General features: G+C 41.9%; 4 protein-coding genes and 1 long non-coding RNA gene across 7 annotated transcripts; 2 read left to right on the top strand and 3 right to left on the bottom strand.

Annotated features, from left to right (window-relative positions):
- Positions 1–17,399: 17,399 nt before the first annotated feature.
- Positions 17,400–19,222, bottom strand: LOC121637678. The gene is made up of 2 exons (XR_006009920.1): positions 19,023–19,222; positions 17,400–18,525 (listed from the first exon to the last, which is right to left on the bottom strand). It is a non-coding gene; the product is annotated as an uncharacterized LOC121637678 (long non-coding RNA).
- Positions 19,223–28,598: 9,376 nt separating this feature from the next.
- LOC121637673 lies at positions 28,599–31,531 on the top strand. The gene is made up of 4 exons (XM_041981878.1): positions 28,599–29,010; positions 29,105–29,260; positions 29,772–29,861; positions 30,763–31,531. Exons 1-4 carry the CDS (start codon positions 28,648–28,650, stop codon positions 31,078–31,080), a joined length of 927 nt encoding a protein of 308 aa, XP_041837812.1. The 5' UTR covers positions 28,599–28,647; the 3' UTR covers positions 31,081–31,531.
- A 5,005-nt stretch (positions 31,532–36,536) lies between these two features.
- On the top strand, positions 36,537–38,840 carry LOC121637659. Of its 2 annotated transcripts, none has more exons than XM_041981860.1 (2): positions 36,537–36,768; positions 37,198–38,840. In XM_041981860.1, the coding sequence occupies exons 1-2, from the start codon at positions 36,766–36,768 to the stop codon at positions 38,272–38,274; spliced, it is 1,080 nt and encodes a 359-aa protein (XP_041837794.1). In that variant the 5' UTR covers positions 36,537–36,765; the 3' UTR covers positions 38,275–38,840. The 2 variants fall into 2 exon arrangements, with proteins under 2 accessions (XP_041837794.1, XP_041837800.1); XM_041981866.1 differs by having other exon boundaries at positions 36,537–37,019.
- On the bottom strand, positions 38,365–40,811 carry si:dkey-56d12.4 (uncharacterized protein LOC799220 homolog). 2 transcript variants are annotated; one of them, XM_041981846.1, is made up of 3 exons: positions 40,726–40,811; positions 40,229–40,592; positions 38,365–39,908 (listed from the first exon to the last, which is right to left on the bottom strand). In XM_041981846.1, the coding sequence occupies exons 2-3, from the start codon at positions 40,563–40,565 to the stop codon at positions 38,848–38,850; spliced, it is 1,398 nt and encodes a 465-aa protein (XP_041837780.1). In that variant the 5' UTR covers positions 40,566–40,592; positions 40,726–40,811; the 3' UTR covers positions 38,365–38,847. The 2 variants fall into 2 exon arrangements, with proteins under 2 accessions (XP_041837780.1, XP_041837773.1); XM_041981839.1 differs by lacking the exon at positions 40,726–40,811 and having other exon boundaries at positions 40,229–40,645.
- A 2,851-nt stretch (positions 40,812–43,662) lies between these two features.
- On the bottom strand, positions 43,663–57,111 carry LOC121653198. Its single transcript, XM_042006549.1, has 21 exons — positions 56,799–57,111; positions 55,990–56,464; positions 53,486–54,225; positions 53,279–53,338; positions 53,113–53,172; positions 51,004–51,196; positions 50,607–50,814; positions 49,952–50,027; positions 49,475–49,755; positions 49,314–49,376; positions 49,176–49,229; positions 49,024–49,097; positions 48,813–48,899; positions 48,517–48,722; positions 46,769–46,865; positions 46,528–46,690; positions 46,304–46,407; positions 46,069–46,213; positions 45,851–45,977; positions 43,984–44,084; positions 43,663–43,686 (listed from the first exon to the last, which is right to left on the bottom strand). Exons 1-21 carry the CDS (start codon positions 57,109–57,111, stop codon positions 43,663–43,665), a joined length of 3,651 nt encoding a protein of 1,216 aa, XP_041862483.1.
- Between the last annotated feature and the right edge of the window lie 13,819 nt (positions 57,112–70,930).

The raw sequence follows: 70,930 nt of genomic DNA, 5'->3' as shown, positions 1-70,930 counted from the left end.
AACTCCATCAGCTGGGACTCAATACCACCCTGTGCAATTGGATTGTGGACTTCTTAACTAATCGCACGCAGAGTGTTAGAGTGGGTAATAACACCTCCTCCACCCTTGTCATCAACACCGGGGCCCCCCAAGGGTGTGTTTTGAGCCCCCTGCTCTACACTCTGTTCACCCACGACTGTTCTGCCACCTCCTCGTCCAACCTCATTGTTAAGTTTGCCGATGACACCACAGTGCTCGGACTTATCACCAAGGACAATGAGACATACTACAGGACTGAGGTGCAACATCTGGTGTCTTGGTGCCATAACAACAACTTGGCCCTAAATATCAAGAAGACCAAAGAGATAGTCGTGGATTTCCGAAAGAAAGGACGAAACAACCACCAACCTCTCTTCATTGGCACTGACGTGGTGGAGAGGGTGAGCAGTTTTAAGTTTCTGGGGGTGACAGTGACTGAGGACCTGTCCTGGGGTACTCACATCGCCTCAGCTGTGGGAAAAGCCCAACAACGCCTATATTACCTGAGGAAGCTGAGGAGCGCTCGTATCCCCAGATGCCTGATGGTGAACTTTTACAACTGTGCCATCAGTAGTGTGCTGACATATGGGTTTTTAGTGTGGTTCTCCAGCTGCACTAAGGCTGACCAGCAGGCACTTCAGCAGGTGGTGAAAACAGCGGGGAAGGTCATCGGGATGGCTCTCCCAGAGATTAGCACCATCTACCCCACTCGCTGTCTGAGAAGAGTGCGCAACATCCTGCGGGACCAGTACCACCCAGCTCATCACCTCTTCCACCTGCTGCCCTCAGGGAGAAGGTACAGGGCCATAAAGGCCAGAACATCCAGACTGGCCAACAGCCTGTACCCTCAAGCTGTAAGACTTCTGAACACTGTCCCCCTCCCCTTTCTGCCACCCTCCCATGGACAATAACCACACCCACCGATCAATAGCACTGAACTGGTTTTGCATTGCTGCATAATGTCACTATCTTCATGTACTGTATCTGCCTGAATGTCCCCGCTCTCCAATACACTTTATCATCGCCCTGTTGCTGCTGCCAATATGCTGTACTGATGTCATACTGTGCTAACTGTGCTAATGTTTACACCCGGGTTATATTGGGGTTATTTATTACACTGGGCTAGCACTTACCAATTTTTTTTTTTTTTTTGCACTTTATCAACTACATGTGGATGTTCCAAACGTAATTTCGTTGTTTTTGTGACAATGACAATAAATACTTGAATCTTGATATGATCGAATAAAAAGTTCTATTATTTGATCAGGTGTTAGGTTGTATCACAGTTTCTTCCTGAAATCCACCTTGTGATCCTGCCCTTTGTTGGGATCAGGATAATCCTGTTTTTTTGGATCAAAGTTATCTGGATACTCAGAGGTTTTGAACATTTGGATAACAACCAGGATTGGATTATGTGATTCAAGCTGATTTCAGAATCCAAATTTCCCTTTTGAACAACCCACTTTCAAGATTTTATCCTATCCAATAACCAAAATCCAATCGGATTACGTTTGTACAACCGGGCCCGTGTGATTACTCAGCTCTACCTGCAGCACAGGAGCATGACATGCGCCCCAGTGCCACAGGGTCCTCTGCAGAGTCAGGTGTAAACTGGAAAGACAGACATGATTTGGATTTGGATAATTTCTAAATGATCTAAACAGTAACTAGACAGCATGTGAATGTATGGAACAGTAGGTGTAAAGAACTTATTTTTCAAATGCTTTTACACATGCAGAATAATAAGTAGTGTACTGTAAATGACTCCTTGGGGATCTATAAAGTTATCTGAATTGAATTGGATTGATGACTGCAATAATCTTATCAAATACACCAGGTCCTGATGTTTACATGGCCAATTGAATAATATGATAATCCAGAAGTACGATAATACACTAATTATTTGTGTGCATATAAACACTCGTCAACAGTATCTTTCTCAGTCTTTGCTGTCCTAAGCCAATGTGCCAGTCATGTGTGCAGTGTCTTTTGATTGAGACTGAGGCTCCTAAAATGAAACTGAAACTGAAAACCGCATTGAACTCACAGGATTCTGGAAAGTCTGCAACCACAGCATAACAACGCAAAAGAAAACTGAACTCTATCATATTATTTGAAAAACCTGGAGGTAATGAGGCTCCTGGTTTTTCTTCATAGACCTGTGACAGCATGCTCTCACTGTGACTGAGTGGCCAACAGCCTTTGGCACTGTTCCGAAACAACCATAGATGAGGGCGAGCTCGAAGGAAGGCTAAACGATTTTGAACCATATTACAGGCACGACTTGGTGGCAGACAGATGTTTAGAATAGTGGATATAGCATCAGTTTAATATTTATAAAGCTACTATAGCAACTTAATTGGGAAATAGACAATAAATAGATAATTAAAACGGTAGATTTAATCATTATTATCCTAGCATCTCCTCTAACGTCAGAGCTATGACAAAACACCTACCTTCATAATCAAACAGGTAATGTTCAGTGGAGCGCTTTTAGCCTCACTGAGTTTGAAGTGTCTGAAGTGGTGGACAGTTTTTGTACCAGTCTGTGTCTCCCAAGTGAAATTTAGGTAGCTGGAGGAGGGACTTTGTGTAATCCATTTTTAAACACCGGCCATGGAAGATAGTGGAAGTCAGGATATCCTGCTTTGCCCCAAAATGGACGTTGTCTGACGGCATGTGAAAAGGGCCTATGAGTTTGCAGGAAGTCCATGATGTATGCCATCCTGGACATTCAATGATCCCTGCAGCATCTGTGCTCTGAAGTTTGATCCGTCCCAAGAAGTGCTGACAAATGTCATGACACATACGCAAAGTAACATGTTCACAGTGATGTCGTTGTTTTGTCCAAAGTGAGTACAGCGAATCGCCGACTTCTGTACTAAAGTACGGCACCAAATCACAGCCGTACACTTGGTTGTGTGCATCTGCAAGGCTCCAATCTCAGCCTGTAGATGTCAGACAAATCATCCACTGCATTAATTAAAGTGTGGTAAGCAACGTATGTGGCAATGTGGAACTCACGTCGTTTCTGGTCATTACTTGCTGATGCCACCATAAAATCCTTGACCGTGGGAGGGATGTTGTGCTTCTATGTTGGAGGAGTTTCTCTTGGTCTTTCTGGGAGACTAAACTTTTATTTTTGTTGATGTTTCTGAGCTGGTAAAAAGCTTCTTAGTGAAGCTTTGATGTGGCTGCTGAAAGTCAGGTTTGAGTCTATCAACACTCCAAGGTTACCAACTTGGTCGGTGGTTTTAAGAGCCCGAGTCTCCAGGTGTTTACCAATGCTGACCCTCTTCTCTTTCTACCAAACAGAATAATCTCAGTTTTGTCTTCATTTAATTGTAGAAAATTCTCCTTCATCCAGGTGTTTCTTTGCTCCAGACACTGACACAATAAGTCTGTTGGGCTGTAGTCGTCTGGTGAAAGAGACACATAAAGTTGTGTATCATCTGCATAATTCTGTTAACCCTGAGTGATTAGTGTCAAACTCCACTTGTGTCTGAGACTGTGCTTGTCACTAAAGGCTGAAGGTCACCGTGTCCTTTCCCAGCATTGGGACATTGAAGACTTCTGAAGGATACATACAGTCAAAAGACTTGTATAATGTAACTTAAAGCATTCATTCATTATCTTAACCTCTTAGTCCATTACGTGTTGCGGGTAAGCTGGAGCCTATCCCAGCATTTTCACAGGTGAGAGGCAGGGTACACCCTGGACAGGTCACCAGTCCATCACAGGGCCAACACAGATATGGACAAACAACCATTCACACTCGCCCTCACTCTTAGGGAGAATTTAGAGTGACCAATTAACCTAACGGTCAAATCAAATCAAATCAAACTTTATTTATAGAGCCCTTTTCATGCTAAAGTGTCACAGCCTGCCCTGCCACTCCATCAGCACTCCCCTGATCCTCCACACCTGTGCCTGATCCGTTCACTCCAATCAAGCCCAACCAGTCACACCTGTCTCCTTATATACCCCAGCACCACAGTCACTCCCCGTTGGACATAATCTACGCATGCTATGGACGCTCTCCCTATCCCTTCCAGGTAGGGATGGTGAAAGCGAGGCCTCATGAATCATCGAGCCAACTTTGAACCAAATGCTTGAAAATGACTTAGTGTTCTGAATCATTTGACCAAACCAAAGAGCTCCATCTGCTGGCTGTGGGTGTCTGACGTATCAGAAGGACAGCGTTGACATCTCACATCTGTCATTCCTATCTGAACTTTGAATACGTGTTCAATAAACGATACGTAATCTACCATCCAAGTGAATATTTATTTTCTGTTGTTCATATAAATAACAAGGAGGGGTATTAGGTAACATTTGTTTAGGTAACAGAATTGTGGTGTAACTTAAGTAAACCAATCTGTGGGAAGGCATGAGGGAAGGAGTGTTTGTGCAGCGGGTATAGTGACTGTGTTAGTTATTTTATACAGTTGTAATAAAAGTGTTTACTGTTTTATGTGTCTTATTATTTATAATAGATATTGCAAATGCGTGTTATCGTCTACCTCATGAGTTGTTTTCTTTTGTATAGCTGATCGTTGTTAAATGTGGAACAACAGTTTATAGCACACTGCACATTTATGTACATAGATTATTTACTCAGTTTTTTTTATTGTCTATCTAGTTTTTTTTTTTATTGTTTATTTTTATTTTATAATGTTTCATGGCATTCAGGTTGGACGGCAAAGTAAGATTTTCATTGTTCAGGGAAACGTGTTTCCTTACTGTGCGAATGACAAAGACACTTTGAATCTTGAAATGTATTATGAGAAAAAAAACTTTGGTAACTTTGTGATGTGTCATAGATTTTTATTTAAAAACGTATTTTCTGTTAGGCTTCAGTCTGCTCCTCTTCTGGCACACTACCTCTCCAGCTTTGGAGAGGTTGCACCTGAAAGAAACACAAGAACAAAATTGTAATTAACCAAGTTTAAAAACATTAAATTCTCTGCTGATGGTGATCAGAAACCAGCTTGGTGTCTAAGGTCCTGCAGGTTGTAGTTTTCCTCTGCAGCTGTAGACTGAGACGTTTCCTCTGATGCTTCTGGTTGAAGTTTATGATTAACTTTAAAGTCTGCTCTTTGCAAGGCTATTTAAAAAACATCTATATAAAGAAAGGGGAATTAAGCTTACCTGTGATGTTGAAGGCACCGCCTGCTCCGTCTTTCTCTCATACTCCGAGCTCCTTCAGCAGTTACCATGGCAATGGCGTCTTTTCCCCAAATCTCTAAAAGCTAAATGTGATTCAATATAAGCTCATGTTGATGTGATGCTTTTCCTAAATTCGTTTTCAAAATGTAATGTCGCACAATCGCTACAGAATCTCCTCTCAAAAACCCGCGATCTCCTCAGCATTTGGAATCTGAGAGATTGACAAGCCCGGTCCCTTCAAAGATCCCGCTTGCTGCTCGATACGCGCTGATGACGTAACGAGGCCTCGTTTGGTCTATCACGTGACTTTTGGCATGCTGAATCAATGCTCAGAGACAATGCTCACAACACTTCCGTGTCACATGCTCGACACGTGATCGAGCAGACCGCTCGAGCATAACATCCCTACTTCCAGGTTCCCTGAGGTTCCACGTCTGCTCCACCTAGGTCAGCTTCCGTGAGATCTTTTATCGGTCTCCGTCTTAATAAAGATTTGTTTACCTGCACTTGTCTCTGAGGGGTCCATGCGTTACACAAAGGCAACACAAAGTGCTTTACATGATTAAGAAATTTAAGCATATTTCAATTCATGCATATTAAAAACAAAACAGGCCATTACACATCAAACTACACTGAATTACCTAAAAATTAAAAACACTCATTATGATCTATTAGCCTTCTGTCTCCAAGCTGAAAGCAGGTGTAAAATATTAAAAGTAATAAATATCTGACTTGATGTTGCTGTGAGGAAACAATATTATGGGGATCCATCCACACCAGGGGTAAGTCCACCCATGTCCTACAGCAGCCGCTGCGGCGGCAACCACTCCAATCATGGCAGACCAGGACCCACACCACAGCCATAAGGCTGCAGTGCAGGGCCCCGGCCAACCAGACAAGGGCGATCACTGCGGCAACAACCCCAAGACCGAGCAGGTAAAAACCCCGGTGCAGAGGATCCCCAAGAGGAAAACACTGGAGTTAAAATGAAAATGAAATTACCTTTAGAAACAGTAAGAACAGCTAAGAATGAATGAATAAATAAATGAATAAATAATTAAATAAATAAGAAGCAATACATTTGAGTAAAATGAAAAGAAGTTACTGTGAAGTAAAATGATGTAAAATAAATTAAGGTCAAATAAAATTTAATTAGAAGCAAGGCTAAAAAAGTCTTAAGCCTCTTTTTAAAAACATCAATGGTTTCTGCAGCCCTGAGGTTCTCTGGCAGGCTGTTCCAAAGATGAGGGCCGTAACAATGGAAAGAGGCCTCACTGTATGTATTGGTCCTCACCTTTGGAACAATTAAAAGGCCGGTACCATAGGACCTCAGGGTCCGCAAGGTTTCATAATTTACAACTACTACTACAGTCATTTAGCAGACGCTCCTATCCAAAGCGACTTACATTTGAGAGGAAGAATGTTACGACCCCAGGTCTGCAGCCTGTGGTCGTAATAATAGAAATGTTGCTGCCCGGTTGCATTTCTGCAATTGGAGGCAATTCCAGTAGGAGATGCCCCCTCCCTCTGCATCTTGGTGGTGATTGGCCGCCGCTTGCTCAGGTTTCATCTACACTGTGCCAAGCTGATGACGCTGTTCCCACCTTCCTCTTCGACAGCCAACCAGAACAGTCTCCGGGACTTCAAAAGGGAGGAAGCAACTGCAATCGCGGCAGCTGTGTTCCATCAGGCCCACAGTTTGCCAGGCTGGGTTTTGAGAGTAGACGCTGATCTTTGTATGTTAGAATTCCCCTTGTGGTTTGTGAGCTGAAATCCTTTCCTTTTGGTTGTGTGCATGGTTGTGCCTTTTGAGTTGATATTGAGCAGGGATGCTCTCACCTTTTGTGAGTAGCCTTTTGTGTTGCAGCTTTAAGGTATAAGTTTGTTTTGGATATTTGGTTAAGTTTCCTTTTTGTAACTGGCAATGGTAATTGTTAACTATTAAAACCGTAAGTTAAGGACACCTTTTGCTTATTAGATATCTTTTATTTGTTACTGGACTATATATAACTTAGATTTGGACAACCTTTGTTAATTATTATTTGTTGTATTGATTAGAACCTGGGCTTGTTAATAAAATTATTGTTATATATTTACATTCTGTCCGGCCTTGTTTTTGTAAGCGACCAAAAAGCCCTAGATTTAGAAAGAGGGTCATAACAAAGAACAACACAAGCAAGAATTCAAACAAGATGGGACATCATCCTTAAGTGGTAGTCAGACTGCTGTGAGTCCAGTTGGACCCAGGTGCTGTCATGTAGTGCTAGAGGCAGTGCATGTATATATATATATATATATATATATATATATATATATATATACATACATTTTTTTAAGTCTTTTGTAAGTCATTTTGGTTTAATACAACATCACAAATTCATCAAACAATATCAACTTGGGCATAAGTGCAGCAGCTTATTCAGTACTTGGCTGAGCCAAAGAGCTGGACAAATCTTTCTAACTCATTCTGAGTAGAAGAGTTAAGCTAAGTGTGGAAATGCTCCTTAAACAACTGAGTCTTTAGCTTGCTTTTAAAAGTGGATAAGGACTCTGCGGATCGGAGGGAGTTTGGTAGATTGTTCCAACCCCCGGGGAACAACAGAGGAGAAGAGTCTAGCTACTGATATGGCACCACCTTGTGGTAGGAGCACTAGGCGTCTTTCAATGGCAGAGTGTAACTGTGGAGAGGAAGTGTAGCTCTGGATTAATTAGACCGAAGCCATTTGTGTTATTGTTTTGTAAGCCAGAAGTAGAGCTTTGAATTTGATGCGTGCTGCAATTGGAAGCCAGTGGAGAGCGATTAGCAGCGGAGTGACATGAGCTCTTTTGGGCTGGTTGAAGACCAGACGTGCTGCTGCATTCTGGATCATCTGCAGAGGTTTAACTGAGCATGCAGGCAGGCCAGCCAGTAAGGAGTTGCAGTAGTCAATGCATGAAATGACCAGAGACTGGACCAGGAGCTGGGCCGTGTGTTCAGTCAGGTAGGGTCTGATCCTCCTGATGTTGTAGAGAGCAAATCGGCAAGACCGAGCAACCGAGGCAACATGGTCCTTAAAGGTCAGCTGGTTGTCTACCATGACAACAAGATTCCTGGTAGAAGACGTGGGCACAAGCGTGATGGAGTCAAGCTGCACACTTATCTGTGGCGGTAAGGAAGGATTGGCTGGAAAGACAATAAGCTCGGTCTTGGACAGATTTAGCTGAAAGTGGCGATCCTTCATCCATGTGGAGATATCAGCAACATGCTGATATTCACGGTTGTGTCGTCAGGTGGGAAAGAAAGGAAAAGCTGAGTGTCATCTGCATAGCAGTGGTAGGAGAAACCATGAGAGCTAATGATGCACCGAGTGAGGAGGTGTATAAAAGAGAAGAGGGCCAAGCAGGAAAGACAGGGGTGCCTCCCTGTGTTCAGCCTATGTGATCTGGACACGCCCCCTCGCCAAGATACTTTGAAGGATCTTCCTGTGAGGTAGGACATGAACCACAAGAGGACAGATCCTGAGATGCCAAGCTCCAAGAGTGTGGAGAACAGTATAAGGACTGAGGATCTGGTAAGCCGTAGGGAATCAGTAACTGACAGGGGAGCAGTTTCAGTAGAGCGGCCTTGCCTATAGCCAGATGGATATGGGTCAAACAGGTTGTTGTCTTGGAGGAACTGTGAGACCTGACTGAAGACGGCACGCTCTAGTAATTTAGACATGAATGGAAGCAATGAGACTGGCCAGTAGTTTCCAACCTGGGCTGGGTTGAGTGTGGGTTTCTTCAGCAGCGGGGAACCCGAGCTTGCTTGAAGGCAGAGAGAAAGACACCGGATTTAAGAGAGGAGGTGATAATATGGGTTACTGCAGGTTTGATTGTAGGTAAAATGCTCTGCAGGATGTCAGAGGGAACAGGATCAAGAGGACAGGTCGTGGGTTTTGAGTTGACTAGAAGTTTAGAGACTTTGTCCTCATTTAGAGAGCGGAAGGAGCAGAGAGAAGCACCAGTAGCTGGTGAATGTTCATGCCTCCCATGACAAATAGTGGTGGGCCATCATCAGGAATGTCAGAGAGAATCATGTCCATTTCAGAGATAAACTCATGTATACTGCCCCCCGGAGGCGATAAATGACCAGAATGTATGTAGTGATGGGTGTAGAGACCTTTACTGCGTGATACTCAAGTGATGAGCAGTTAGCCATAGGACGGAGAGGTAAAGTTAGAAATAAGAATGCCCGTTCCACCTCCTCATCCAGCTGTTCAAGGTGTTTGGGTAAATTCTGCATTGACAGAAAGGGCAGCTGGTGTAGCTGTGTTTTCTGGAGATCCAGGTTTCAGTCAGGGCTAGGACCTGAATGTCTGGGAGATTTATCAATGAACTGATAGATTATGTTTTGTTCACTGTGGACATTTCCAGTGACCAAAGGTAACAGAGGATGTGACCAACGTTCATGCCATTGGAAAGAACTGTTTTTGCGGATCGCGGTGTCTATGGGTGACACGTCTTGGTCTGTACCATGTCTGACAGGGATGGGTTTGAAACACGTTGATTTAGTAGTGAGGAGGTTTAAGCTTGTGTACTTGCTTGGTGAACTTGTGCAGGTAGACTCGCAGGTCTTTGCCTTTTGTGGTCTTAATGTGTCGTGGGCAGACACAATGGCTGATGCCTCGCTGACGCTTCAGCGCACCATGTGTGGTAAATACCAGGAGCTGACACAGCTGAGCTCACTTTGCTTAATTGCAACCAGCTGAAACCGCCTCCATCTGCTTTGCCCTGAGCAGTACACAGTGGGTGTGACCCGCGTCACGGCCTCAACTGGTTTTAGAGAGAAGGTGCTAACGACAGAGCCCCATACCGGCAAGTAAACAATAACCCAAAACCAAGACAGACACTCAAGCAGTAAACTCATCTAAATGACTGTACCAATCCTGATTGAAATCCGTGCTTGTTCATTTTAAAGAAGGTCGGATAAATAAGAGGGCCCAAGACCATTAAAACATTTATAAACAACTAAAAGAGCCTTAAAATCAATCCTGAAACTCATGGGGATCCATTGCAATGATTTTAAAACCGGTGTATTGTGTTCCCGCCCTCTGGCCCTTGTCAGACCTCATGCTGCCGAGTTCTGAAGTAGCTGTAGCTGTTTTTTTTTTTGTTTTTTTTTTTTTACCTAAAAATAGTAAGTTGGATACAGGTAGGTAATTATCAATAATGTTTGGAGCTAAATTACTCTTCTTCAGAAGGGGCCTCACCACCGCAGTTTTAAAGGCAGCAGGGAAGATGCCCGTCTGAAGAGAATAATTTACTATGTTTAAAAGCTCAGGCTCAAAGAAACCATAAACTGTTTTTAAAAGTGATGTGAGAATGGGGTCTAAAAGGCAGGTTGTTGGTTTAGTTAGTAGAAAACTAGACCAAGCTTCTTTGCATCAACTAGGACAAACAGTTGTTTCCTCAGGTAAAAGCAAAGCTTCAGGTCTGTTAACAGCAACATGTCGTTGAGATAAAAGACTTGATCTAATAACATTAATCTTACTTCTGAAGTGGTCTGCAAAGTCCTCATATGCAGTGTTTGATGCAAGCAAGGAGGACTTGTTAAAATCTGTGTTTCTTAAAAGATCAATGGTTTTAAAAAGGAATTTTGGATTGGTGATATTTGCTATGAGGTTTGAATAGTAGAGTTTTCTTGTCTGTTTTATTGAATTATTGTTGATTTTGAGTTCTTCCTTTAAAATTTCATAATGGACTGTTAATTTAGTTTTCCTCCATTTCCTCTCTGTTCTCCTGCAGCTTCTTTTTAACTCATTAATTTCCTAGCTTCTCCATGGTGTTTTGGATTTAAGTCCTAATGTTTTTGTTTTAAGTGGAGCTGCTGAGTCGATGGCTGATTTTAGTTTGTTGTGAAAATGATCGACAACAAAATCACACGATGCAGGTAAAATCTGAGCAGGAGTTTGGTTTAAAATATCAATAACAGCCACTTTAGAAGTAATATATTGTTTCCTCACAGTTCTCACAGAGGTTTCCTGTTGGCTAAAACTAATGAAGTTAAAAAACACACAGTAGTGGTCTGATACAGCCAGGTCAACAACAGAGGACACACTAGTGGACAGACCATAGATCTAGACCAGGTCCAGGGAGTGTCCTCTGTTGTGAGTAGGCTGTGTAACATGCTGTTTAAAACCCATACTATTATTTAATTTAAAAACTCGCTGGCATAGGAATCACTATTGTTATCAATGTGAAGGTTAAAATCACCAGTTATCAAAAATCTTGTACTTAATGTGTATGGTTGATAAAAACTTTTTAATAAAAGATGAAGGAGGGTTTGGTGGTCTATAAACTGTGCTGGATAAAACAGGCAGGCTGTTAAAACAGATATATGATACTCAAATGAAGAATAGTTTTTCAATGAGATTATTTGTGCTGATATTGATTGTTGAGCAATCGAAGTTGTTCCGCCAACTTTTTTACCTCGCCTGAAAAAATTTCAATTTGGGGGAAATGCTTCGGTGAGAATTACTGATGCATCAGTGCCAAGACAGGTTTCATTTAAAAAGAGACAGTCAGTGTTATTATATAAAATCAGATCATTAATAATAAAAGATTTGTTTGACAGTGATCTGACATTTAAAAGAGCCATGTTGAATGTTGCAGGTAAGTAAAGTTAAGTAAAGTAAGTAAGTACAGTTGGTTGTAAAGTTGTGGATATGAGTTCTGTACTAGGAACTGTATGTATAGGACGGAGACCTCTAACAGTAGAGGTATATGGATGTGGATGGACATGTCTGTACTGTCTGCTGGGGATGGTACTGGTATGTGATGTGTCTGAGAGGAAGATTTAACTGGAGGAAGTGTGTACTAGCTGGACCGTCAATCTGAGAAAGCTTTGCAGGATTGGAGGTTGAGATCAATGTTCATGGTGAGAAGATGAGAACCTGTGTGATTTGGATGTAAGCCATCTGATTTGAAAGGGTGAGGTCTATTGTAGGATGTGGTGAAGTTGTGGTTGTATGGAACACTGATGGAGTAACCTTTTAACCAGATATGAAGTTGGCGGATGCGGCTGAACTTGACGTCTCTGTAGTGGGGTGAAGGAAATATAGGGGTTTGGAAATAATGAATGAAACACTTTAAATTCCCTTCCTGCATGCATGGATGCACCCCGTGGCTGCTCGCCTCTCAGTTTTAATTGCACCAAGACACCAAAACACAAGAAACACAACACACAAACAACACCTGGGGGGCATGGCATGTGGTGCATGGCGGGCGGGGCCACTTAGGTGGCCCGGCTCGCGGCTCATTGCAGTCACTGCCCCTCAATTTTAATTGCACACAACACACACTACATAAACAGTCAGGAGCGGGGAGGGAGAGGGTATTGGGGACCTCTTACGCCCCTGCTCCTCCTGTGTGTGGCTGGGGGCGGGCAGGGGGGGGGGGGGCTGCCCCGGGGCCGGGTCCCGGGATGGCTGCGCTGGTGGGCTGCTGGCTCTATGGGGGTCCCCCACGGGGCATGGTGGGAGGGTTGGGTGTGGCGTGATTGTGTGGTGGTGAGCGATTGTGGGTGCGGCACGGGGGAGGGTGTGAGTGTGGGGTTATATGGGATGCAGGTTGAAGTAGATGGGGAGTGGGGGGAGGGGGCCGATAGCACCCTGGTTCCCGGGGTGTGCGGCTGGAACATCGGGGTGTGTGCTGGCCTACGCCGGGTGGCTGTCTGGGGGGGCCTGGTCCTCCTAGGCATGTTGCGGGCCCTCTGCCTTTGGGGGTGGGGCGGCCGCCTCTGGGCTCCTGGGGCCCTGGGCCCTTCGCTTGGGCTGCCCTGTGTGGGCCGGTCCCTGGCGGGGCCGGCGGCTGCTGATCTTGGCCCACTGGGGCCTGTGCCCCGGGACCGTGGGGGGCTCTTGCTGGGGCTCTCCTCTGCCGCCCTTCGGGTGGGGCTGGAGTTGTCTTTGTGGTGGGGTGGCATGGGTTGGTGCTCCGGGTCTGCTGCTGAGGGCCCGGCCCAGGCCCTGGTCTGCCTCTGGCCTCCGTGGAGGCGAGGTCGCATTTGCATGATCTCACTCGCCACTCTTCATCACTGATCACTCCTTGTTTCTCATGCTCTGTATGCTGACACAGTCACTGAGTTGTCTAGTGGGTTTTTAATATTAAGCGATAATTATTAAAGGGAAAGGAAAAAAAAAAAAAAAAATTGTATTTTTCCTGTGAGTTAGTATCTGGTCGCTGTTATGTCTTTTTGATTTGATTTGCTTATTATTTAAAAACTCTTAATGACTGGCAGCCCTGTTTTTTTTTTTTTGTTTTTTTTTTTGTTTTGTTGTTTGTTTTTTTCTGTGTGTGTGTTTCTGCTTTTATAAAAGTTGTAGGAAGTTTTCTGGTGTGTTCATGTACAGGTGTAACAGTTTGTTGTCTGGTGATGGTGTGGATTGAAGGGACGTTTTCCTTCTGTCTGTGATCTTTTTGTCTCCTTTCTTCTTTCCCTTTTGCTCTTTTTTTGCTATTTTCCATCTTTTTCTGTCCCCTCTGGTCAGGTCTAGAAAGATTACATAGATTCCATGATTCAAAGTAAATAAATAAATAAATTAATCACATTATCAAGAGGAGCCTTACCCATAGGCCTCCCCTTGGTAGAGCAAATTTGTTCAGCACGATACAGCAACCAGATTATCATTTTGCTGCTATGATGCTGGACAGGACAAGTTAAAAAAAAATAAATAAAAAAATTCCCTTCCTGCTTTTTGTGTGACACTGCTGTTTTGGACAGGCCGTGTATATATTGTTAATCTTAATTTCAGTAAGTACTAACTACAGCTTAAAGTGTCATACCCTCACTCTAATCACTCTGATCACTGTCTGGAAACCCTGAGATGACCATGTTGTGAATTGGTGCTATACAAATAAAGCTGAATTGAAATGAATTATCGGGTAATCTGAAGTGTTGTAGTCAGCCTCATTCTCACCACTTTATCTGTATGCACAAATATAAAATTATGAGACATATTGCTTGGAAATAGTTCAGGGGCACGTCAGTGCTGACTCACAGAAGACCTGTAAGGCAGAAAGCACAAAATGCCAATTCTCAAGGTATATTGATATTGACATTCATGTTATTTTCTGTTAGATTAGAGACACCGACTTTAGGAAAATGTAATGAATAGCTGGAGTAAATGGCTGCAGGAGGGTAAGACACAGACTGTACTTTGTTAAAATCCTTGAAGTACTTGATGCACAGAAACTGAAACAGCCTGTAGCTTCTTTCAAAGAGATCAAATATTATTTCAGCCTCGAGTCTTTTGAATTTCCATAAAAATCTGAAGCGGATGGTAGATTGAGAAAAAGAAGTGTTGCTCTGGCATGCCACCCTGGTCGGCTGCCTGACAAGCAAAGCAGCAGGTCAACTTCAGCATAGCCGATGTGAGATTAACGTTTTGTAGCTCTGATTGGTGGATTTCCTGTGACAATCAGAACTCTCTCTCCCTATTCACTCTGAAGCTGACTCACCCACTACAGCAGGCTGCATTTTCCAGCTCGTTGAAGCCAGTATGAATGGCTGCGTGAGAAAACTGTGTTTGAAGATTTTAAGCTATTGTGGAATGAAAAGAAAAAGAGGGCGGTGATAGAAAAGGGCAGTGGTGGGTTAGGGTCTATATCAGTTGTTCCCAACCTGGGGTCTGGGACCTGTGAGGGGGTCCCCTAAAGAGCACAGGGGATCTCCAAGGTTTTGAGGTGTAATTACTGTCCACACATTGTCCCTACTTTAAGAAAACAAAGAAAGGCTCTATTTTGTTCATTTAACTTTGGCTCTATGGAAAGACATTATTCATGGAGAGAATTTCACTTTTGAAAGCATAAAACCAGCATGGTTTCAGCACAGGGTGGTGCAGGAGGTCCATGGCTTTTTAGTATATGCATGAAGGGGGTCCCTGGCGAAAGAAGGTTGGGAACCACTGGTCTGCATGATACACAGGTATACGCTGTATACCTTCTAACAATGCTGAATTTCCATACAACCAGTGAAAAATGTGCAAATGTACATATCACCATGGTTTTGTTCCCTTTTCTGTTTGTTAATTTGCCTTGTCCTCATTACAAAGTTCACACTTTTTGGACCATAGGGGCTTCCAGTAAATGGTAAATGGTCTGTATTTATTTACTTTACTGTACCTGGAATAATGCCCAAAGTGCTTTACATCATACATCACATTCACCCATTAACACACTCATGGCGGAAGCTGCCATCAGTAACCTCCTGCTTGTCCTGGATCTGCTGCCACTTTGGGGGAAATACAGCTGCAGTTAAAGGGAGCCCGATGACTGTGAAGAGGCCACAGCAGCTTCTCCTGGTGGAGAGAAAGAAGGGGCCCTGCTGACGCTGTAGTCGTACCAGATAAGTGTATTTTATAGGGCTGTCAACTTATTAAATTTTAAATCAGAATTATTAATCACAACTTTCAAATTAATCATGATTAATCACCATGAAATCGGACCATTTTTACTGTATTGTGTCACCAGAACAAGCCGATGCTACAAATATTTAAAATTTACTGACCTTCCCTTTGGGTAAACGTCAAATGTCCAAGGGTCACTAAATGCAGTATGTAATGTACTTCTATATGTTGCTCTGAATCATCTACCATGTTCAATTCAGAATTCATATACCATCATCTCATCAACCGTCTCCATGGTGATAGTTTTTGTCCTATAAGGCAGATGTGACGACTTACGTTAAACAGCTGACATTGATGAAGAAACTGCAGAATGATGTTCTGCATAAAAACAGCTTTTTCCTTTTATCATTGAAGTGTGAGTGTTTGTGCAGCAGTGATAAAAGTCCTACAGCAGCATCACCCAAAGTAAAACACACCATTGGCTGCTTGTTTTACTAGTTTTTAGTCACTTTTTTACACTTTTTTCCTGGTCACTGCTCCTGGCCCCCCATCAGAACTTTTCTAGACCCGGCCATGCATAGCTGAAGTATAAACCCTGTCTACCACCAGCAGCTACTGTGTTAGAGAAGGTCCTGCCAACAACAAGACTTTGGGGTAAATATGTGACGGTGTGAACATGAACCGCTAGTTTACTCCTTCTCAGCTGTTCCATAAACACTCGCAGCAAGAGAGAAAAGTCGATCAGCTGATCACCGACAGCTGCCATGATTCACGGAGCAACATGAGAGAAGAGGGAGGAAGCAGCTGCTGCACAGAGACGAGCAGAGATCCTCTAGAGATGCGTTAACGTTAACTGCGGATGTTTTTGCTATTGTGCTATCTGCAGTGCAACAAAATCAACTGGCATCTTCACAAAGAAAAGGGCGTCTACATCTGGACTGGGTGTATGGGGTTACATCTCAGCCAAATACATTGATGAGAGTATTTATCAGTTCAAGAGCATGTTTCTTAATCGAGAGAGTGCATTGCTCAAATCGCAGGATGTTTAATTATTTGAAAAGGCCGTGAACGCAGCACAGCCAGCGTAAAACACGCTGGATGCAGTTCATACAATGATTGATTTTTCTTTGTCTACTCACCTCTACTGTGTGGACTGAGGACCATCTCCACAGTCTCTGTGAATGGTGGTGGTGTTGGACCTCCACCTGTTTTCTCCTCAGTCTCTGTGAACAGTGGTGGCGGTGGACCTCCACCCGTTTGTTCCTCAGCCTCTCTGAAGTGTGGTGGTAGTGGTAGTTGACCTCCACCTGTTTTCTCCTCAGTTTATGTGAAGAGGTGGTGGCGGTGGACTATTGCGCATTATCATGCCAAAATCCCGCGAGAGTAAACGAGATCCCGCGCGAGAGGAATTGAGATCCGCGCGCGAGTTCCACGGGGCGTTGTGGAGATACGCGCGCGAATGAAGCAGTCCGAGCGCGCGTGCGCGCGCGATTTCTCCGCGCGCGCGGGCAGTATCTCCCCTCGCCTGAGTTTGCTTGCTTGCAGGGAATATCGGAGCCCTCGCGCGGAGAATGTCTGCTCGCTGGCTCATGCTGCTCACTCGCGGTAAAGTTTATTGGCAGTAGGTGGGCGGGGCCAGCAGGTTTTCTGTCATTACACACGATTGGCTACAGTCCCTGTCCTCTGTGATTGGCTCTCACTTAAAAAGAGAAGCTGCTGCCCAGAAACCAGCGGCTTCCAATGCGCCCCTTGTTATTTATTTTCTCCATGAAGGAAGTTTTACCCAACCTTTGTTTTCGTTTGTTAATAAGCAACATGACTCAAAGAGTTATGGATAGGTCTTGATGACATTTTCATAACTTGTTGGAGATGCCACAAGGAAAACGTCATTAAAGTTTAAAAGTTTAAAAACCACCCAGTTTGATCATTGTTTAACAAGTCCAATACAGTAGCAGGTTAATGAAAGTTACCAGAATTGTGTGTACATTTGTTTTTATGTTTTTGAACAATTTCTTACTCAACTGTCTTCTCTTTGGCCTTGCTTCTAATGCAGTTAATTCATAATATGGCCCAATTTAGATCTTTTGTATACAAAAAAGTGGTGTTACACTCATTATTGTTAAATTTCCCTTTGTAATAAATATTTTTAATTTGATGATCAGTGTGATGGAATATTTTTACTTTACTGCTTTTGCAGCAACAGGAACCTCCACAATGCTCCATTGCCACAAACTGGCTTCCTCCATGTCTACTTTTGATTAGCTACAGCCCATATACTGCGTTTGGCCATTGTACTGGGAAGAAAAAACTGATGGCTGAGACAAATCAGCCACTCCAACATTACCTGCAGTCAGTTACCAGCAGTAGAGATGAAGGAGGACCACAGATGTCCAAGTTCTTAATTCTTTTAAAACCTGATTTTGATGCCACTTTAAAAAAATGTAAATTTAAATATTGCAGTTGAACAAAGATGTATTAAGCTGTTTCATTTTAATCCAGTATTTACTTACAAATCACACAGTTTAAGCAATTGAAAGTGCTTTACAAAAAACATCAAGCATAAAAAGCATGAAAGAATTACAATCAAACTGATTTAAAACAAACAAGAATATCAGTCTTGAATGCCATATTTACCTTTCACATACAGTTGTGTGAATGTCTTTCAAATTAGCAAACCAGTTCCTCTGTGCAGTTTTAAGAGAAAGAAACAGACTTCCGTAATGCCTTAACAAGGTCACAGGCTGACTGCCTCCATGTCGACTTGTTAAGAGCTACATCTTGCAGCTACATACTCACGACAAAGAAGGTAAAGTTCCCTGACTGGAGTTTCTGGATCAGTTTCCTCAAGTAATGATTGAATTTCAGACAGGTCTTCTGGAGTCAAAGGGCACTCAAATTCAGGGACAACTATTCCTGCATCCTCATCTTCTCCATTGTAGTCTGCCGCCATTTCCCAGTCAACATCGGGCTCCTAAACAAGGAGTTGTTTATTTTTAATTTCCATTCTCTCTCAGTGTAGGCGCAAATAGACTGCAACATGCACATATGAAGTACAATACATTCATGTTTTAATACTGGAAATTAGAAAGCCAAAAAAGTGAAGTGTTTTTTTTTATAATGTTTAAATAATTTTAATATCCTACCACTGTATAAAAGAAAATTTTATTTTCTTTTTCCATTCTCAGTGCAAAGCCTCTATAGTGTAAAGGTAACAGTACTTTAATTGCCCCTGTACAGCCAAAAGATACTCACACATACACAACTATTTTTTTATAACTGTGTGGGAGATTTTTTAATTAATTAAAACATTGTTGAATTTAATATGTAAAGCACTTTTTGCTATGTATGCATGAAAAGTGCTTTATAAATACATTTCAGTCAAATAACAGTATATGTTTGTTTTTTTTAAACTACCTTAAAAGACAATCACAAGCAAACTTATCATGTAGTGAAAGGTTTAAGCAATACCTCTGGTATGTCAGGCTGAACAACATTTGTGTTCATCAGTCCAATCTGCCACATCTGCTCTGGACTCCGGTTTCCTTCTGTGCGGAGTGGATGATGGTTCCAGCCTTGTGTAAAGATCCCCAAGTCTGTCTGAAGTCCGGGAAGAACAGTGTAGTGAACACAGAACAGGTCCTTGGTTGATGAGATGTCCAGTAGACCATCTGTCTCCAGGGTGTGCAGCAACTCATAGTACTTGTTTGTGCATATAACTCTGACATCTCGCCACAGCCGCTCAATCCTATGGAAGTCAAAATAGCGTTAAGGGTAGTAACAGCTTGTAGTCCATCTCCAACAAGTGTAAGCCTGGTGAAGACTCAGTTCTGTCATTGACAATGTAAGATGTATACTGATGAGAATTCCATGGAATTATGTGAGGTAGTGAAAATGTGTTTACCTCTGGTTATGGACGCTTTTCCCAGAGATGAAGCTTCCCCGGTCGGTGCCACGAACAGAAAACATGAATCTTGCAATCTCTACATTTTCGACTCCATGATCACCTCTGACTCTGACAAAATTCATATGTTTTTTCAAAGACAAACAAAACCAAAAATTTAATATATTGGGAATCTGTGTATGGCACTTATTGTAACACCCCACCACCACCCTAACACATAGAAGAATAACTACACATTGTAACTACACTTTGAATTTACCTTGAAGGCACTCCATGTCTTCTAGTTGCCTCTAGAAAGAAGCCATAGGCAGTTGATGCACGGTTGTTGGTTGATGCATTCAAGTACATTATCTGATGATGAAAAACATTCTAGAATTAGTGTCTACATTCACTAGCTTACTTGTTCTTCCACAAACCGGCACCAATTAGGTCAAATGTCATGAAATTAAAATATATAATGTTTCCTGTCTTGAGATATCAAACACCTGTCATTTAAGTAACCCAAAAAGTAAAATTTTTTTATATTATGTGTCCACTAAAGTGGAATGCATTCTTACCTTTCTGGAATAACCATCCACTCCACCAAAGATTACAATGTTGTATCTAGAAAACCAACAATCTGTAAGTTCATTGAAAAATAGTTTTCTAGAATGTAATAAATTGATACTTCTAGTGTAACTGTTGTTGAAGTGATTGTCCACAAGGTGGCAGAAATTGTATACATTTATGTTTTGAGTAGAATTTATATAATTTCCAATTTAGCAATTAGTAATTTAGTATTTACTTAGTAGTAATTTATGTTTTTTTACATTGTGTATTTTTTATCATTCAGTTCAATAGTTTTTTTGTTGTTTTATTGTTGTTATAAGCGACCGTTAAACCACTTCTGTTGTATCTATGGAAACGAGGATGTTCAGACGTCTGACAAGTTAACGTCAACGTAACGTTAACGTAACGTACCAAGAAGATAAGTTTTAAGAAGAAGAAAAGAAGATTGTAAACCCCAGTCTTTATCCACAGCAAGCCAAAGTGGTATTGTTGTTCCTTATATTTTGTCGCCGTTATTCTGTCATGCGTGTAGACTAATATTATACTTTTAGGGCTGGGCGATATGGCCAAAAAATGAAATCTCCAAATTTTTAAAACCAAATCTGATTTACGATTTTAATCAATTTTTTTTTATCTTCCTGTCTGTTTCTTTAAAAACAAATCACAAATATTAGATTTTATAGGAAAACATGCTTTTATGTCAATCACCCATTCAGGGAGTTGACCTAAATTCAAAGCGCAGATATTTACAGTAAGGTGTGAGACAAAATTGTAAAACAAGCTGGCAGTAAAGAATGTGACAAAACTGTAAACAATAAAAATATAACTTTCACACATACAGTTGTACAGGTGGGGGTTGGGGGAAAATATTGATTTTCAAAAAATTAATCCTCATAAACAGCAAATTCGAATTAATCGATAAAATCGATTTATTGCCCAGCCCTAATACTTATGTGTCTGTTATTAGTTCTACCATGTTTGATTATGAATCATCGCAGTAAACACCAGTGTAAAGAGCTTTTGCCTTCCTGTCGTGAGTTGAGGACGGCACACCTAGTGGTGCTGTAACATTGGACAAAGAGAGACAGCCTGTGCCAGGTGAGCTGCACTGGGTGTGGCATTGTAGAATATTAATAATATATATAATAATAATTAGTAAAATGTTTTAATGTACTTTGAAACACTGCATAAATCGTGTAAGCAGGTAGCCCATCATTTTCTTGTTTTATCTTTTTTGCATTTATTTTTCAGTACCTTATTCAAATTAAATTAAATTCAGGGAAAGACAAGACCTACTCAGGTGTCACAGGCTGAAATTGTCATTCCTGCTAGGGCCACTAAGAGGACCCTTGCCTTGATGGATGAACTACAAATAAAAATTCTTTATCTACTATAAATACATAGAAAAATATGTTTACCTTATTAGTTTATGATTCGTATCCACATGCACAAGCGAGAGTGGCCCTCGAACAGAGTAGGTTCTTCTCACAACACAGCCCAGCCTAGCCAGTCTGGAGAGGATGCCAACTGAATCCACTCTGTGCATTGAGGCAGCCATCCTTGCCCATTGCACATGAATACCCATAGATCTTAACCGTCCTCTCACCATCCGGTATCCAGCAGCGGGCATGTCATGTTTAATAGCTGTCACCACATTATCTAACTCCTCATCACTGATTGAACTGTAGAGCTCTGAAACAGATAAACCAAAGTCCCTCATTCTCCTAAAGACTGTGCGGACTGAAACACCAAGCAGTTTTGCTATGCAGGGCACTGAGAGGTTTATCTGCAACATTTCGGCCAATTGCTCTCGTTCAATGTCCAACCTAGGACGTCCTCGCTGACCAGCTATTGATCCAACTGCTGTATCTAGACCTGATGAATCTAAATGTTGCCTGATAAGCCCGAAAAACTCCTGAAGAGCTTGGATTATTTCTTGTGGTATATCAACATGTCTTGAAAGGGCTTGCAGGAGGAATAGTTCTTGGCGACATACAAACTCCAGGAAATCCAGGTCAAGTGGTGTTCGAATGATGGCAAGCTCAATTTTTGACAGGAGTCGCTCCAGGATCTGACGTCTCAGAATACGCTGTGAAGAAGAATACGTGTAGATAAATACACTTTAAAGAATGGCACACCTCAAAACACCTGACAAAAGCATTAACTATCATTTTTACAAATTTGAAATAAGTCATTAAAAACTAAATGACTACTAGATGCATCATGACAAAAACACTTTAAAAGAAAAGTAAGATGCTTATTTGGAGAGTGACTTTAAACAATTCAGTTAAATTAGACAAGCTACTACAATAAGGATTGGTCAGAGAAAGAGCTGTCATGCAGCATTGTCCGAGAATGTTGCTTACATATGCAATCTGGAACTTTTTGTGGTACAAAAATATCTGTAAAGTTACTTTCAACCTTATTTGGCTTTGCCCACTTTAAGTGTCCCTTTCTTCCGGAAATGTGTTGACATTTTCTGTTGCTGGATAGTTAGATAGAAAAACACTACCACCTATTTAGCAAGATGCAGTGAATTAGTTGGGAAGAAACTAAAACTTAAAAAAGGATTGAAAACAAAACAGATTGCAGTTAAGTGAACCCACAGAGCGGGTGGATGAGTGCAGATTTGGACTACTGAATGTGAAAAACCTGATAATCTGCTGGAATTTCTAATAGCATATGGTGCGATCCATAGGGCACAGACCAAATGAGATCTGTCTTTTGTTACCAAAGTCTATGGCGTCTAACGACTGGCACACATTGACTCTTTTAATCCATACAGATTTAAAGACATCACCCGATATGGTTTAATCCCGAATATGAAGGTAAGCTTAGCAGGTGAACAACTGCCAAATTAAGATTTCAGGTAATTATACAAGTGAAATATAAATAAATATAAATATATAAATATTAATAAAAATATAAATAAAAGTCTACGAGTTCAGCTTGGTAGTAAAAGAGAGATTTTATGTTTATACTGAAATCAGCTGACATCCTTTCAACAGGATGAAATTAGTGAGGTATATGGCTGGGTTTAAAAAAAAATTGATTAAATCGATTTAAATCGATTCAAGAATAAAAAAAATAAATAAATAATTGATTCATAAAATGCCAAAATCATTTTTTATTTATTTATTTTTAAAGAAAGAAAACTTAGTTTTTATTTGGTCATTCTTTTTTACTGTAGTGTTTGTTAACACTGCACTGAAAAAAATGATTTTGTGGTGTAGTAATATGTATTAGGTTAACTGTCATATTTTTTATTTTCTAATTGTAAGTATCTGTGAGAACTGGAATTATTTAAGTAAATCCTATATATGTCATCAATGTAATAAGCAAACTCTGTGGGAAGAATAAGTTTTACTATGCATTTCCACGTAATATTCAATGCCTTCATAGTCATTGCAATGAACTTCTAAATACCAAGTAGGTTTTACGAAGTTTGTGCTGCTGCGTGCTTTGAACCCGCGCATGCGCCTTGTCAGGTGCATACAGGACGCATGCGATTCCTTGTCCGCCAAAAACACAACGGCAGCAGTCAGGTCTAAGGTAAGAAATTCATAATTTTTTATTTTTTTTGCATATGTAACGTAACAGAGTTAAATGTAATAATACGAAAATATAAACTGTAGTATTTGCCATTATCGCACATTACGTATCACTGGCTTAATTTTACTACGGTCCCTAAACAAAACGTCTCTGTAGACTTGGCTTGTGAACCCCTGGGATATGTGGAATTTTTTCTCCCCTTGGTAAGTGCACACCCCATGAGCTCCACCATCGTTTTGTTGTTTATTAACGGTTGCGTACTTTATTTAAAGTAAAGTTGATGGCGGCTTTATTTATATTTTGATACAACGTGGCCAGTAAGCACCGAATGTACAACTTTTCCCTCGGCGCGCCGAGGCAGTTTCTATCGGGGCTGTAGCAGACGGTATAGCTGGTCAGGTTCTTGCACGTTGTGGCTGCATGTAACAGACAGACGTGTTCAACAACAGGCGTGTTCCAGAATCAGACCGTGAGTTCGACTGCAAGCGACACACTGTACAATTTGCGCGATTTAGCCCCCAATTACCATGTATTAGCCGCCAAGCATATCTTGTCCACGCAGTGCACCCGTGTTGTGGGTGTTAGCGCACAAGTGCGTGTGCGAGAGAGACGACAGGTGCAGGGTCTAACTGCTGTCAGGGATAAGAGAGAGTGAAGCGCTGTTCAATAAATAAATAAAAAAAACACGAGTTAATTAATGAGAAGCGTTGGTGATATTTTAAAAATACCATTACAGTATATTGTCAAAAGTACATTTGTTTGACAGTGGTGCAGTTTATTTTAGTTACATGATTCTTATTATTTTGTCTTTTTTTCTTGTCCTCCTCAAAGCAACAACTTTCTGCAGCTTGCAGTGCTCTCTCAAGCAGCAACTACATGAAGCATTGTCACAAGCAAAGCCATCTGGATATTCAGGTAAAAAAAAAATGTTTAGTTGTCTGCACTTCATATGCACTTCATAAGTTATAGGTTTACCCTCATCACAGAATGCATAGTTACCATTCCAAATTGAAATGAGGCGGAATATATTTAGAATTTTGAAGTTATGTATTGTGATGCATAAAATTTAATGTATACAAAGTTGAAAGGACAATCTTATGTTATTCTAGTTATATGAATATAGCCCAAGAAATGTGGCTTCTCCATTACTCCTGGCATTAAAGATTAAAGTAACATTAAACTAAAGTATGATGCTTTAATGATTATATTTCTTTGTATTTTACAGCCTCCACTGAGAGAGTTCTCCTGCTGCAGCATATAATTTGAACGCCTAACGTAAGGTAAATCTTAAACCTTAGTTACCTCTCATTCTTTGTTTTAAGTTGACTTTTATAATTATATGAAAATCTAGCTCAGATGAGGTTTGATTTTTTTTCTTTCTGATTTTTTTCCAGATTAAAAAAAAAAAGATGAAATGGTCTTGTAAAACATGTCAATTTGAGGCAGACACACGGACAGAACTTTTGAAACACTACAGACTAAGACATGGAATAGTTAGCCGTGGCCAGACAGTGCCTTGCCTTTATAAGGATTGTCCTTGTTCATTTAAGACTTTCAATGCCCTAAATATTCATTTATCTAGGCAGCACCCTGAGTCAGTGACAACAAAAGAGATTCTATCTTTTAGTTGTATCCTGTGCAGTTCAGCTTGTTTTGATTCAGAGAGGCAGTATTTTGAACATCTTGGAAGCCATTTGAGGAAATTCGAAGTAGTTCCATGTGTATTCAAAAGCTGCACCTTCAGCTCAAACATATATTCAACCTTCGCTTCACACAGACATAGGAAACATTCTCCACATGGCCTTGAAGACTTTAAAGATGAAATATTGACAAAGTACTCAGATCCAGTTGGTGCTCAGGAGGAGCCATTGGTTGACACTGAGGAGGAAGATACTCAGCCTTTGATTGAGGAAGACAATGATCTCTCTCAGATCATAAAGGAGAAGTTTGGCAGACTTTTTCTTAAGCTAGAGAGTACCTTTAATGTGTCAAACAAGTGCATTGATGAAATTGTTAATGAGCTTCAATTCATATCATGCACAGCATCAGTTCCTGTTGTAAGGGAGTTGATCGAGTCTACTTTAAGGACCCATAGCTGTGAGCTGGACACAGCTGTAATTTCTGATTTGGTTAAAACTCTCAGTGAGGCACACCCAATAAGCTCAGCTTTGGCAAGTGATGGCCCCTTTTCAACATCCTACAAGAGAAGGGAGTTCATGAAGGAACATTTTTCAGTTGTTGAACCAAAAGAGTATATACTTGAACAAAAAGAGGGCAAAACATTCCAGTATGTACCAATATTGCAATCTCTATCACAGGTTCTGAACAACAAACACAATCAAGAAAAACTATTTGATACTGCTAGAAATTCAGCCACAGCCTTACAGTACCAATCTTTTCATGATGGATCCAACTACCAGAAGAATGATTTTTTCTCTGATGAGGACAGGCTTAGTCTTATCCTGTACATTGATGACTTTGAGGTGTGTAATCCTTTGGGAACCTCAAAGAAAAAACACAAAGTCACAGCTGTGTTTTGGATCTTGGGAAACATTCCAGCACAGTCCCAATCAGCATTAACATCCATTAATTTAGCTGTTTTGTGTAAGGCAGTGGACACCAAGACATTTGGATACCAGAAAGTGTTAGAGCCATTGCTAATGGATCTTAGGACTTTAGAAAGAGATGGCTTATTTGTTCCAGTTCTGGGAAAGGTTCTCAAAGGAACTGTTCTGTGTGTGGTAGCAGACAACTTAGGCGCTCACTCAGTTGCAGGCTTTGTTGAAAGCTTTTCTTCTTCTTATCATTGCCGTTTTTGTCTTGCTGAGCGGTCAGACTATCAGTCAAGAGAAGTGAGATCTGGTTGTTTTCAACAGAGAACTGAGGAGGAACATGCAGTACATGTCCAGACTGCTTTGTCCAGTCTGAATAATTCCCCATGCTATGGTGTGAAAAACCATTGTGCACTGTCTGAAAAGCTTGACCACTTTCATGTTACATCTGGGTACCCCCCAGATGTAACATGAAATAACATGACCTTCTTGAAGGCATCATTCCATTGGAAATGGCATTGTCTTTTGATGTCTTCATTAAGAAGAAGTATTTTTCTCTCACTGAACTAAATCATGTCATCCATCAGTTCCCATACAAGTGGAGCGATAAGACAAATCGCCCTCATCTTGTCCCCTGCAACTTTTCAAACCGTAAATCGGTGGGAGGCAATGCTCATGAAAATTGGTGCCTGCTACGACTGCTGCCTCTGATGATAGGTTTGAAAGTACCTGAAGATGAGCCTGTGTGGCAGATGCTAATGACTTTAAAAACCATTGTGGAGCTTGTTATGTCACCAAGTCATACAGAGGAAAGCATTTGCTATCTCGACAGTTTGATATCTGAACATCGAAGTAGACTTCTCGAGGCTTTTCCTCAACAGAAGATCATCCCCAAGCATCATTTTCTTGAACACTATCCTCAGCTTATCTGAGCATTTGGTCCTGTGGCTGCTCTTTGGACCATGAGATTCGAAGCGAAACACAGCTTTTTTAAGAGAGTTGTCAGACACACAGGATGTTTCAAGAATATCTTGCTTTCTCTTGCAAACAAGCACCAGCTCATGATTGCAAACCATCTCCATGAATCAAATGCAGTCAAACCATCACTCTTTGTTACAAAAACAACAGAGGTGTCTTTGGATGTTCTGAAGAATGACATTAAAGATGCACTGAAATGCAGATTTCCAGGTGTCACAAGAGTACATATTGCCCACTCTGTGAACTGTTCAGGGACAACTTATGCTGCCGGAATGGTGGTGTGCCATGGTTCTACTGCTGGGTTGCCAGACTTTGCAGAGGTGCTACAAATTATGATAGTTCAAAACAAACCAGTGTTTGTTGTTAGACTAAAAATGACATGGTACAACGAGCACCTTAGAAGTTATGAGTTGGAGAACACAAGCAATGAGCAAGTAATTGAGCAAAAGGATCTTCCAGATTTTTATCCTTTGGTGGCATACACTCTGGCAGGAAGACGTCTGGTAACCTTAAAGCACCACATTTGCCTCCCTTATTAGAGGTCAAAAATGCGGAATGTTTGATGAAATTTGAATTTGAGCTTTATTTTTGTCTGGACATTAAGCATTCCTATCCTGTCTACATTCACAAATGCATTCACGGGGGTTTTAAAGTCAACAGCCTTAGGTGTTGCACAGATTGTTCATCACATCTAAACATATTTGTAATAACCACCATTTATTTCTGGTCACAAATGAGCACTTTTTCTGGACTTAAATGAAAAACTGCAGATAATGATAATATTCTAATGAGTTAGGCAAACATCAGCACACTGTATATAGTTGCAACTTCACATCTGCTTGAATGTCTGTAAAGATTAACAAACATTTTTTGTGTTTATGTTTCAGATTCCTCTGTCAAGATGGGCACCCCAGCAAAGCTCCGCATCATTTTTGGAGATGATGATATTCGCAAACTCATTCTACCTTCAGGCATACCAAGCAGCCTCACAGACCTCATTTGTGCTCTCAGAGATTCTTTTGATATTCCAGGGGATTTTTCTGTGCTTTACCAGGACATTGACTTCAATGGTCAATTTTTCACTTTAACCAGCATTGAAGATGTGGAGGATAAGTCAACATTAAAAGTTGTGCCAGTAAAGCCAGTTGTCCTCACTGTCAGTCCAGTGGAAGAAATGGCGTTTGACTCTTCACCACAGGAATCCTCTGGTACCGTCTCCACACACTCATCATCAGACACCATCATTCTCTCCTCCTCTAATGAAGGCACAACTTCTCGACGCTCTCAACCATGGCCAGCCAGATTTGAAATACCAACATTTTCCTTTGATGTAGAGCAACACTTGCAGGCTGGAAACCAAGCATTCCTGAAGGATGGTTCCCTCCTCAACAATCCAAGTTTGATAAGCAGCATACTGGAGAAGCTTGCAGAGGTGGTGTTTGGTTACACGGCATACCCAACAGGGATTCAAATTTTGACAGTGGTCGAAGCCTTAATTGAAAAGTTCCCATGTCTCAGGGAACCAGGTTCTTTTAATGGCCTTTATGGGTGGCAGCAGAGGATGAAATGGAAAATGGGGAATTACCGTGCAAAATTGAGAGGCCGTCAACTTGCCTGTCCAGAGCTAGAAGTGAACTCGCTGAAAAGACAGAGGTCAAATGAGAGTGGTTCAAAGAAAGGCATCAAAAAGCCCAAGAAAGCAGAAGTAAACTACCTGCCTCCACTGCCAGTTGGGGATACAGAAGCCACTTTAGAGAAGGAGAGGGTAGATATGCTGGAAGAACTTAAGAAGAAAAACAATGAGAGGATAATATCAGAGAAAATGGAAAGAACTTTCTCCATCCGAAGACAGGAAGTTGTAAAGCAGTGCCCCACTATTCAAGATTTCAGGGAGAGATGGCCTGCTCTTTTCTCCGAAACTCAGGTAAAACTGTCTGTGTTGCATTTATAATCCATTAACAAATAGGGTTTGTTAAAAAGAAAAATGTAAATGGCATAATCGTAACACCTTTTTTCAGATCAAGGAGGAATTCAAAAGAATCACAACGGTTCCCTTGGAAAGAACTTTTCTCACGAAGCTGGACTTCTACACTCCAAAAATGCAGGAAATATTCAGCAAAAAAGGCGGAGTAGCTGGGACCAAAATACGACCGCTTCTGGATTCCTTAAACCAGGTAAAGCCGGAGTCCCCACACCATCTTGCTGGGACCCAAACCAGACCTCAGTCACATGTGCATGGGACACTTTTTAAAAGTACAGCAGACGTGGAACACACACACACACACACACACACACACAGGGAGAAAACAGGGGGAGGTGTGTACAGGAAGAGAGGGAGAAAGAGGGGGAGAGAAATGGAGTGCAAAACATAGAGACAGAGAGCTGAACATACTCAAATCATGATTTCAGTCTACTTTAATTTGGAAAATAAATTTAAAAAATTGACATTTCACTCTGATAACTGGCAACCTAGGCAAGTGGCCCACTTTGGGTCCTGACCCAACCCTGCATACAGTTACTTTAAAATGGATATACCTAGAGCAGTTAAGAGTAATGCCTTCAGAGGACTAGCAAATGCAGATCCAGGATGTCTTGTATGAAATTTGTTTTTTGCTTCTATTGACATGTATAGATTAGTGGATTTACAGTACTTCTTACACAAGTTTCTTCTGTCTATTAAAACAGCGACACATTGAAGCAAGACGGGAGGCCATTATCCGCGCCCTGATGGAATTCCTGGGGGAGTCTTCAGGGGAACTCATCAAGGACTACAAGGTAAATTCAAACATTTTCAGATCACAAAGTTCACTTGAGTACAATATTTTGATTTATATTCACTTACCCTTTTAAAATAAAACTAGCTTGAACCATCAACTAATTTTCAAAACATTCAAATTTTTGAAAATTGTACCTTTTTTTCCAGAAATCTTCCAGATTAAAAAATGCTTCATATTTCTGTTTTTATTTAAACAAAGAAAATTCGTTATCCTCTCTCCTCCCTTTTCCTGTGTTCTTTAATCTTTGCTCTCCTCTCTTCTCTTCCCTCCACTTTCTTACACTCTTGTTTCTCTCTTCTCTCCCATTTTTCTCTTCTCCTTTCCTCCCCCTTCTCTCTTCCCATCTCCTCCATCCTCTCCTCTCTGCATGATAGGATACATACACATCTGTATTATTCAGTTTTTCCAATAATGAGAGACAGTAAATGAAGTTCAGGAATACCTAGAGTTAAGATCCATTAGGCCTGATTTGTTGTTTGTGTGTATAAAAGTGAGTGCAAACTTCAGTTGTTATTGGTACTGAGGAATATTTTCAGAATCAGAAAAAGTATTTCAAAATGTGTACAAATTACACAGTACACAGTTTGAAAATGGGTTGGAATAATCAAGCGTTTGTTTCCAGACAACAAAAATGCATACACAAAAGAGAAAAAAAACAACATTATTATGTAGGATGCACTCTTTAGTTCCTTGTTACCCCCTCTCCTCGTTAGTTGGCAGTCTACTCCTTTTGTATGATTCAAAGACATTTTCCAACTTTCCTAAACTTAGTGAAATCATTTTAAATGTTTAGGATCCTTAGTTATTGAAATATTGACATTTTTGACACTGGTCTGTAACTTAGATATGCAATTGAGCTGTACTATGTACCTGAACATGGATTCACATATATATTACAGGATATCAGCAGAGAGGCGGCTCAAGAGGACCAGGCTGAGCAAGTCCTGAGGATCTGTGTCTTCCACACATGCGAAGAAGATGGAGGTGTATCCAACGCAGAGGTGTCGATTGTCGTTGAGGGGACTGAGGTACTTCACAACTGTGGAAGTGTTTCCAAGGCCTGTCTTCTGCTGATGGGCATCATTTATGCCATGAACTTGAGTTACCCACCAAAAATTAAGTACACTTTTGAAGTGTTTCAAAAGCTTCTTCTAGAGCTTGATGTCATTAAGCTGTCTCCGAAAATCCTGTCTCTGCGAAACAAACTTACAACTTGAGTCCACATGTTTGGCCCAAAAGTTGACCCTTCAAAGAGGGTTCTAAAAGAAAAAAAAAGGCTCACAGTTGTTTATGTGGTTATTTGTCTGTGTTCTTCTTTTTCTTCTGTTTTAAAGGTGTTATTTGTATTTCAACTTGTTCCACTGTAACAAAGTTAAACCACAGGTTCTAAACTGATTGTAGAACCATTTTAATGGGTCACGCATGTGAGTGTGGACTTGAAAAGAAAGAGGAAATATGGCACTAGTGTCAAGATGCTCTACACTGAGGTTCTATACATGTTTCATTATCTTAACCTACAAAAAGCTAACACTGTTCTTGAAAAGGAAATGTTCTAGCATGTCTTTTATACACTGAAGACTCCTGAAGGATGTCAATTTTATTTTTTTTTCCCAGGGTGAAATATAGCTTGTTTTGCAATGCAAACCCTGCTGGGTAATGTTTCATAAAAAAAAATCACATAAGAAAAATAAAGGTTTTTTCATTAAATCAGTTGCCTCATTTTTTTAGTCTTTATTTTTTAGTAAAAATAAACAAATTTAGGCAGTTTAAAATTGCATAAAAATTATGTAAAATATTGTGTAAATGTTACTCATTTATGGTTCATAAATAAAAGTTTAAAAAAGTATTTTGAAATTACCTAAAAAAGCCATTGATTTTAGCTGAGATTTTTTAGTTTGAAATAGTCAGAGTAAGTAAAACTTACTAAGAAGGAGAGAGTAAAATTCAATAACCATAACAATAATCAACAGTAAATTACCTGAGGTTTGCGAGTAAAATAAACTGATATCTGCAAGTAAAGTTTACTTGATGATCGCTCTTGTAGAATTTACTTGCATTTTCTAAGTGCAAAACTTTCCTAAGTTTTCTTAAGTAAATATCACTCCCGATTTTTTTCAGTGTGTATTCAGTTTAACATGTAACACAGGTTATTTTCACAAATAAATGTTACAGTTATGTTTGTGACATGCTAGTGCTGGACATTTTTTAATGAAAACATGAATATTAAATGTATATAAAATACAGACTGTTGAAAGATTGCTTCGGCGTTTCATAAAAATTGCCATCTACAAATGTCTAATATTCAAGAAATATTTATGTGACATGAATATCTGAAAATGAATCGATATTGAATCTAAATTAAATCGAAATCGAATCGATTTTTGCTCGTGAATCGCATCGAATCAGGAAATTAGGAGTGATACCCAGCCCTAGTGAGGTATGTCATCCGGGTACTTCATGCTCTGAGCCCCTATGTTGTTAACGGAAGTTAACCTCGTTGGGAGAGAAAGATCGTAACGCCCAAGCTAAAAACTAAAGGCCTGGACTCGTACATATACATACAGATCATACGCCTCTCTCTTGGTATTACCAAGAAGAGAATACAGAGTTCAGCATTATGTTCAGCTGTTCACCAGCGTTGGTATCATCCTGGACATGTCACTGTTAAAAGAGACGATCTGCATAAGAGAAATGGAGCTGCTAGCTTCTTGCATCGGACCTGAACAAGCTTCTCACTGAAGATCATTCCTTCCAGCAGCCTGAAGAACCAGAGCACTACAATACTGCATTTCCCTCTGGGATCAATAAAGTATTTTTCATTCATTCAGTCATTCAGTTGCTGTGACACCTTCTGACGTCCGAAATGAAATTATTCTGGCCATGGTCAACAACTGGTGGAAGCAAACGGTAATGTTAAGACAAATGAAACTCAAAAATGCGACAAAAATGGCACTTGAGACTTAGCCACAATCAGTAGCCGAACTTCAAACATATAAACGGTGCATTTGTGTCAACGTTGACATTTCATTGCAAAACATTTCAGTTACTTCGACCACACCCTCGTAGTACATCCCGGCTCCCCAAGCCTTATAAGCCAGTTACAGTTACATGCAAAGACACTAGAAAAAAATTTGGTTCTTACTTGAGGTGTTTCCATAGCCATCTCCCAGGAAACGTTTGTGGGAGTCTTTGCAGTACTGAGCTAGCAGTCAATGTCCTCGTTTGCTGGTCAAAGGTAGCAGGTACTCCAATACACCTGGTTAAATCGTCTTGCGCATGTGCGTTGAGATCCTAAGGCGCTGGTTCTTATATTTTAATGGCGGTTGTTAAATGGCTCTAAGTGTAAAATAGCGCCACCTTGTGACGTCGAAAAATCATACTCGGAGGTAGATAACCGTTCTTTTATACTAATTCAGTTAATTTAGAATATCTTATTATACTCTGAATGGGTGAGTACTTCATTGCCTACCTTACAAGTTAATGGCTGCAACCTCCAAGATATCCGTCGCAATAAGTTTTTGAATGAAGGAATCAGACAAAGGATTTACCATGACTATCTTAGAGTTTCCTTTAATACGTTTCCCAATTAAACCAGTCAATCTGTTATGATTAAAGCTCACTCTGAATTTATTAAATGGCCCATTCCTCCCAAAGTTAAAGAGACTCATTTTGAGATAATTGATTAAATTTATCCAGTTGCTATGTTTCTCAAAATAAGATTTAAATTTAATGTTGAACCATGTACCTTCTGTGATGTGGAGGATGAAACTTTGGAACATTTATTTTTTTGTGTGTCATTACTCTCAGGAATTTTGGATTAATCTTAATCTCAACATTCCCACATTTAACACCTTGGATATTTTACTGCATATGGAGAACGGATGTATTATAAGAACTGGATAACGGACTGAACAATGGCGGCACGCCGATTTTTCCCAGTGGCCACTCGTGGTACTGCAACAAAAAATCCCATGGGGCCCAAAAAGCATTTTTCCCATAGGCCACAATGGTAAAAGACACGGCTGTAAAACTGTTGACAGGACGTCTTCAGCTTTAAACACAGCTAATTACTAATCTTTCTATTCAATATTTTTAATTCATGGACATTTAATCCGTCAATTATTTTTCAAAAGGCCATAAAAGCCACAGAAAAGTCTCTATTTCTCCGGTGACGTCACGGCTGTGCACATGCACTGCCGAAGCGCGGTCATGCTGTGTCGGGAGCGAGGAGGACGGCTGTTGACTTCAATATGATGGGAAAGCTGTTCGTAAAAGTTAAGTTAAAGTTAAGTTTCTTTTTTCTGATATCGAGTAACTTAATACATTTGTATTCTTAATGTTTGATATTACATGCATGATAGTTCCTGTTTTTAAACGTATTGTGACCTAAATCCTAATTAGCTCTAGGTTGTAGTTACGACCACCTGTTTAAACCACCTGATAGTGCGTTTTACTGGTTTATTTTATGTAAAGAGAGATTCAGCCCATGAATAGATCGGGGAAAGTGAGGGTGGCTTTTTTTTTTATTTGTTAATTTCTTATATTTTGGTTCACATTAGTTCACTTTTTGTTAAGTAGTTTAATCACACTGTTCACCCAGAGGGCAATAGAATTTTTTTTAATTAAAATATTTTGTCTTATGAGCTGCTATTCTATTTTCGTTAGTTCAAATAAAATATGAATAACAGTCTTGACGCATCGCTGTCAGTGATATTTTGTTATACATATACAGTTAAATATTTTGGGAGTGTTGAGCCATTTCATGACAGCGACACAATGTCGCCAAGTTAGGTAAAATAGCCTACAAAACCATTTTCAATCCCTAACGGAAATCACGATACATAAAATACATAACTACATAATAAATATAGAATGGTGATAACCCAAGTGGCCTAGTTTTCCTTAACATAGTCCTCAGTTTAAACAAAGTTTTTTTTTCTTTGTCAATTAAAAAACTGCAGCATTTAACAAAGTGGAATCCGGCAAAACACAAGAAAGGAACATTTTAAGAGACGCAATTGATAATCTTGGTGTCATCCAGGGAATAGCAGAAAAATAAAGAGAATATGCATGGGTAGCACAATGAAATAATGCATTAACAAGGACTTCTAACATTTATTACAAAAGACGTGCCTGAAATTATTCATGAATAAAGGTAGGAATTGTAAGTCATCGTGAAAATTTGACACGGGATTATACAAATATACAATATAGACTGACTTATATTGGGCTATTACGAATCCCATATAGAAATTCATCAGATTAAAACAAACCATCATTTTAACAATTACTACACAACTTTTTCCACGTATATTATATCATTACTTTACATCGAGGTCCGATCGTGTGCCGTAGAAAATCATCATCTGAGTTTGTACAGCTCTCATACTGCAGATTAATGTCGTGACCGCGCGTCGCTGGATCAGGTCACTGGGCTGCGCATTGCTCGTTCACAGTGACGTGAAGCATGATGGGAGGTGACACTACTGCGCATGCTCTATGGGCCCAATATGCGGAAGTAACCCGGAAGCCTGAGAACTTTTTCGGCGTATGCGCTGGGTGAGCAACTTCCATAGAAATGAATGGGCCGCCATTTTCAGTCCGTTATCCAGTTCTTATAATACATCCATGATTCACACTATTCACCTTATTCCGCCCCGCCCACTTTCCATGCTCCGCTACTTCCGCATTTTGTCATACGACTTCCGGGGAAAAGAAAGCGAACTTCCGGTAATTTTCCGGTTAACAAACTATCACTGTAAACCAAAATAAAATAGAACATGGCACACAACGCTACTCCTTTGAAATGGGAACATACAAAGACGATGCTCAGAAGGTCGGATGGCATCACATTGCCTCATCCGTCATTAATTTTATCATGGGAGGACGATCTGAGGAAGTGGCCGGCCGTAACGTATGGAGACATCTTCAATTACTTCGTCCTGTCATTAGGGGTTGACGGAGCTTCTATGAAAAACTATAAAAGTACTGAGGCATATCAGTATTTACATAGTGGAAAGGTGGGTCGTGTGCTGTCACACAAAGACGGGAGCTTCACGTTTCTGAAGGCAAGCGTCAGTCCCAGCCAGTCAGCGTGCGCTGACCACTCCGCATGGGCGTTACTGAGCAGTGACGGATCGGTGGAGACTACAGGCTGTTCCTGCATCGCTGGTTTGGGGAGGTCTTGCAGTCACGCAGCCTCAGTATTATGGAAGGTTGGATAACACTTCTTTTATTTTATTACTGCTCACAGTAGAATACTTTGATTATTTACTTTAAGTAAAGAAGAACAGAAAATACAAGTTTGTTTAACTTCACAACTATTCATACACACATAAAAAAACATTTCATAGACCTCAAAGGGTGAATTATTTTAATATATTACATTTAAATTAACTTGTCCATGTAAATTGTCAGATAATAGTATTCTAATTTCTGTTCATTATCCATTTTGTACTTCAGATTTTGACAGCTAATATCTTGCAGCATTTGTATTTTTAATGTTAATATTTTACATGTATAAACCTACATAAATTAACATGTTCATATACACACAGATGCTGACCAGATGAACATCTGCAGGCTAAGTATCTGGTCTAATCTCTCATGGCACAATGGAAAAAGGTAAGGCAATGGAGTCTAGGTAGGTGTATGCAGTAGGGCTTGCAACAAAGGTTATGATAGGAACTGCTAAGAGTATGAATACACATCCAAACCAAAAGGAGTGGTCCCTGAAAAGAGTGAAAAGGGGATGATCAAGATCATATTTTGTTTTTATTTAAATGATTATTTGTTGTGATGTCCTTTTCCTTTTTCATGTGGCACAATACATTGTCAAATGAAAATTGGATCCCTGTCCCAAGTCTAATCACTGTTTATTACCTAAAAGGAGAAACATACAAATGGTAGGTACAGTATTTTTCATTTATGTTGTTTGTTTGCTTTTTTGTTGATTTTTCATACCTTTTACTGAGGTGGCCAAAATCGTCAGTACACCTTCATTAAAGAAAGAAATCATTTTAAATTTCCATTCTAAATCACTTTTAATTCACGATTACTATTGTCAGTTTCAAGTTGTTTCATTAATAATTGTAGGTTTGTTTTCAAAGTGCCAACAATTTTGTCCACATCTGTATGAAACCTCTCTTTTGTCACAGTAAGTTAAGAGCATTGAATAATCATGGTTATAATAATCATGTTAATAATCACAGTTCAGTCCTTTTATATACACATATTTGGCCACTAAAAGTGTTTCTAATTTTTAATCAGCACAAACATGTTAATTTTTACTTTTTACCATTTTGGTATATGAAGTAAATCTATTTTTGTTTCAGGTTGAAAATGCTGTGTCCCATGGACTTACTGGCATTGCCTGCACTGATCAGCAGCGGCTGTGGAACGTGGGGACTCAGAGGAATCTTGGCCCAAAACGGTTAGCCGACATTACCTTTTCGCGCCACCAAGCCACTGATGTGCTGCCAATGCCAGGGGAAATGCCCAGTGAGTGTCTGCCACCAACTCCATCATTTTCTACACCAGATGAGCTGAGAGAAAGCCTCAAGCACATTCACCTGCCTGTGTCAAGTCTCCTGTTCAAGTGTGTAAATGCTGCGCAGGGGGGCGTGGCAGAACAGCCTTCACCGTGTGCCATCCATGATGTCCACGATGGCACCAACACCTGCCAGACGTGTATGTCGTTTTATGACAGCTTTGTTGACATCGGGTTTAAAAAATGTGCAGACTTAGAACATGCAACTCTTGAGCAGAGTGCCTGCCACTTGTGGCATGACTCTCGCAGGCTCAGAATCACTGCAAGCACAGCAAAGAAGGTCCCCATCAGGGGCAAACCTCAGACCTTTATTAGAGAGCACCTTTTCCCACGGTTCCATGGCAACGCTGCAACTCACCATGGTTTACAGGGTGAGACATCTGCCTGCCAGTGGTTGGAGGCTCATGGGTTTGCTGTCAGCCACAGAGGAACAGTTGTGTGTGTAAATGAGCCGTGGCTGTCAGCAAGCCCTGATGGAGTTTTGAACTCAGAGGAACTGCTGGAGATAAAATGCCCCCTCCTTAAGAGTGAGGAGTCTCTGGAGGACTTGATTCTGAGTCAGAGGTACGATGTGAAGATGGTCGAGGGGACCCCTGAGCTGCAGCAAAAAGGTCCACGGGGCTTTTACATGCAAGTGCAGCTGGGCATGCTCTGCACAGGTCTGAGGGCTTGTAAGCTGCTCATCTGGTCTCCTTCACAGCAGGTTTTGCTACACGTCCCCTACAATGAGCAATTCTGCAACACGACTGTAGCTAGGCTTAAAGCCTTTTATTTTAAGCACATGCTCCCTCACATGTCAGATGAGTTTCGGGCAGGCCGTCTTTTGCTTTCCTCAACATACATGCAACTCTGTAAAGAATAGGCTGGAAAATTTAGTTCAGGTAGATTCAAAAGTTGTTCAAGTTGATTCTACAGCAGAAAGAAAATAGTTCATAAATAAATTACACAAACATTGGTTTTGGATATTCAAATGTATTTTTCATTTTAGTGCTTGAGAGAACTCACAACTTATGTAATTTAGTTCCATGTTACAACCATTATGAAGAAAAGCCTTGTTTGAAATTGTTAATGCTGCTTCATAAGTTAATAATCTGTAGTTTTTTTCAACTTTTTTCTGTATGTATTTTTTCTAACATTCCATTCACATATAAAATATAAATAAAGATTAAGTTTTTTCAAACTTGTGATGTATTATTAAAATCACCAGTTTAATCCTCCATATCGCTGTATTATTTTTTAAAAAATATGGTTCATCTGGTCAATATTTACAAACATGTAATACAGTTGCCAAAGTCAAAAAGCCTTGTATAGAATGATAAAACTACATGGACCTAACCAAACACATATCTAATGTTACATATTTACAGACAAATATTTACTGTGTGAACTGTGTGAAGAGATGTGAAACACAACTTTGAAGAAACTTTGCCCGGTCTTATTCTTCTTCTACATCAGAAATGATATTGCTTCGAAGGTTACAAAGAGCTGCACAAATCCTCAATATTTTGTCAATTTTAGGGGTGAGATTAATTGGAACTGTTTGAGAAAGGATTTTGAAATTTTTCAGTCTGCAAATGACTCGCTCAACATGGACTCGTACATTGGCGATGCGTCTTGTGTTGGTGGTGTCTTCCTCAGAGAGTTGCATTCCTTTCTTTGTGAATGCTGGAATGACAAGTTTTACTTTTCTTTCATAGAGAAAATCATTAATGGTGAAACCTCTGTCAGCCATGACTTCATCACCTGGACGTAGGTATTCCAGGAATCCAGAATTTGCAGTAATGAATTTATCACTGCACCTTCCTCCATATGCTGGTGAGATGAACATGATGAGTCCACATGGTGCCACTGCAACAAGGTATTTTATGGTATTCTGACCATAGTAGTGGCTGTAGGACTCACCTCTTGAGTCAAGATTACGCGGCTTTTGAAGGGGAGTCTCTGAACAGTCAATCACACATGTTGTTTTTGGATAATGTTCTTTGAAGGACTGAGGCATTGTTGCTTGAATTGTTTCCCTGGGAAGCCATGGGATGTAACACCTCATGTTCTCCTCCATGAGGTCAATCCAGCAACTGATAATCTTGCTTATAATGGTTTGGGAGACGCTAAACCGTTCAGCAAGGTCACCCTGCAATAAATTCAGACGCAGCTTCATCAGGGTCATCAGAAGCTGATCCCACGGATGTAAATGAAAGCTACCGCTGTAGACTTTTGTGAGGTGCTCAGCAACAGACTTAAATGCATCCAAAGATAACCCTGTATAAAGCTGAGAAAGGTTGTCATTCCTCAGTAAAGTTATGTACAGTGGAACTTGCTCAATGCATTGTGTTCCTTTGTCAGATGTACTGGGCTTTGGTTGCAGTAATAATTTTGAAGAATAGCTGTGGTCATTGACAGACAAATCTTCCCACTGTGTTTCCCCATCACAGTGTGTAGGTATGTCATCCTCATCCTCACAGTTCTCTACTGCGTTGCTGGCACCACCTGATGTACCTGTTGAAAAAACCACAACATTAAACATATTAACAAACTTGAACAAATAACTTAAGACAGATGGATTTAAGACTGTAACTACTCATCTTACTAGCATCTTACAGGTATAATGTCAGCAGTCAAAGTACGGTAAAGCTTTTGATATCTAATATTTAGTATATTCTACTTACCGGTGATTAGAATTTTAGTTTTGCGAATTTGCTGTATTTGGTGAATTACTCAACACCAATTTTTAAATATATTACAAGCACATATTTTCTTTTACATGAGTAACGTCATATTAACACGCTGCTGCCATGACCACCAACACGCTTGCTCACCTGAATCCGGCGGTAACCTCTTCAACACCCGACGTGGCTTCTTCACCGGAGCATCATAGCTGAGCCATTTCTCAGGATAAGGGTGCTCATCCGTCGGCTTGCCGTCCACGAAATGAAACGAACAAACGTATGGTCGCTTGGGTGGTCTCTTCAGGTTCAGCGCCTTTAGCCACAGCCTTAAATGCTCCTCATCTTTGGGAGGGGGGTGCAGGTTGTATGCTGCTCCACAACATTCCTGCATCTCCACTTTATGTTCAAAGCACTGTTGCTTCAACTGCTGTCTCCTCTTTATCCAGTTGTTGTGGCATCCTCTCACAGAACATGATATGCTAGACATCGCTAGCTGGCTAACGTAAGCGATGCTCTACGTTAAGAACAAAACAATGAAAACTTACGAAAAACAGTAACTGTAAAACCCAATCACACTGATAGTTATATGTAACACAGGTACAAACTCTAAAAACTGTAAAAACTATCTAAAACACTCTAACACTTACTCTAAAACACTCCAATCAATCAATTTCTCTCCGACCCACAACAACAGCACTTCCGCTCCAGAACGGAAGTTAGATGACAAAATCACTTCATATGTCGGCACCCTAGTTACGGCAAAAAATAAGGTGAATAGTTTTCCTGTTTCTCTTTATTATTATATTTTATACTTCTTATTCTTCCGCCGTTTTTTAGCACCTTCCTCCTTCCACATTTTTTGTGCGATTTCAACAATTTTGGTATCAAAACGTTCAGCTCCTTCAGGAGAAGTGTGCTCGGATTTTTGGCATGTCGCAATGTTATACTTTTTTTTATATGAATTTTTTAAATATGACATTTTGCCATACACATGAATGGGAAATCACTTCAGCTCATTCAAAAACTTCCGCTTCTTTCAACTCCTACTACTTCCACATACTTTCAGCTAGAAACACCATTCAAACTTTAAACAACTCACAAAGGATTGGGCTATTTAAAAATGACTTTTTGTTGCCGATATGTTTTACGGTTTTGGAGTTATGGCAGTTTAAAAATCATCAACATCTTGATTTTCAACAAAATCTCTTGTCACTCTGGCACACTCTAACCTTTCAGCCTGTTCCACTACTCTAAACAAATTCTCATAACTCCTACAATTTTCATCGTAGAGACATAAAATATACATAAAAACGGAGGAATTTAAGTTGACTTCGAGGAGAACCAAGAATGACAGAGCTGGGACTTATAGATTTGGAGCTAGGCCTCTCCAAGTGAGCAAAAGTCTACTTTTTCCCCCATAGACTCCCATTGAAATCAGAGGCAGGATTCTGGTTCAAAGCGCTTTTTTCATGTGTTTTAAACTCGCCACCATTTCAATTCTGTTCCACGTAGGGACAAATAAATTACATCCCTGCGTTGTCCAGACCCTCCTGGCGCTCACGGTGAAAGAATTATTTTGATATCTGTTATAGTTTCCGGACAGGAGCAACGAGTTTGGGAGGTGCGCAGAGTGATTTGCCAGTTCTGCTCTCCTCTTAGTCTGTGTGGCTGACAGTTAAGTGAGGGGCCGTTGTCATGACAACTCACTGAGTGTTCTCAGCTGTGAGCAGTGGCTGACTTTTCACCTGATTCATTCAGTTTTATTGATCCAGATTATGGACTTATCACCTGGTTTTGTCCTCCTAATGAGTCCAGGTCTTACTCTCTGTCCTCTTCTCCTGTCTCCTCCTTGTCCTTCTCATGACAACAGGCCACATGTACTCCTCTATCTCTCCTCCTGGCTGTCCTCTCATCATGTCCTTTGCTGCTCACTTACATGATGGACTGTGTTTAAGCTGCCAATTCACCTCTTTTTCAGCTCTTTCTGCCTTTTACAATCATTTCTTCTACATTCAACCAGTTCAGCACCTTTAATATTCACTTTCAGCTGTAAATCCTTTAACTATTGACTTCAGCTTCATGATTACTTCAGCTGGTGCTTAAGGAAGCAGACTTCAGCCATTTTCAGCCATGTTGACCTATCTTAAGCACATTTCAGTTCAACTTTCCACCATTTTAACTACATTTAAACACCAATTTGTGCTTTAAATTGTTGAACTCTTCATTTCAGCTTCATATATACTTCTTCAACAACCATATTTCAGCCCTTTTCAGCCATCTTCAGCAATCTTAAGCGCATTTCACTTAAACCTTTTACCCTTTTACCACCTTTTAACTCCACTTTGAGCTTTAAATCCTTCAACTTTTCACTTCAGCTTAATAAATACTTCTTCAAAAAAGACATTTCAGCCCTTTTTAACCTTCTTTAACTATCTTTGAGCATTTCAGTCCGATCGTTCAGCATGAAAGGCATTCACACTTGCTGTTATGCAATAACAGCATTTTCTAGTTAATATTGTTTTAGCAAAGTACTGCATACACCCTCCTCACGTTTTATAAATTAATTTAAACTGTATTACAGCTCCATAAGCAAACTAAAAACCTGGAAAACTGCCATTAATATCTCACACCAAATGTTTTTTTTTTTCATTGTTTTGGTCAAAATCCCAATGTTTTTTCTTTGTCGTTGATGCTGTTTTTTTCTTATTCTTCCGTTTGTTCTGGCTCCTAGTTATATACCTCGATACTTGAATATTTAACCCCTCTCGTTTTCTGTACGCTCCCTAGAGCGAGAGATGTTAGATGTTCACTACCTCTACGATAGTTTGTATTTTTCCAATTGCGTTCTATAAAATAAAATAAAAAACAACCGTTCTTATTTTACAATAAATTGAAATTACAGTCCATTTCAAAATCAAAAGTTCGGTGAATTAATAAAATTTAGCTGCTCGTGACAATGAAAAATATGGATCTCTACATCTTCATTCTGCAGGTGAATTCTCAACTGTTAGGCAACCAGTCTTCATTCCTATTTTGACATCCAAGATAATAAATCAGTTTTAATATTTTCTCAAGTGGCAAATTAGCAAACAGAAATAACTAGGGTAATTATGACCTAATACAGGATAAGCTTGGTCTAATTTAACTTCATGTGTTGAGAAAAAAAAAAGTTTTTTTTTCAGTGTATGTAAGGTTCTGGTAGTCTATTGTCTACAAGTCCTGTTGTAGCTGGGACTAAAGTAATCTCATAATTCGTTACTTTTAATTCTGGCGCAATATCTAAAATTTCTATTATAAAATTCTGCCTCAAATTAGAATTAGCCTTTACCCAGTAGATTGCACAACTAGCAAGAAATTAAAAACAGACCGTGGCTTGATGACGTATTCACATCAACACAAAAGACAGGGCAGCTAATTCACCATTATCAAATACTTTATCAAAAATGCTTTGATTTGTAATGGATTACATGTAACAGTTATGTACATGTATGAAAAATCAAGTTTGTACTACAAACCGCAACAAAAAAATAGGAAACACAATACATTGTATGCAATGACTTTCCTGCATGAGTGGTTGGATGTGTTCAACTGTATGACTGAACAATGTCCTGTTTTAAACACATTAAAAGAAAAAACACGAAGTACATCTATACACGACCAAACTCCCTACTGTTACTGATGGCCTGTGTGATGAGATTAACAAACTCTGGATATGAGCTGAGGTGCTGTGTTGGAAACGTGATAGAGTTGCAGCATGCATTGACGACAGGGAAGCATATGGTGTGTGCACCATAGCGCACTACGCAATATTGGTCAAATTCTATTTGTATCTTGAATCTTTCACGTTCTGTGGAGGTGATGGGAACATGTGCCTGTCCAGTAAGCCACTGAAGGAAGCAACTAACAGTGATTTTAGGTTTCTCCATCTCTGTCCCATGTCCAGCTTCAAGCTCACACTCCGTCTGCATGGTCTTCATGGTCTCCTTCAGGAAGCAATTTTCCTCCTCTGAAACAAGTTGGCAATTAAAAATAATACACAGAAATGAATAGCTTCACTTAAGTTTAAAATTGCTTAACAATTTATTTTTTTATATCTGGCATCTGAATACTCGCAACAAGAAGTGAATTAAATCAGGCATTACTGCTTCATATCTAATTCCTAACACATAACTTTTACTGACCAACAACCTTAGAAGTTTTGCCTTAGAAGAGAATAACGCACCACAGTAATAGTAGTACAAAATCCCCGTTACCACTTGCAACTACTCAGCTCAGTTCAACTCAAGTCGGTTTGTGAGGTTTTCCATGATGAGTCGATACATTTTCTGCACCACCACCTACTCTGGCAAGGTTTTAGGCTACCAAGTCAAACTGAAAAAATGTAATGTCTACAGAGTGCAGGTCACTGATTGGCAAGGCAGTGGCTTCACCTGATGAGTCAGGGCAACTCCGGGCCAACAGTTTACAGCTAGTAAACTGCAATGTTAAAACAAATCTGGTGTAATGCAATCAACATGTCATACTACCTTTCTCCAAATTGAAATTCTAACATTATACGCTGTGATGAGATAAAAAAAATCTGCAGAATGTGTGTAAGTCAATAAAGATGTCAAGAAAATACACAAACATTAAAAATAGTTTCAGAAATATTTAAATGTTCAGGCTGTGCAATAATTCAATGATTATATATATTGATCAATGGGCGTGTCTGCAATACCTTTTTCATTCCAGCCTATCATGTAGCTTAATACTAAAGTTATTTACTCCCAACCAATCACAAATGCAGACCGAGGCACACTATATCACCAAGTCCCGCCCCTCCCAAAACCACAACAGAGAGCATGTGTTGTAGGAAACTGCAGCAAAGCTGCAGAAGAAATCATTCCAGAAAAAGCTGTGCTCCCCCTACACTGACAGCTGGTGACGGCATCACACCTTCAAAATGCTGAGGATTAAATTATTTAACATCAACATTTCTTAAATGATGCTGTCCAGCACAGCAGCGGTACTCAGCTGTCATCTGCTGTTCATGTGTACACAAAAAAGGGGCAAAAGATGTCAATTAGGGAAGAATATAGACATTAAATCTGTATCATAGTCTGAATTAAAGGGGACATATAATGGAAACTCCACTTTAAGCCCTTAAATACCTGTTTTTGTCTTTTCCGAGCGTTCCGGAGTGCAGAAAAATGTAATTTATTCACTTCCGGTGCAGCATATAAATCTTATTCTTTTTGGGTCATATTTTTCAGTCTGTTTAGTTTTCTCCGCTATCTATTACGTTTTTCTATCTATTACGTTTTTCTATCTATTACGTTTTTCTATCTATTACGTTTTTCTATCTATTACGTCACTATATTTGCTGCGGTTCCGCTAAATATTTTCATGTTATTTTTGAAAAACATTCTCTGCCGATCGTTAGCGGCTAAGAGGCTAGGGGGCGGAGTCAAAACGAGAAAAAAACACACTGTGACCAGGAAGGGTGAAATGTCTGTTCAGATTTAAAGAGACAGCATCAAAACGAGCTGCTCTCATTGGCTGTAAAGAAACACCTCAGAACAGGGGTTAAGAAGGGGTGTGTAGAGCTATACTAACAACGATTTCAGACCAAAGGATTGCAGTTTTACTTTATATAAACCATAAATTATATGTATATTATATGTATGTATGTATATTATATGTATATATATAGATATGTTTCCTTTAAATGTAAACTAAACATTCAAAAAGCTAAAGTAAATTTTTTGCAGTTTTGTTACTGCAAAATATTACCTTCATCTTCAATCTGTTGGAGGAAATCTTGAAAGAAGTTCACAATCTTTGATTCCCTCTGACGTTTTAGTGAGCCTTGATCACTCAAGGTTGGAGACAAGGATCCAATCAGGAATTCAGCGTCCGGCTTAGATTTAAACAAAAAAGTTAAAAATCCCAAATTTACTTAATCTTAAATTTTCAAGTTGTTGGAGGCAATCAGCTGTGACAATACTGACCTTTTCCAAAAGCCCAGGAACAAACAGTGGCCGGAATGTGTTTGGTTGCTGTCCAATCATCTCATTCAAGCCATAGAGCTGCATCCCTGAGGAAATTTGCTGCAGCATCGGTAAGATACGAAGACACGAGTGCAAGATAATGGCCCTATTAAAAAGAGGAAATACAGTTGACAAATGGAAGAAATGGATGTTGGAAGCATCATGTCACTAAGAAACACTTGTAAAATTAACACACTTGATTATTTCTTCCTTCCTGTCCTGTGTTAGAAGACCACTGTATCCACATGCCAATATTCTGTCCATTAGGTTGTTTAGAGCTTCAGGTTCAGCCATCTCGACCTTAGAAGGAAAAATATTGTTAATGAGGTCATCAGTAACATAAACTTCTACAACTTATATTCTTACTATTTCTGTGATTATAAACCAAAGTGCATAAAGGAAAATAAATAAATTACACACCTCCTCTATAAGTTGTCTGAGCTCTGGATCTGTTACATCATCTTTGCAAATGAGGTCTTTGTTAATCTCCCCAGTAGAGATGTAGGCAAAGCACCACTCTCGGAAGAAGTTTGGTGGAGGACCACCTTGTGTTATGCAGACAGCAATGATCTCTCCAGCTGTTCTGTAGGAGTGAATGTATTATTAAATCAACAAAATGATAAATATACAACTATGACATTGTGTATGCAATTGTACTTACTTGAAATTCTCTTTATGGTACTCTGTGATTGAATAATTGGGGTTTTTCCCAGCACTTCCTCCCTGAAATAAGTGGGCTTCAATACCTGTCATCATTTCTATGATTTAAAGAAAACATGAATTCATATATAGAGGATATATCATATTTAGAGGTGCACATAACTGGTAATCAAGAGCTACTGCCCTGGAACTTAGATGTATTCCTTCGCCAACACTGCTGAAATCAGAAATTTTGCGTTACCTGGCCTGCAGAGCTGAATGGCTGCACATGAGATAATTCAGCCATATGGATTCAGCTGTGTTGGAGAAGGAATTCATCTAAAAGTTGCAGGGTAGTAGCATTTTAGTACCAGTTACGTGGACCTCTGATTATATTATTGGATAATAAACAGAAAACATCATGTAAAGCCCTGAAGTTATTTGACGGAGAAGACTGCATGCGAACAGATGACATCCATACAATAATAATAATAATAATACATTTTATTTATAAAGGCGCCTTTCTCACACTCAAGGTCACCGTACAATAAAAACACAACAATGAATAAATCCAAATAAAATACAAGAAAAACATAAAACAGTGATTGCAACAATGTACATATTATAATGAGTAAGCCAGTTTAAACAGATGTGTTTTCAATTTGGATTTGAACAGATGAATAGAATCAGAGTTGCGGAGGTCAGGGGGGAGTGAGTTCCACAGATGAGGAGCAGAGCAGCTGAAAGCTCTACTCCCCATGGTGACAAGGCGAGCGGGGGTGAAGATGAGGTGAATTGCAGAGGAGGATCTGAGGGAACGGACCGGTTTGGCAACACGGAGGAGATCAGAAAAATATGGAGGGGCGAGGTTGTGTATGGCCTTAAAGGTTAACAGCAAAATTTTATAGTGAATGCGATGGGTGATGGGGAGCCAGTGGAGCTGCTGTAAGATGGGGGTGATATGATGGATGGATGGGGTTCTAGTGATGATTCTGGCTGCTGCATTCTGTACCAGCTGAAGTTTATGAATTGATTTCTGGGGAAGACCAAACAGAAGGGAGTTGCAGTAATCCAAGCTTGATGTGACCAGGCTGTGTACAAGTATGGCGGTGGTGTGAGGGGTGAGAGAGGGGCGTAGGCGGTTGATATTGCGGAGATGGAAGTATGCGGACCGTGTTATGTTATTAATGTGTGATGTGAAAGAAAGAGTGCTGTCGAGGATGACACCCAGACTCTTTACCTGAGGGGAGGGAGAGATGGAAGAGTCATCAATGGGAATGCAGAAACTATCAGATTTAGAGAGGGTGGATTTGGTGCCAACTAGTAACATTTCGGTTTTACTACTGTTTAATTTGAGAAAGTTTGGAGTGAACCAGGACTTAATGTCATGAAGACAATCTGTGAGTGAGGTAGGTGGGAGAGTGGAGTTTGGCTTTGTGGAGAGATAGAGCTGGGTGTCATCCGCATAACAATGGAAATGTATGTGATGTTTTCTAAAAATATAACTGAGGGGGAGGAGGTAGATGATGAACAACAGGGGCCCCAGGACTGAGCCCTGGGGCACACCTGTGGTGACTGGGAGTGACTGGGAATGGGATGATTTCAGCTGTACGAACTGAGTGCGGCCAGAAAGGTATGATTTGAACCAGTTAAGAGGGGTGTGGGTAATGCCAATAGAGGAGAGTCTAGTCAGAAGGATGGAGTGGGAAATAGTATAATATAGTGACTTTTATTTTATTTGTTTAGGTATGACATGAAAAAAAACTGTACCTGTTAAGAATTCTTTCCTCAAAGCCCCATTGTCAACTCCTGGTTCTCCTATGAAAGAAACTCTGAGAGGATTTTGTGGAGAAGACTTCTTCTGTCGCTTCCACTGTCCCATGCCCCTGGTAAACAGGTCCTCTCTTGTGACACAAATGTTGAAAATTGCAGTTGTGTCAACACGTCCCTGCAATGTGTGGATGACTTTGGCCAGACTAGAATGAAAACATAATATATATATGTAAACCTCCAGGAAATAAGTAATTCAGCTATGCATATTTCTGGAAAGGCCATTTCAGAGGTACCTGTTACACTGGTTATCTTCCCCTCCAAGTTCCTCTACCGCATGCCTGTCATCATTCAATTCAGTGGTGTCCATCTCTCGCCCAGTACTGGAAGCAAAAAGTTACGGTAATGTGCCTTCTTTTGGGGAATCCTTGTAAAAGTTGAAAAAAATTCTAAATGCCTCAGAAAGATAAATTGAATAAATGAACAATGTGCATAATGGAGGAGAACCTTTCTCCACAGGTGCTGGCATGTACTTCAACAGAATACTCTGGAAACAACTTGGCACACAACGGACAGGCCACCTATTAAACAATATTTTAAGTCAGTCAGATGCCAAATCATCTGCAGTAATGTAATTGACCAGCAATAGATCATTTTACCTTAACCTCCATCTTCTGAGAGACAGCTGTAGATGGGGTCACAAATCGGGATGTCTAAAACAAAATGTAAAACCAATGTTAAAAACACATACAGTACATTGAATAGTTTACAACAGAGCTAAACCTATTTGATCTTACGTTCACAGGACTGCTCAAAGCTGGAGAATCCACATCTATCACCACCACATCAGGTTCCAAAGTCTTGAACATAAAGATGATCAAAGCAGTACATTGAAGACAATTGTGTAGTGATGGTCTTGTATTGAAAATTATTAGTTTCACATTTGAGCTGACATTACCGATTCAAAGGATCTGCTGTCTGCAGAGCTACCTGGCTCACATTCCTGGGTATGTAAAGCCAATAGCTGAATTGGCATGTTCAGATGACAAGTGGCACATCGGGCTTTTGGCATCTTTTCAAACTCCTTGGATGTGTATGGCAAGGGTGAGGTGTCTAAAGTATCCTGGATGGGCATGATGTACAGGCAGCCCTTTCCACCAAAAGCTTTGGCAATGTAGGCTCCAGTGTAGCCTTCTGCCTCTGGTGCCAGAATACTTAATTTCCGCTGTCCTGATCCTCCTACATGATAGTATGTACAATTTTATAAAGAATAAAGTTTTTGTTATTGATATTTAAATACAATAATGTATCAACAATTAAGAATATGAGAAATAGGTTGTACTACCAGTAGTAGTAGTTGTAAAGTGAAATTTGTTTTATTCAACCGATAACACCTAAGACAGAAGTTATTGGAATAAGAGAGATTTAGTCTAACCAGCGGCTTTATACAGCATCCAGGCACCTTCCAGTGGGGCCATTTTTGGGTATGTATCCATGAGTATTGTTGATATCTAAACGGTGAAAGGAAAGCAAAAAGTTTAGATTTACAATTTAACCTTCCATTTGTGAATGTTCTTTTCATGCAGATTTGTTACTGATGCTTAAACCAAAAAGGTACATCTCCATCCCACTCCTTGTCTTCTAGATTAAGGCCTATACATACATACATTACTGCAGGGGAGCTCGTCTGTGTTTCTCTGTGCAACGAGCCAGTTGACCCGCTTATTTTTTATTTTACATGAAATTTGGTCAGTGACAGTGCAGGACTGTGCACGCGGCAGTATCCATGTATTTATTTACAGTGTTGGAAACATTTTTGTACTCTCTTTGCACCTCGATCAGCTGTTAGTTAAAGCTGTTCATTCATCCTCGTAACAGTAAAAATGTGGAGGTCACTACGTCCCCATTCATGCTTTCACAGGTTACCTAGGGCCCACCTCACATGTCCGACCAACCCCACAACACTTCTGAGCCCCAAGAGAAAAAAGTTCTCCCAGCTCCATGTGGTCCTCAATCACATCCGGCAATCTCGGAGCCTCAAGGGCAAGAAGAAAGTACTCGCTTCTCACGGAGTATGTAAAGGCCTTTACCTGGGAATGGTCAGCATGTTCAGGAATACTGACAGTCCGTCGGCCAAGTCCAGCCTGGAGAAGGGTCATCTCGTCAGAAGACTTTGGTGTTCGCTCAGCGCACTTATCCAGCAGAAAAAACTGAATAGACGTAGATCTGACACTGGCAGTCCTTCTTTTGGGATATGGAGTGTAGCCTTTCCCTGATTTGAACAGTCCAGGAAAAGCACTAAAGGTTGAAAGAGAACTTGTGAGATAAGAATGTAATGAAAGATTGTTATACAAGATTAATTCAAAATAATCTGTTTTTAGTTCAAGAAGACTTAGTTATTACGACAACGACAATTTTGCTGAAAATGTCAATGCAGTTCCATCACAGTGATGATGGGAACAGACTTTGTGTACAACACATCCAAACCTGGCCATATTGTGCTCCACTGTGTTTCTTGATGTTCTTGGAGAACCACCAGGAGTTCTCTGCTGCCCCTGGGCTACCTGAATGCATCTCATCCCAGCTTGCTCCCTGTTGCCAAGAGCAGACTGCTGCTGTCCCTGTGTGAGAGGCTGTCTGCTGCTCCCTGCCAGTTGCTCTCCCTGAACCTGAACCTCATCTGTGAAAACAACTACATCTGTCTTCAACTTCCCAGAAGGACCAACACACCGAAGATAGGAAGTAACACTGAAAAAAAATTACAAAACCTACTGTTGAACATACAGTAGCTGTCATCAACTTTATCTAGTCCAGGTTTAAACAGCCCAAGTGCAGTTGTTTTTGAACCAAAGCAGATTAAGATGCTCATGGTAATGTAAAATGGAGGAGGAATTGCCATTTAGTAGCTTTCTGATTTAGAAACCACACAGTCAAACATCAATAAAAACACACACACACACACATATACACATATATATATATATATATATATATATATATATATACATATATATATATATATATATATATATATATACACACACATACATACACACATATACATATATATATATATATATATATATATATATATATATATATAGTTTTTTACTGTTGTTACTGTGTAGGCAAGTTCATTTGTACAGCATATCTCATGAACAGCAATTCAAAGTGTTTTACATTATAGGAAAAAGAAAGTATCAAAAAGTAAAAGAATAAAATGCATGATTTAAAATCTTAACAAGTACATGAAATCTATGTAAATGCAGCTTAGAACAGGCGGTCTATAACCTGGATTTAAATAGTGTTTTAGCTGATCTGAGGCTTTCTGGGATCACTCCAAATTTCCTGAATCAATTTGATTCACAAGAGCAAAAATTTATTTGACTTAGATTAATTTCGATTCGATTCAATATCAATTCATCTTCAGATAATCATTTCACATCAATATTTCTTGGAATATTAGACATTTGAAGATAGCAATTTTTATGAAACGCTGAAGCAACCTTTCAACAGTGTGTAAGTCAGGTTTCCATTAAAACATGTACAGAAGCACTGGCATGTCACATACATAACATTTATTTGTGAAAATAATCAACGTCACATGTTAAACAGAATACAGTCTTAACAGAAACACTACAGTAAAAGAATGGCCAAATAAAAGAATGCTCTTTCTTTAAAAAAAAAATAAAATCAATTTTGGTATTTTCAGAATCGATTGATTTTTTTTTTTTATTCTTAAATTGATTGATTGATTTTTTAAACCCAGCCCTAAAGTTCCAGATCTTTGGGGCATAGAAGCTGAACGCAATTTCATGTCTGTTTCTGACTCCAGGAACTGATAAAAGAAAAGACCAGATCCAGATGACCTATGGAGTCTAGTGGGTTCCTACTGGATCAGGAGGTCATTGATGTATTTAGAGCTTAAATCCTTAAGTGCTTTATAGGCCAGCAACAGAACTTTAAAGTCTATCCTCTGACAGACTGCGACAGACCTCAGAACTGGCTTCTGGGCCTTGTGAGAAGTCAGGCAGCAGAATTCTGAATGAGTTGCAGCTGTCTGTTTTTTCTTTTTTTTTTAGGGAAGCCAGTAAAGAAACTGTTGTAATAATGAAGCATGGAAATGAATGCATTGGCTACTTTTTCCTGATTTTGCTGAGACATCAGATCTTTTATTTTTGAGATGCTCTTCAGGCTGATAGTAGGCATTAGTGACTGCTTAATGTGAAACCATTAAAAACAATGAAACGGAATCTTTATGGACTGACATTACTAAATAATCTTACACAATATTGACAATACACTTACGATTTTGTGACGATGGGTCTGCTTCGTTAGCCAGGGCAGTTTTAAGTAATTCTACAATCCGCTTGGCAGCGACTTGCAACTGTTCCTACCAAACAGACGAAACCAAATCAAGGACTGGTAAGGCAGCTAGCATTAGCTTACATCAACTTTACAACTATAAGCTGTTGGCAGAAAGCAGCCGCCATGTAAATTAAGTTCCTCGTATATTTTAACGAAATAAAGAGCTATAGAAATGATAAGCTTTTTCAAAAATAATATTAGTGTTGCAAAATATGCAGCATAACTTACCTCCCGATGATCTGCCATGTGGCCGAGACACCGAGACGACTCCCGCTTCCTCGTCTTCCTCTTTTCCAAGTGAGACAGCCAATCACAGAGGACAGGGACTGTAGCCAATCGTGTGTAATGACAGAAAACCTGCTGGCCCCGCCCACCTACTGCCAATAAACTTTACCGCGAGTGAGCAGCATGAGCCAGCGAGCAGACATTGTCCGCGCGAGGGCTCCGATATTCCCTGCAAGCAAGCAAACTCAGGCGAGGGGAGATACTGCCCGCTCGCGCGCACGCGCGCTCGGACTGCTTCATTCGCGCGCGTATCTCCACAACGCCCCGTGGAACTTGCGCGCGGATCTCAATTCCTCTCGCGTGGGATCTCGTTTACTCTCGCGGGATTTTGGCATGATAATGCCGCAATAGTGGACCTCTACCTGTTTTCTCCAAAGCCTCTCTGAACAGGAGTGGTGGTGGACCTCCACCTGTTTTCTCCTCTGTCTCTTAGAACGGTGGTGGTGGTGGACCTCCACCTGTTTCCCCTCAGGCTCTCTGAACAGTGGTGGTAGTGGACCTCCACCTGTTTTCTCTTTAACCCCTGTGAACGGTGGTGGTGGTGGACCTCCACCTGTTTTCTCCTTAACGCCTGTGAACGGTGGTGGTGGTGGACCTCCACCTGTTTTCTCCTTAACCCCTGTGAATGGTGGTGGTGGTGGACCTCCACCTGTTTTCTCTTTAGTCTTTGTGAATGGTGGTGGTGGCGGACCTCCATCTGTTTTCTCCTCAATCTCTCGGAACGGTGGTGGTGATGGACCTCCACCTGTTTTCTCCTCAGCCTCTCTGAACGGTGGTGGTAGTGGAACCTCCACCTGTTTTCTCCAAGGCCTATGTGAAAGCTGGTGGTGGTGGGCATCCACCTGTTTTCTTCTCAGCCTCTGTGAACGATGGTGGAGGTCAACTTGCACCGGTTTTCTCCTCAGGCCCTGTGAACGGTGGTGGAGGTGAACTTGTACCGGTTTTCTCTTCAGCCCCTGTGAACAGTGGTGGCAGTGGACCTCCACCTGTTTTCTCCTCAGCCTCTCTGAACGGTGGTGGTAGTGGTAGTTGACCTCCACCTGTTTTCTCCTCAGTCTACGTGAACGGTGGTGGTAGTGGACCTCCACCTGTTTTCTCCAAAGCCTCTGTGAAAGCTGGTGGTGGTGGGCCTCCACCTGTTTTCTCCTCAGCCTCTCTGAATAGTGGTGGTGGTGGACCTCCACCAGTTTTCTCCTCAGTCTCTCTGATCGGTGGTGGTGGTGGACCTCCACCTGATTTCTCCTAAGCCACTGTGAACACTGGTGGTGGTGGACCTCCACCTGTTTTCTCCTTAATCTCTCTGAACGGTGGGGGCAGTGGACCTCCACCTGTTTTCTCCTCAGTCTCTCTGATCGGTGGTGGTGGTGGACCTCCACCTCTTTTCTCCTAAGCCACTGTGAACGCTGCTGGCAGTGGACCTCTACCTGTTTCCTCCTCAATCTCTCTTATCGGTGGTGGTGGTGGACCTCCACCTGTTTTGTCCTCAGGCCCTGTGAACGGTGGTGGAGGTGAGTTTGCACCGGTTTTCTCCTCAGCCCCTGTGAACAGTGGTGGCAGTGGACCTCCACCTGTTTTCTCCTCAGCCTCTCTGAACGGTGGTGGTAGTGGTAGTTGACCTCAACCTGTTTTCTCCTCAGTCTACGTGAACGGTGGTGGTAGTGGACCTCCACCTGTTTTCTCCAAAGCCTCTGTGAAAGCTGGTGGTGGTGGGCCTCCACCTGTTTTCTCCTCAGCCTCTCTGTATAGTGGTGGTGGTGGACCTCCACCTGTTTTCCCCCTTAGCCTCTCTGATCAGTGGTGGTGGTGGACCTCCACCTGATTTCTCCTAAGCCACTGTGAAAACTGGTGGTGGTGGACCTCCACCTGTTTCCTCCTCAATCTCTCTGAACGGTGGGGGCAGTGGACCTCCACCTGTTTTCTCCTCAGTCTCTCTGATCGGTGGTGGTAGTGGTAGTTGACCTCCACCTGTTTTCTCCTCAGTCTACGTGAACGGTGGTGGTAGTGGACCTCCACCTGTTTTCTCCAAAGCCTCTGTGAAAGCTGGTGGTGGTGGGCCTCCACCTGTTTTCTCCTCAGCCTCTCTGAATAGTGGTGGTGGTGGACCTCCACCTGTCTTCTCCTCAGTCTCTCTGATCGGTGGTGGTGGTGGACCTCCACCTGTTTTCTCCTCAGTCTCTCTGATCGGTGGTGGTGGTGGACCTCCACCTGATTTCTCCTAAGCCACTGTGAACACTGGTGGTGGTGGACCTCCACCTGTTTTCTCCTCAATCTCTCTGAACGGTGGGGGCAGTGGACCTCCACCTGTTTTCTCCTCAGTCTCTCTGATCGGTGGTGGTGGTGGACCTCCACCTCTTTTCTCCTAAGCCACTGTGAACGCTGCTGGCAGTGGACCTCTACCTGTTTCCTCCTCAATCTCTGTTATCGGTGGTGGCGGTGGACCTCCACCTGTTTTTCTGCAGAGCCTCTGCGAGCGGTGGTGGCGGTGGACCTCCACCTGTTTTCTCCTCAGTCTATGTGTACGGTGGTGGCAGTGGACCTCCACCTGTTTTCTCCTCAGCATCTCTGAACGGCGGTGGTGGTGGTAGTGGACCTCTACGTGTTTTCTCCTCAGTCTCTGTGAACTGTGGGGGCGGTGAACCTCCACCTGTTTTCACCTCTGTCTCTTTGAACTGTGGGGGCGGTGTACCTCCACCTGTTTTCTCCTCATTCTCTGTGAACTTTGGTGGCAGTGGACCTCCACCTGTTTTCTCCTAAGCCTCTCTGTACGGCGGTGGTAGTGGTAGTTGACCTCCACCTGTTTTAACCTCAGTCTATGTGTACAGTGGTGGTAGTGGACCTCCACCTGTTTTCACCTCTATCTCTGTGAAAGCTGGCGGTGGTGGGCCTCCACCTGTTTTCTCCTCAGCCTCTCTGAACTGTGGGGGCGGTGGACCTCCACCTGTTTTCACTTTAGTCTTTGTGAATGGTGGTGGTGGTGGACCTACATCTGTTTTCTCCTCAATCTCTCGGAACGGTGGTGGTGATGGACCTCCACCTGTTTTCTCCTCAGCCTCTCTGAACGGTGGTGGTAGTGGAACCTCCACCTGTTTTCTCCAAAGCCTATGTGAAAGCTGGTGGTGGTGGGCATCCACCTGTTTTCTTCTCAGCCTCTGTGAACGATGGTGGAGGTCAACTTGCACCGGTTTTCTCCTCAGGCCCTGTGAACGGTGGTGGAGGTGAACTTGCACCGGTTTTCTCTTCAGCCCCTGTGAACAGTGGTGGCAGTGGACCTCCACCTGTTTTCTCCTCAATCTCTCTGATTGGTGGTGGTAGTGGGAGTTTACCTCCACCTATTTTCTCCTCAGTCTATGTGAACGGTGGTGGTAGTGGACCTCCACCTGTTTTCCCCTCAGCCTCTATGAACAGTGGTGGTGGTGGACCTCCAACTGTTTCGTCCTCAATCTCTCTGATCAGTGGTGGTGTTAGACCTCCACCTGTTTCCTCCTCAGTCTGTGTTAACGGTAGTGGTGATGGTAGTGGATTTCCACTTGTTTTCTCCTGAGCCTCTCTGAACGGTGGTGGTAGTAGTAGTTGACCTCCACCTGTTTTCTCCTCAGTCTATGTGAACGGTGGTGGTAGTGGACCTCCACCTGTTTTCTCCATAGCTTCTGTGAAAGCTGGCGGTGGTGGGCCTCCACTTGTTTTCTCTTCAGCCTCACTGAACTGTGGTGGTGGTGGACCTCCAACTTTTTTCTCCTCAATCTCTCTGATTGGTGGTGGTAGTGGTAGTTTACCTCCACCTATTTTCTCCTCAGTCTCTGTGAACGGTGGTGGAGGTGGACCTCCACCTGTTTTTCTCCAGAGCCTCTGCGAACGGTGGTGGCGGTGGACCTCCACCTGTTTTCTCCTCAGTCTCTGTGAACGGTGGTGGCAGTGGACCTCCACCTGTTTTCTCCTCAGCATCTCTGAATGGCGGTGGTGGTGGTAGTGGACCTCCACCTGTTTTCTCCTCATTCTCTGTGAACTTTGGTGGCGGTGGACCTCCACCTGTTTTCTCCTAAGCCTCACTGTACGGCGGTGGTAGTGGTAGTTGACCTCCACCTGTTTTCTCCTCAGTCTATGTGTACAGTGGTGGTAGTGGACCTCCACCTGTTTTCACCTCTGTCTCTGTGAAAGCTGGTGATGGTGGGCCTCCACCTGTTTCCTCCTCAGCCTCTATGAACGGTGGTGGTGGTGGACCTTCAACTGTTTCGTCCTCAATCTCTCTGATCAGTGGTGGTGTTAGACCTCCACCTGTTTCCTCCTCAGCCTCTCTGAACGGTGGTGGTAGTAGTAGTTGACCTCCACCTGTTTTCTCCTCAGTCTATGTGAACGGTGGTTGGAGTGGACCTCAACCTGTTTTCTCCAAAGCTTCTGTGAAAGCTGGCGGTGGTGGGCCTCCACTTGTTTTCTCCTCAATCTCTCTGATTGGTGGTGGTAGTGGTAGTCTACCTCCACCTATTTTCTCCTCAGTCTATGTGAACGGTGGTGGCGGTGGACCTCCACCTGTTTTCTCCTCAGCCTCTCTGAACAGTGGTGGTGGTGGACCTCCACCTGTTTTCCCCTCAGCCTCAATGAACGGTGGTGGTGGTGGACCTCCAACTGTTTCGTCCTCAATCTCTCTGATCAGTGGTGGTGTTAGACCTCCACCTGTTTCCTCCTCAGTCTCTGTTAACGGTGGTGGTGATGGTAGTGGATTTCCACTTGTTTTCTCCTCAGCCTCTCTGAACGGTGGTGGTAGTAGTAGTTGACCTCCACCTGTTTTCTCCTAAGAGTATGTGAACGGTGGTGGTAGTGGACCTCCACCTGTTTTCTCGAAAGCTTCTGTGAAAGCTGGCGGTGGTGGGCCTCCACTTCTTTTCTCCTCAGCCTCTCTGAACTGTGGTGGTGGTGGACCTCCAACTTTTTTCTCCTCAATCTCTCTGATTGGTGGTGGTAGTCGGAGTTTACCTCCAACTATTTTCTCCTCAGTCTATGTGAACGGTGGTGGCGGTGGACCTCCACCTGTTTTCTCCTCAGCCTCTCTGAACAGTGGTGGTGGTGGACCTCCACCTGTTTTCCCCTCAGCCTCTATGAACGGTGGTGGTGGTGGACCTCCAACTGTTTCCTCCTCAATCTCTCTGATCAGTCGTGGTGTTAAACCTCCACCTGTTTTCTCCTCAGCCTCTCTGAACGGTGGTGGTAGTGGTAGTATACCTCCATCTGTTTTCTCCTCAGTCTATGTTTACGGTGGGGGTAGTGGACCTCCACCTGTTTTCTCCAAAGCCTCTGTAAAAGCTGGCGGTGGTGGGCCTCCACTTGTTTTCTCCTCAGCCTCTCTGAACTGTGGTGGTGGTGGACGTCCACCTGTTTTCTCCTCAATCTCTCTTATCGGTGGTGGTGGTGGACCTCCACCTGTTTTCTCCTCAGTGTCTGTGAACGGTGGTGGTGGTGGACCTCCACCTGTTTTCTCCAGAGCCTCTGTGAAAGCTGGTGGTGGTGGGCCTCCACCTGTTTTCTTCTCAGCCTCTGTGAACGGTGGTGCTGGACCTCCACCTGTTTTCTCCTCAGCATTTGGGAACGGTGTTGGCCGTGGAACGCCACCTGTTTTCTCCTCAGTCTCTGTGAACAGTGTGGGCGGTGGACCTCCACCTGTTTTGTCCTCAGTCTCTGTGAACGGTGGTGGCGGTGGACCTCCACCTGTTTTCTCCTCAGCCTCTCTGAACGGCGGTGGTGGTGGTAGTGGACCTCTACCTGTTTTCTCGTCAGTCTCTGTGAAATGTGGGGGCGGTGAACCTCCACCTGTTTTCACCTCTGTCTCTCTTAACGGTGGTGGTGTTGGACCTCCACCTGTTTACTCCTCAATTTCTCTGATCGGTGGTGGTGGTGGACCTCCACCTGTTTTGTCCTCAGTCTCTGTGAACGGTGGTGGTGGACCTCCACCTGTTTTCTCCTCAGCTTCTGGGAACGGTGTTGGCCGTGGAACGCCACCTGTTTTCTCCTCAGTCTCTGTGAACAGTGTGGGCGGTGGACCTCCACCTGTTTTGTCCTCAGTCTCTGTGAACGGTGGTGGAGGTGGACCTCCACCTGTTTTTCTCCAGAGCCTCTGCGAACGGTGGTGGCGGTGGACCTCCACCTGTTTTCTCCTCAGTCTCTGTGAACGGTGGTGGTGGTGGTAGTGGACCTCTACCTGTTTTCTCCTCAGTCTATGTGTACGGTGGTGGCAGTGGACCTCCACCTGTTTTCTCCTCAGCATCTCTGAATGGCGGTGGTGATGGTAGTGGACCTCTACCTGTTTTCTCCTCAGTCTCTGTGAACTGTGGGGGCGGTGAACCTCCACCTGTTTACACCTCTGTCTCTTTGAACTGTGGGGGCGGTGGACCTCCACCTGTTTTCTCCTCATTCTCTGTTAACTTTGGTGGCGGTGGACCTCCACCTGTTTTCTCCTAAGCCTCACTGTACGGCGGTGGTAGTGGTAGTTGACCTCCACCTGTTTTCTCCTCAGTCTATGTGTACAGTGGTGGTAGTGGACCTCCACCTGTTTTCACCTCTGTCTCTGTGAAAGCTGGTGATGGTGGGCCTCCACCTGTTTCCTCCTCAGCCTCACTGTACGGCGGTGGTAGTGGTAGTTGACCTCCACCTGTTTTCTCCTCAGTCTATGTGTACGGTGGTGGCAGTGGACCTCCACCTGTTTTCTCCTCAGTCTATGTGTACAGTGGTGGTAGTGGACCTCCACCTGTTTTCTCCTCAGTCTATGTGTACGGTGGTGGCAGTGGACCTCCACCTGTTTTCTCCTCAGCATCTCTGAATGGCGGTGGTGGTGGTAGTGGACCTCTACCTGTTTTCTCCTCATTCTCTGTGAACTTTGGTGGCGGTGGACCTCCACCTGTTTTCTCCTAAGCCTCACTGTACGGCGGTGGTAGTGGTAGTTGACCTCCACCTGTTTTCTCCTCAGTCTATGTGTACAGTGGTGGTAGTGGACCTCCACCTGTTTTCACCTCTGTCTCTGTTAACGGTGGTGGTGATGGTAGTGGATTTCCACTTGTTTTCTCCTCAGCCTCTCTGAACGGTGGTGGTAGTAGTAGTTGACCTCCACCTGTTTTCTCCTAAGAGTATGTGAACGGTGGTGGTAGTGGACCTCCACCTGTTTTCTCCAAAGCTTCTGTGAAAGCTGGCGGTGGTGGGCCTCCACTTGTTTTCTCCTCAGCCTCTCTGAACTGTGGTGGTGGTGGACCTCCAACTTTTTTCTCCTCAATCTCTCTGATTGGTGGTGGTAGTGGGAGTTTACCTCCACCTATTTTCTCCTCAGTCTATGTGAACGGTGGTGGCGGTGGACCTCCACCTGTTTTCCCCTCAGCCTCTATGAACGGTGGTGGTGGTGGACCTCCAACTGTTTCCTCCTCAATCTCTCTGATCGGTCGTGGTGTTAGACCTCCACCTGTTTCCTCCTGAGTCTCTGTGAACGGTGGTGGTGATGGTAGTGGATTTCCACCTGTTTTCTCCTCAGCCTCTCTGAACGGTGGTGGTAGTGGTAGTATACCTCCATCTGTTTTCTCCTCAGTCTATGTTTACGGCGGTGGTAGTGGACCTCCACCTGTTTTCTCCAAAGCCTCTGTGAAAGCTGGCGGTGGTGGGCCTCCACTTGTTTTCTCCTCAGCCTCTCTGAACTGTGGTGGTGGTGGACGTCCACCTGTTTTCTCCTCAGCCTTACTGAACGGTGGTGGCAGTAGACCTCCCCCTGTTTTTATATTTCGTCTTCGTTTGCTGCCTGTTGGGATGCACCTGCATATTAAAGATGCATCACATAAGCTTGACTAAATGAGTGAGACACAAATCTGTATTAAGAGTAACACTCTTATAAAGGTAAAAATACTACAACTCATGCGTTGACTTGCTCTATTTTCTGCCAGCTCACCTTCTTTTACTGCTGCTACTGTATTGCTTTTTTTTCCATGTCTATGGTCCTATTCTGCATATGCATTCATTAACATTTCTAACTCCACTGGAGCAAAATAGGAGGCTCCACTGTCAGGCCACCTCCACAATAGTGAAGGAAGAAACAAACTTTACCACACCCGCTCTTCCCCTGCCAACCGCCACATGTGAAGCGAGTAGACAAAGAAGAACAGTTTGAACAGTTGAGACTCCGAGACATGTTTCTCTATAATTTAGTCTGCAAAACTATACTGGTCAGCAAAGTATATGTTGTTTTAAATTGTGTTAGAGTTAAAGCCAGTAAGGTTACCGAATGTTCCAGCGAGTTGCAGCTGTGTACAGGTTGGATTGTTTGCTAGTGGCCAGACAAACACATGAGTTAACCAACAAGCGCTCGATTTGATCAAACAGTTTTGCTTGAACTTGTAGCAGGAACAGCAGTATATTTATTCATTAGGTCTTATTTTTTTATGTTTTCCATTCACCCTATTCCCCAGAGTGGCTTTGCTCATTTTTAGTTTAGTGTTTGAAACGTGAGATAATTCACCCACAGGCCGCTTAGTATCCTTCAACCTGCAGGCCTGGACTGAAATAAGTAGCTAAGCAGCCTGCAAAGATCTTGGTGGCTGTTGTACTTCGTCTCAGCTGATATGAAATTTGAACAATGTATCATTAACAGCAGCTATTCTGTCTTTTATTGATGCATCCATCTATTTTTGGATAGTGGAAAGCCTCCAATTGAACAGCTTGCTGCAAATATTGGCACAACCATGCTGTCCAGGCTGTCCACTGCGTCCAAAGTTAAACACAGCCATGCTGTCCAGGCTGTCCACTGCGTCCAAAGTTAAACACAGCCATGCTGTCCAGGCTGTCCACTGTGTCCAAAGTTAAAACAAGCCATGCTGTCCAAGCTGTCCACTGCGTCCAAAGTTAAACACAGCCATGTTGTCCAGGCTGTCCACTGCGTCCAAAGTTAAACACAGCCATGCTGTTCAGGCTGTCCACTGCGTCTAAAGTTAAAACCAGCCATGCTGTCCAGGCTGTCCACTGTGTCCAAAGTTAAAACAAGCCATGCCGTCCAGGCTGTCCACTGCATCCAAAGTTAAACACAGCCATGCTGTTCAGGCTGTCCACTGCGTCCAAAGTTAAACACAGCCATGCTGTTCAGGCTGTCCACTGCGTCCAAAGTTAAAACCAGCCATGCTGTCCAGGCTGTCCACTGCGTCCAAAGTTAAAACAAGCCATGCTGTCCAGGCTGTCCACTGCATCCAAAGTTAAACAGAGCCATGCTGTCCAGGCTGTCTACTGCGTCTAAAGTTAAAACCAGCCATGCTGTCCAGGCTGTCCACTGCATCCAAAGTTAAACACAGCCATGCTGTTCAGGCTGTCCACTGCGTCCAAAGTTAAACACAGCCATGCTGTCCAGGCTGTCCACTGCGTCCAAAGTTAAAACCAGCCATGCTGTCCAGGCTGTCCACTGTGTCCAAAGTTAAAACAAGCCATGCCGTCCAGGCTGTCCACTGCGTCCAAAGTTAAACACAGCCATGCTGTCCAGGCTGTCCACTGCGTCCAAAGTTAAACACAGCCATGCTGTTCAGGCTGTCCACTGCATCCAAAGTTAAAACCAGCCATGCTGTCCAGGCTGTCTACTGCGTCTAAAGTTAAAACCAGCCATGCTGTCCAGGCTGTCCACTGCGTCCAAAGTTAAACACAGCCATGCTGTCCAGGCTGTCCACTGCATCCAAAGTTAAACACAGCCATGCTGTTCAGGCTGTCCACTGCGTCCAAAGTTAAACACAGCCATGCTGTTCAGGCTGTCCACTGCGTCCAAAGTTAAACACAGCCATGCTGTTCAGGCTGTCCACTGCGTCCAAAGTTAAAACCAGCCATGCTGTCCAGGCTGTCTACTGCGTCTAAAGTTAAAACCAGCCATGCTGTCCAGGCTGTCCACTGCATCCAAAGTTAAACACAGCCATGCTGTTCAGGCTGTCCACTGCGTCCAAAGTTAAACACAGCCATGCTGTCCAGGCTGTCCACTGCGTCCAAAGTTAAAACCAGCCATGCTGTCCAGGCTGTCCACTGTGTCCAAAGTTAAAACAAGCCATGCCGTCCAGGCTGTCCACTGCATCCAAAATTAAACACAGCCATGCTGTCCAGGCTGTCCACTGCGTCCAAAGTTAAACACAGCCATGCTGTTCAGGCTGTCCACTGCGTCCAAAGTTAAAACCAGCCATGCTGTCCAGGCTGTCTACTGCGTCTAAAGTTAAAACCAGCCATGCTGTCCAGGCTGTCCACTGCGTCCAAAGTTAAACACAGCCATGCTGTCCAGGCTGTCCACTGCGTCCAAAGTTAAACACAGCCATGCTGTCCAGGCTCCAACGGCACCTGCATATAAAAATGCAATCCCCTTTTAAAGGTACTTATTTTTATCAAAAATATTACATTCGTGTTTGTCTGTGTGTGCTCTTGTTCGCTAAATTATTTATTCATTTTATTTATTTTTTTACTTGCTTTTAGATATAAAAATGTGCTGGTAAAACTTAAACTGCCGGGACATCGGACATTTTCATTGCTCACTATGTGGCAAGACAATTGTGAAGTTCTCTGAGTTTTAAAAAAAGACTTGTGCTTTTTGGATTAAAACCAAACTGCTCGTGAATTCCCTCAGAAAAATGTTGCTGCTCATATAAATGACAAGTCATTTATAACTTTTTCTTTTCTGCAGTCATCAGCTCAGCTATGTCTAGGACACCACGAAACCAGCGACAGAGTCTAAACACACCAACGTGTCCTGACACGTGTCGACTTCTGGAGCCTTGCATTGAACGCAGACATGGAATCAACAGTATGTAAAAAGCTGCAGAAGGTCATTGTTTTGATAGATAATTATTATGGATTTAAGACTGACAAGTTATTTCCTTTTTCACAGACAGGACATGCTTGTTTCCAGCTCATAGAACACACTGCTCAGTCAAAGGTTCCTTTTTTTGTTTGTTTTCACACACTTGTTTTAATTCTGCATTGCATTATGACAGGGCTGCTCTGTTGTGTTGCAGCAGAATGAACAGGTGTACCTAATTTAGTGGATTGTGAGTGTGTAGATAATATAGACTAACACTTTAAGTTTATTTCACAGGGAAAGAGCATCTATGTGGTCGATCTGTATTCTGTTCCAACATGGCCACACCCACCTGCATGTGACCCACTTTCAAGTTTACCTGTAAGTGTACCACGCTGCTTTCAGCAAGACAGTTTCGGATGCATTTTAGCCATTTACTTAACTTTTCCTTTCCTTGATGCTCACATCAGAGTGCCATTGTTATTCCAGTGTGGAACCTGGCCATTACATGTTGTCTGTTAGTGGCATAAAATGTGAAGAATTTAAAAATGTTCCTGAAAATTATTAGTTACACTCTAAATGTTGCTCCATCCACAGCCATCCATCCACATCACAAGTTTACAAAACACAAAATAATAATTGGGTGCATCTGTCAACACCCCCACTTGATCTCATATCATCACACCCAAGAGAGATTAGGAATGTTAGAACAAAAATACACTTTACTCATATCCAACATAAACTTGGCAAACTTATCCAACTTGAATTTGGTTGCAGGTTTAGTCAACAAATCTGCCACCATTTGATCAGTAGCACAATACTCCAAACGTACTTCCCCACCATTCACAGTTGATCTGAAGAAGTGATACTTTCCATCAACATGTTTACGTCTCTGTCTACTGACAGGATTTCTGGCTAAGGCGATAGTACCTTGGTTGTCCTCACCTTTGGTAGTGTATATAGATCAGGGCTACTCAATTCGGTCCTACGAGGGCCACAATCCAGCAGGTTTTCCATGTATCCCTGCACCAACACACCTGAGTCAAATTAGGTGGCTTTAACAGCCAATCAGGTTCTACACAATGACTCATTAATTTGACTCAGGTGTGTTGGTGCAGGGATACATGGAAAACCTGCTGGATTGCGGCCCTCATAGGACCGAATTGAGTAGCCCTGATATAGATATTTGTCCATGCCCTATAAAAGTTGTGTAAGGTACAAACACTCTTGGACGGTTGCAGCCAGAGCTGCATACTCACAAGTGGACAGAGCTACAGTAGGACAGAGCTACAGTAGGCTGCTTCTTTGTTTTCCATGACACTAGAATGCCTTCTTTGATGAAGCTTATACAATAACCAGTCGTACTTCTGTCTATATCAGCAGCCCAATCTGCATCACTATACGCTTGGATGCCCAGGCTCTCACGTTTTCTTTAGCACAATTTCCTGTTACTTGTTTTATATCGCAATACATGTTTTACTGTACCCCATTGCTGTTCTGTAGGTTTAGGAAATTACCGAGACAGCTTGCTCACAGCAAAACTCAAACCAGGTCTAGAACAGATGGTTAAGTAACTGAGGCTACCCACTGCCCCCCTGTACCTTGTAACATCATTCTGTGCTATATTGTTTGTGTAATTCAATTTAGAATAGAATAGAATAGAATAGAATAGAAATACTTTATTAATCCCTTTGGAGAGTCCTCAGGGAAATTTGGGTACCAGCAGCAATACAACACCAACAGTAAAGCAGGACAAGCACAAGACACATAATATACAGGTACAAAGCAAAATAGAGGCAACAAGGTGCAAGAAAAGCACAAATAGAATGCAATAAATAACAATAAGATAAGTTAAATAAAACAATATAAATTTCTGCTCACATGATGTAGACCTAGGCTTACAGTCATGCATTCTGAAACTTTCCAGGATCATTTCGACATATCTTGTCTGTGACATGGTTACACAGTCATCACTCTGGATAAAATCAATACCAAGAACATGTTTCAGTTTTCCTACGTCCTTCATTTTAAACGGACCCCTGTGGTTGTTCCTTATAAATCTTACAGTCTATTGGTGTATGTAAGTAGGCTGTTTTTACATCCAACTGATGCAAGATCAAGTTGTCCTGAACAGCTTTTTGCATCAGCACTCTAACGCTCGTCAGATTGGCTGTAGGAGAGAATGTCTCCTCATAATCTATTCCCATCTTTTGGCTGCATCCTTTAGCAACATATCGAGCCTTATACTGCTCAGAACCATCAACATTGTTTTTAATGGCATACACCCATCTTCCCCCACTCCTTTCTTGCCCTTACGTAACTTTGACAGAATAAATGTGTTGTTCTCTCTAAGTGACTGCATTTCTTCATTCATTGCATTTATCCACCCCGTTGATTTATCTGAGCTGACAGGTTCTCTGTAGGAAACTGGTATATTGCACATGACTTTGTAACTCTGGAAGCAATAAGTTTCATCCTCAGAAAACTATTTAGTCATCGTACAGTCAGTGTACCTGTCCGACTTCCTCCTCTCTCTAGAAGGGTAACGTCCACTCTCTGGCTCATGCTTGACTCCTTCTGGCTGTGGTTGGAAGTGGCTTACTTCAGGCTTCTGCTCTTCTTGGATCTGAACTTTTCATCTTGTACTTTACAAAGTCATCAACAGGTGTCAGTAGAGTCTGTGTCACGTCTTTGCAAAAAACTTTACCAACCGGTGCTTCTGCACTTTCTTAGTGCCAAGAAAATAAACAATATATGCAGGACTCCTTTTGTCATATCCGATGAAAACTCCCTTCTCACTCCAGTCCAGTTCCATGTCCAGTTTTCTTTTGTTTTGTTTATACACAAAACACTCCGTACCAAAACCTTGCATCCTGGACAGAATAGGTTGTCTACCTGTTAATGCCTGGATTGGTGTCTGCTCTGTGCATTTATTAAAGCATCTGTTCCTCACTACAGCAGCAGTTTGAACTGCATAGGTACACAGTTGTTTGGGCAGAACACCTTCAATCAGCAAGCATCTAGCCAAATCAAAAAGTGTGCGCCAGTTGTGCTCAGCAGTGCCATTCTGATGTGGTGAGTAAGGAGCAGAAGTTTCATGTTTAATACCATGTTTGAGAAGTTGATCCTGGTAAGCTTTTCCAATAAACCATTATCTGATCTTAAACATTTTACTTTTCCATTTGGAGCTGTGTCGGCTAGAAACATCTCTGTAGCTAGTCAAAGCATTTAAAGATCTGTTACGATATGCAGCTTCAACCATCAGGCCCTTCAGGTCAACACCTGTCCCCTCGCTCACTCGGAAGGCGTTCTCCTCGTCCTGGGTATCTTTCTTGCCACAGGCTTGGCGTGCGTCGTCTCGTTCTCTGCACTGTTTCCGTCTGCAGGTGGTGTCTCGGTGTGAGGAGCTTTTGCAGTAACTGCACCAAGACTTTCGCTGGCAGGTCCTAGCCAGATGTCCCTTCAGGCTGCATTTGAAGCACAGCGGGTCCGATGTCTCTACTCCTCGGTCACTCGAGCAGGTGTCTCTCTCTGGTGCAAACGCGCCTTCATCACATTGTCATCTGCTGCGGCAGCATGCATCTTTTCAGTGTCCTCATAGCTCCATAACTTTGTTTTAAACTCCGCAAATGACATGGTCTCATCAAGTTGACATGGATGGCAAATGGTTGGAAGGAGTCAGGCAGCCCTTTCAGAACCAAAGCTACCAGCAGGCCATTGCCTAAGGTTTCACCAGCATTTCTCAATGCTGTGATGGCAGCCTCAGCTCGAATAACATATTACTGACAGATTACTGACAGCAGTTCAGCAACGTCATCAGAAATGTGCTCAGTGTTTAGGTGGCCTGTATATGTCAAGGACCACCACACGAGAGGGGAGGGTATCTGAAGAGAGGTAGAGTTTTTCTAAGATACCTGCTGCATTGGAGGGAGTCATTAAAGCAAACAGCCCCTCCTCCACCTTTCCGATGTCTTCTAGCTCCACCCACAGAGCTGAAGTCTGGAGGGGTCGCTTCTATACGAACAAGCCAATTATTTTCTGTCTGACCAGCTTTCTGGTAAAAACAAGACATTAACTTTGTGCTTTGTAATAAAATCATTGAATAAAATGTTTTTCCAGGCAGATCTGACATTTAGCAGAGCTAGCTTCAGCGTGCTAAAACATTACCTGTCCAGGTGTTATTCTGGGCAGGCTGAGGCTGATGAGGAATGAACTCAAGATGTGATAAATGTATAGAATGTATTGGGTGAATCTTGCTTTTCTGAACATTTATCAGTCTTTTTGTTGTCTATTAAAACAGGGATAAAGGAAATTACCTGCATGCCGGGCCCGGCTTCTCCTGGAGAGCCATGAGTACCCACAGAGCTGCAGCCTGGACCAGCACAGATCCATCAGATGCTGGTTGTTATCAGGCTGGAGACAGATGAGGAGTTTGGTTCTGTCGAAAAGGGAGGGGAGGTGGGCACTGGGTCAGAGCTCACTGGGTCAGAGCTCACTGGGTCAGAGCTCGCTGGGGAAGTTGTGGGGGAGGATGAAGTGGGATGTTTCTGGGTGATAAGATAGGACTGAGGCATGGGCTCAGTTCAGTCACCATAGTGACTAGCGCCTATTGTTCAAGCTTGTAGAATTAGCATCATCATCTGGGTTACTTTAGTTGGACAAGTCTAAGTTAAGCAACATCATGTAACCAAAATATGATGTTAAGGGCATGTTCCAGCAATGACAGGATTCACTGAGCTCTGACAGTATGAAACATTCTGTGTTAGGTTTAATTGGACAATGGAGTCCAGATTGTAACAAGAACAGGGATGGGGGGTGGATACCTTGAAAACAACTGGGATGCTGTATATTGAAGAAGACTTTGTCCAACAGATCAGTTCTGACATCAATATGAGATCTTGATAAAAGAACTACTGCAGCTCTGGATGGAAATGAATATGGTGACCTTGCATGAGCTAATCAAAATAATGCCACAGTACATGCATGTCATAATGAAAGCTAAAGTTCATCTAACAAAATATTAATGTGTGACTTTTATTTTGCCAGGAACTATATAAGTAGTTGATGGTGTCTTGTGACATGCACTCTCCCTGATAGTGTTCCTCAGATCTGATGTAACAGAAAGTAGACATGTGCTACGACATCACATTCAGTGTGGTCAAGAGTCCCCTTAAGGTTTGATTTGACAACACACTGGCCATGACTGATACACTACCCGAGGAAACGACCACCCTTTATACTTGTGAGACACAAACTATTGTCACAGTGAGATCCTGTAATGAAAGAGGATCTGCTTTACAAGCTGGCCAGCATAGCTCCACTTCCTTACACTGCACAATTTTAAACTAAATATCAAGCCACAGTGTGATCCTGGAGTAACTCTAAACTCAAACTCTGCACAGTAGCATTTAGGAGTTGGACATGCTGAATGGAGGCCCCACCCACCATACAAATAAATATTCAGACGTCACATTGATGGCCTCCACCTGCTACTGTGATATAACAATGTGTCCACCATGTTGTTTTTTTTTTTGTTTTTTTTGTAGAGAAGAGTTTATAGTGTGAAAATAATATTATACAGTAACCAAATAATAAGGAAAGAGTCACAAATAAATGCTTAGGAAAAGGGCTTACTGGGTGTCATCCATCAACCATTCTGAGTACTTATGTTTGGGGTTAGAACACTGACAGTCATACAATCAGAACCACAGGTAACCCCCCCCCCCCCCCCCCCCCCAAAAAAAAAAAGATCTGGCCAGCTTCTTTTACTACTTATTTAACCTTTAAGAATCAAGTCTGAGAAAGTTGTATTATTATGTGTTAAATTTATTTATAAAAATAAATAAGTCTTGTTTATCAATGTGAGTTGTGTATAAACAGGAAGTAGGGTCACTGTACTATGTCTGGCAGTTGGAGAGTGTACGAATACACAGGAAGTTCCTGAAGCGACGTCTTCTTTTGTTTTATTGGCTAGGTGTCCAGCTGAGATCACCTTTGGTAATTGATGGTAGTGAGCGGGGCCGGGAGGAAGTGCCTCATTGTTTGAAGAGAGGATTGTTTGGTGGCGGAGAATCCCTCGCTGGCTCTCAGCTTCACCACTCTACAGGAGAAACGGTATTTGTTTCACCCAAGTGACACATGCCTGCATCGGTTTTTCTCCACGCGCTAACTGACTGAATGAATGAGTGTGTCTGTGCCCATTTATTATTTCTGCTGTTTGGATTGTTAATATGTGATTAACCTTTAAGTTAAGGATTGTTTGAAGCTATTTTTCTATTATTTTGCACTAAAACCCAGAATAGTTTAGGCCCAGAATACATCTGCTATATGTTCAGAGAATATAAACCTAGCAGAGCTCTTAGATCCAAAGACTCTGGTCAACTAGTCCAGAGCAGAGTCCAGACCAGAGTCCAGACCAGAGTCCAGACCAGAGTTCAGACCAGAGTCCAGACCAGAGTCCCGACCAGAGTCCAGACCAGAGTCCAGACTAAACATGGAGAAGCAGCATTTAGCTGTTATGCTGCAAACAAGTGGAACAAACTGCCAGTGGAGATTAAACTTTCACCAAATGTAGACATTTTTAAATCCATGTGCCTATGCATGAAATCTGCACGGTAACTTTTTTAACTTATCTTGGTTTTAATCATTTTAATGTAATTTATTATTTTATTGTGATTATGTGTTGATGCCTTTTACTATTTCTAAATATCTGTAACGTCTTTGTTTTATGTAAAGTACTTTGAATTGTCCTGTACATGAAATGTGCTGTACAAATAAACTGCCTCGCCTTGCCTAAAACACGTATTTAGTAAACTCAGTTACCCTTTGTCTACACAACTTTACAGTGGCAGATATTTCATTTAATTGAACTGTAAGAGGATTCAGAAACATTGGACTTCAATATTTTTTGAGGGTCAAATATTTATTTTATTAAAGTTGGCAAACTTTTATTTTTTCTACACAGCAAATTCAAAAGTTTTAAATTTCTGG

This window comes from Melanotaenia boesemani, chromosome 1 (genome assembly GCF_017639745.1).
Source record: "Melanotaenia boesemani isolate fMelBoe1 chromosome 1, fMelBoe1.pri, whole genome shotgun sequence".
NCBI classification, from domain to species: Eukaryota; Metazoa; Chordata; class Actinopteri; order Atheriniformes; family Melanotaeniidae; genus Melanotaenia; species Melanotaenia boesemani.
This window is presented reverse-complemented; position numbering and strand designations above follow the sequence as displayed.

Excerpts from the sequence above, each read along its gene's own strand:
- LOC121637673 (XM_041981878.1), top strand. The coding sequence starts at position 28,648 with ATGAAATGGAAAATGGGGAATTACCGTGCAAAATTGAGAGGCCGTCAA. Across the intron at positions 29,011-29,104 it reads CTCTTTTCTCCGAAACTCAG|ATCAAGGAGGAATTCAAAAG; the intron begins GTAAAACTGTCT and ends ACCTTTTTTCAG. Across the intron at positions 29,862-30,762 it reads AACTCATCAAGGACTACAAG|GATATCAGCAGAGAGGCGGC; the intron begins GTAAATTCAAAC and ends TATATATTACAG.
- LOC121653198 (XM_042006549.1), bottom strand. The coding sequence starts at position 57,111 with ATGCTGAGGAGAAAACAGGTGGAGGTCCACTGCCACCACCGTTCACAG. Across the intron at positions 56,465-56,798 it reads AGAAGCTATGGAGAAAACAG|AGAGATTGAGGAGAAAACAG; the intron begins GTGGAGGTCCAC and ends ACCACCAATCAG. Across the intron at positions 53,173-53,278 it reads GCTCATGCTGCTCACTCGCG|AGGAAGACGAGGAAGCGGGA; the intron begins GTAAAGTTTATT and ends CACTTGGAAAAG.
- si:dkey-56d12.4 (XM_041981846.1), bottom strand. The coding sequence starts at position 40,565 with ATGTCTAGCATATCATGTTCTGTGAGAGGATGCCACAACAACTGGATA. Across the intron at positions 39,909-40,228 it reads GAGGTTACCGCCGGATTCAG|GTACATCAGGTGGTGCCAGC; the intron begins GTGAGCAAGCGT and ends TTTTTTCAACAG.